The sequence below is a fragment of the Echeneis naucrates genome, chromosome 17 (assembly GCF_900963305.1).
Source record: "Echeneis naucrates chromosome 17, fEcheNa1.1, whole genome shotgun sequence".
Lineage (NCBI taxonomy): Eukaryota > Metazoa > Chordata > Actinopteri > Carangiformes > Echeneidae > Echeneis > Echeneis naucrates.
In genome coordinates, this window is record NC_042527.1 from 14,662,012 (window position 1) to 14,734,100 (window position 72,089).

General features: G+C 38.7%; 2 protein-coding genes across 2 annotated transcripts; one reads left to right on the plus strand and one right to left on the minus strand.

Annotated features, from left to right (window-relative positions):
• The first annotated feature begins 14,260 nt into the window (after nt 1–14,260).
• On the plus strand, nt 14,261–17,205 carry myl13 (myosin, light chain 13). Its single transcript, XM_029524126.1, has 5 exons — nt 14,261–14,455; nt 15,839–15,866; nt 16,299–16,448; nt 16,543–16,716; nt 16,811–17,205. Exons 1-5 carry the CDS (start codon nt 14,348–14,350, stop codon nt 16,915–16,917), a joined length of 567 nt encoding a protein of 188 aa, XP_029379986.1. The 5' UTR covers nt 14,261–14,347; the 3' UTR covers nt 16,918–17,205.
• Nucleotides 17,206–21,632: 4,427 nt separating this feature from the next.
• On the minus strand, nt 21,633–44,560 carry crhr2 (corticotropin releasing hormone receptor 2). The gene is made up of 12 exons (XM_029524542.1): nt 44,278–44,560; nt 44,051–44,170; nt 30,285–30,370; nt 29,624–29,730; nt 28,690–28,807; nt 28,369–28,522; nt 26,304–26,364; nt 26,149–26,221; nt 25,822–25,907; nt 24,247–24,382; nt 23,651–23,692; nt 21,633–22,748 (listed from the first exon to the last, which is right to left on the minus strand). The coding sequence occupies exons 1-12, from the start codon at nt 44,396–44,398 to the stop codon at nt 22,608–22,610; spliced, it is 1,245 nt and encodes a 414-aa protein (XP_029380402.1). The 5' UTR covers nt 44,399–44,560; the 3' UTR covers nt 21,633–22,607.
• Between the last annotated feature and the right edge of the window lie 27,529 nt (nt 44,561–72,089).

The following is a 72,089-nucleotide window of genomic DNA, read 5'->3' on the forward strand; positions in this document are numbered from 1 at the left end:
TCTAAACCGTCAGGGGGGAAAAGGAAAGTGCAATCTGTTACAAAAAGCTATGGTTTGTGTGGCGGTTGTAACGCATTTGTCTCTGGATACAGGGAAGTTTTGATGAAATTGTAGGTCGCAGTCACGATCCTGCGGTTTCAAATTGGTTCATCCAGCCTGCATACACCAAATGAATGCTTCTCCGCTGCAAAGAATAAACATACATCTTCCGTCTATGGCCACTTTTGCACCCCTGTATCAGTCATTTCAGTTTAGCGTTACTCTGAAAAGTATTGCGAGTGAGCTCGCCAAATTTCTGCCATATTGAAGAAACAAGCCACTGTTTCTGTACTAAAGAAACAGGTTCGGGCTAAAGCTGTCAACAAGAGATATTTTCCACATCTTTTCAAACTAGTCGAAACTGCCTAGTGCACGAGAGAACATGACAGACTCACAGTCTTATTTTCTCCAGATCTGACATAATATTTGGCCATGAGGACGGATGCAGATTTGAGGGGGAGCACAGTCATGAGGTAGAAATTAAACGCTGACTGAGGTTCCAGAAAGCCGAGCTTCTGCTTAACAAATGCGATAACTAACTAAGTAAGGCAGCCAGTTACACTGAACAAAGGCGCTATGAAGTAAGGCTTTATCTGTGAGCTGTGTCTGCAGCAATCCTGCTGAGGAGTACAATGCAACGGAGCACAGTCATGTGTCACTTCCCTTCAGTATACTGTAGCATGCGCAGCCCTGACCAGTTCACAGTGCTGTGCTGGAGGATATTTGTATTTATGCCAGGATATTGTCACTTACATCCTGAGCCATGCGAAGCGGCACGAACCCCAAAGTTTGACAGCTCGACATCTCAATTTGAAAATCTGTGTATCCTTTATTTTTAAAACAGAGACACAAACTTTCCACTCTTAGCTGTGGCTTTCAGTGAAATCAACGTCCCATTTGGTCACAGTTTGGGGGGGGGGGGGTTGAGACTTTTTTGTGGAGAGAAAGACTAAGCAAACACCAAACTTAAAGACGGGTAAACACCATCCACAGACAGAGCCTTTTAACGACTGAATGTTGAATCAGCTATAAATACACGGCTATGTTATAATTGTTTTCCTCTGCCATCTAAACCAATGAGCCTAGAGGTCCACTGCGGTGCAGTGATGGACCACATCACTGGGAAAATGCACTGTACCTCAGAGCCTGGGCGAACTGCCTGTTGAATGCAGAACAGCCACAGCCAAAACACACAGAATCAACTTGGTGCGCTGCTCTGCCTGTACAGTGTGCTGTGTGTGTGTGTGTGTGTGTGTGTGTGTGTGTGTGTGCGCGAATGCGCGAGCGTGCTTGTGGGTGTGTGTGTGTGATATATGTGTATGTTTTTGCAGCAGGCCTTCTGGGGCTGTAGCAATATTTGAGAGCGCAATTATGAATCACAATGTTGGGCAAAAAATAAATCCGCACAGCTGTGAACTGTTCAGGTGCTGCTGGAGTTATGAATGAAACGTTTACTCTCAGGAGGTGAAGTTCAGGAGAGCCGCACAAAGCTGGGAAACAATCCTGATAAACACAATGTGCTGCCTATTAGAGGAACTGGGTTACCAGCCGCTGCTTTACACAAACAATGTTATTGTGTTGAAACTGTGAAAAAGACGCCTTTACTGGAACAAAAGTGTAATCACTGATGGCAGCAACTTGTCGGCCGGAGCTCTTTTAACGTCTGTTGTCAAACATGTGTCAACACACGTGTGACTAGTGCAACTTGAGCTCACCTACATTCTGTTTTATGTCCTTTTGCAACATTACCCAACACAACGAGCGGGCCAGTGGGCGGATATTGCACAAACCTGACCAGCAATAATTGCAGACGTGCATTATCAGCTGCTCCACTGCACTGCCCAGTGGCCTGTGAGCACCCAAACACATGACTGCATATTAAAGAAGACAATACACAAATACAAATAAAAATAAAAGGCTTACCAGGCATACACTGCTGAGTACTGAGATGAGAAGAAAGTCCAGATTGTGGAGCAGCAGAGCGGATCCCATCCCTGACCTGAGGCAACTCTACCTCCAAGGGTCCTTTGCAGAGCTCGAACAGACGCTGATGATGCTCAGATGAAATGATTTAATCTACTTAACTCTCTTCAAAGTGGAGAGAGTTGAGTATTTTTTTTTACTCCATCTGTCCTCTCGATGCTTATGGCGGCTTGTAAAATCATAACTCTGTAATCTCCCCACTCTGCCTTCGATTTAATTTCCTATAATCTACCATACACTCAGGCACAGCTCACTCTCTCTGTATTTCTCTGCATCTGTCTTTTTTCCTCTTCTGAAATTACATCCACATGTCAGAACTATTTATGTCGCTCTCGCTCTGCGGTGGGAAGTTCAAATGATTCTTTGTAGGGAAGAAACCAACGCTGTATTTTTAGGTCTTTTAAATTTCCCCTCAGACTACAACTTAAACACTTCAGTATGGAGCTGTTCGCCTTATGGCTTATTCCAGTGCTCTCTTCCAAATGTTAGATCAGCGTTGGGCAAAACAAAAAGCGCCCCAAAATGTGTCGCTCCATCACACCAGTCTGTGCTGAATTTGACTGTTTGGTTTCCTCCTTCTGACTCATGTCACCATCAACGCCTATGTCATCTATAGTTCCCTGCAGCAAATACAAATCTCCCCAAAGAAAGAGGGCGTGAAATAATTACAAAAAAAAAAAACACCCCACCCCCCGAAAAAAAAAAAAAAAAAAAAAAAAACTACGACAAAAACGCGACAAAACTTTTCATATATTTGTGTACTTGCTTTGTGTCAGCTCAGTCAACGCGCCGCTCTCTGCTCTGCTCCTGCTCATTAATAACACAGCATGCAAATCTGTCATTTATCCTGTTTCCTGAAATCCTGCAAATAACAATAACAATAATAATAATAATAATACAATAATTGGCGTGGCAGCAACTAAATGTAGGACCCACCCCCCCTCCCACCCCAACCCAACCCCCCACCACCCACCAAACGGACTGTCGTTTTCCAAATGGTGTTGTTAAAAAAAAAAAAAAAAGGAGTAAGAGGGAGAGAGAAGCTTGGAGCGCCAACTTGGCTTCAACAATCTCTACTTACTATGAGGACAGACTGAGCCAAACGCGCCCTGACGGACAGATCGCAAACACACACACACACACACAAAAAAGGGGAAAGAAAGAAAAAACGCTCCACTCTTTCTGCACAAAGTTGAAGTTTGGCGTGTTTGGGGAAGCGTCTCCAGATGTGGCAGCAGGCGGCAGGTCGTGTTCAGCACTGAGCGGCTGTGTGGATGGAAAAGGGGAGGGGGGTGAGGGAAGGAGGCAGGTAGGCTGCAGCGTCACGGCCTCTCATTGGTGCGCCCTCTCTTACGTTGGAATAAACCACGACTCCGAAAATGACATATTTTCTCACCCCTCAAACAAACTCCACATTGAACGGATCGCCGAGTCTTTGCCAAACTCCCCCCGCAAGCCCCCCCTGCACCTTCTCAAAAGTCACATCTAGTAGGATTAGATTACCGAGACATAATGCAGGACATGTTTTTTTTTTTTTTTTGAGGGGGGGTTATTAATTTTTTATTTTTTGTTAATCTCAGGTACCATCTGCTGTTTTTCTGTATTTCAGCACCAAAGAATCCGCACATTTTCACTGCAGCTTTTAGATTTGCCGTTCAAATTTAACTTTGCATAATTTTACACGCAAAACTGAAAGCATAAAGTGTCTCAAAGTAATAACAGGGAAAGAGTTTGCACCTCAGATGTTGATCTGTTTTACTGCTGTACTGCTGTGGTCATACTTATGAATAACTAATGTTGGATATTAACACTAACAATAATAATAAATGCAAAATCAAATCAATGTCATTCATGGTCTTTTCCTGGAATCTCATTATCTGTAAAAATTAGACCCCCAAAGTGTTAAAATAAAAAAAGACTTAAAACAAAATTACACCAATCGAGGAAATGTTTATTCAATGGGAAAATATACTCTATATTCTTTTGTCATTTTGTTTCCACAGATAAGAACTAATCCTGTCCAAGGATTGTGCACCATGTTTGTATGCTGTAGGATGTGTGCACACTAAAAGTAGTACTTTTCAGATGACAGAACATATATTAGAGCATATATTTTTAACCGTGGGGTTATAAGGTTATAATCCTAATCCTAATCCAACCCACTTTACTGACGCATGTTATCTGTTCAAAAATGTCTTTATAAATTCTGTGAAGCATCAAGTAGATGTTGTGCTTTTGAGATGTAAAAAATTAATCCTATATGATGTAAAACGCTGGTTGTTGCTGATGTTCCCATTGAATGTTTTTCTTTTTTCTTCTTTTATTCACCAGCTGCTCTGAGGTCACCAATCGATCTGATGTCCTCTAAACTAATTCATGCGTGGAAATGTTTTTTGAGCATAAATCTCTTTTCTAAACATAAACAGAACAAAGCTTAAAGGTCATAGTCACACGTGACAGCACTGTCACCAATAACAGCGCAAAAACGGTGCAGCTTGTTCGAGGAATCTTTATGCTTTAAAAGATAAGAGGACAATGCAGGTTCTACATTTCAAAAGACTTAAGCGTGGCAACATAGTAAAATATTCCAGCTATGAAAGAAAAGAACAATTATCCAATTCTGTAATCGCCTCACAGGACTCTGCAGTTATACAACACACACTGAGCTGAAAACAGCTTCAGTGTAAAAGCTGTCACCGCTCGCACAAAACAATGGTCAGCAACATCTCCATTATCCAATGGTGAGAACGTGTCAGCGTCAAAGTCATCTCTGCTGTGTGTTACTGCCGCACAGACACAGACTTGATACAAAAGCGGCCCCTCTGTGCTCTGTATTGTCTCATGTGGTTGATTGTAATGGTCAAAACGTATGACAACATGAAATTTTCATTTGCCATCACTCATTGGACGAGAAAATATGCACATTTGGAATGAAATGAGCACAGCAGGGGATATTTCAGACATTCTGCAGGAGGTTTGCAGTGACATTTGCATATCAAATTGAATTCCCATAACGAGTGAATGAGCTCAATACATTGGTGAATCTCTAAAACTGTTGAGAATTAAAGGGGCCTATTTTTTTTTTTTTTTTTAGTTTAGTTTTTGCTACATAGCTAACCACCCCATAAGAAGTGTTACAAGTTCAGCATCTCACTGTGTTCGTGTGCGGCAGATGGACATGAAGCTTGTTGTCAGACAAATACTCAGCCCCAGCGTGACAACAGCATCAACCTCACCAGCTTCATATTATTAGATGCGTTGCCCAGAATATTCATACATTTCCATTTTTCCACTTCACCTTTTTTTATTCCTCTTTAAACTCCACGTATGAATCTTTCCCAGGATGTGCTAATAATGTAACAATATCCCGCATTTAATCGGTCTGGGCTCAGTTCCCATCATGAATAGGTTATTCCTGCGGTGAGCGATAATGAACAATATGCAGGCTGTCATCTACAAACGGCAGTAAGACATGTGACGATGTATTTGCTCATCCGCCATGCAGAAAATTGCACTCCCACTGTGTCTCAATGGGAAACTGAAAATACTGTAAACTGCAAAAGATTAACAGGCAGAGAGCGTGTTAATGACATATGCTTAATCTCCCCTCTCTACCTCTAAGCCAGTTACCATATCTCCACGCCACTATCCTCCAGGCACTTATCCTGCTCACTGAAGTCTCCATTTTTCACCTTATGAATACACCGATTCTCCTCTTTGACATTTATCTGGGATGATTAATGTTCGCTGTAAATATTCCGAGTGCTTGCAAATGCCATTTATTGCTGACAAAACAGATAAAAGCTTATTAACTTCAGACAAATATTCTCCCTCATTTTAGATGTATAAGTGCTGTTCATTCACTGAGTCACGAGTGGCAGCCAAGTTTAGAAGATGTCGGTCGGATTTTCTTTGCAGGATCTTGGCGGGCTGACAAATTAGCATGAATTTCACCACAACGGGAAGTCAGTTTGCAGATGCTTCTTTTGCTTTTCCCTGAGTTGAATAATGGGAATCAGCTCTCCCCATCCAAGGGACCACTCTCAAGAAAAAGAGAAATTATGCTCCAGGAAGCCGGACACTGTTTCAGATTGTAGATACAGAGCCTGGAAAAGATCTGTCAAATGACAAACACCAAAAAGTCGTCCCCGATCACTGACTGATTTCTCTTTAGATGTTTAAGGTGTCCAGCTTGGACAGTTGAATGGTGTTTTTGATGAGGAATCAAAGTCCAATCCATTATTTATGTTTTTGACAAACAGTCAGTATGACACCACCTCCAAAATATCCACAGGACTCTCAGAAAGGGGACACTGAAACCCAATATCTGTTTGAGAAAATCCCACACAGAAATTCGAAACACATGTATATTCTGGAGAACATGATGGCTTTCATGTGTGACCCTTTTTGTGCCGCACTTATGGCTTCACGTAATATATATTAAATCAGATCTGACAATTTCCTATTTATACATCAGCTTTTCTCTTTGCCATAAGTTTTTCATGTTTCCACTCACATTTTTCCTCTTCGCATCACGTTGTCAGGAGCGTTTGCATATCTAATGTCCACGTGAAAGCTTGAATTCTGACACGTTCATGGGAAACCCACTGCGCCCCCAAGAGAGAGCTTGGGATTGAGATCTGAGCTGCTTTCTTTTGCATTTCATTTTTGATCATTTCCATTTAGCCTACTCATGACTTAAAAATGTTATATATCATCCAAGCAACACTTTCTCTTTGTCGAAGAACAATAGGAGAAATCCTCCAGATGAATCTGCTTCCACTTGGCCTGGGGTCCACTCATTCTGTCTGAGGGAACAGTTGTCTTGATAGTTCATCTCTTCAGGTGTCCTGCTAACAAATATCACAGAAACGGAGGAAAGGAACAAATCTTTGCCCCCGACATCCTGACCTCAGGTCACACAGACAGACTGCTGAGGTGAAGGCCTTCGCGATTACACACCCGATAGCTGCTGTGATCAATTTGAAATTTTGTTAACCTCATAAAATTAGCGTAAAGGCCCTTGGAAAAGATACACAATACGAATTTCACAGAACATTCAGACCATGAGCAAATTGCTTTAATTCACAATTAAATCACCACATAAAAACAAAACACGCAATTTAAAGTAGTTTTGAGGTAACATGACAATAAAGTCAACAAATTCCGAAGAAGTGTTTCACAATAAGATGCAATAGGACAGTGCTGGTGACCATTTCCAGGTTGCGGTGCTGCTGGAGCCAATCCCAGCTCACTCTAGGTCAGGATGGGGTCACCAGCCCATCATAGGGCCAACACACAGACCAACAACCACTCACACTCAGCCCTACAGACAATTTAGAGTCACCAGTTAACCAAAACGTGATGTCTTTGGATGGCGGGAGGAAACCCACACAGAAAGGCCACAGGCCGGGAATCAAACCCACACCCTTCTTGTTGTGGGACAGTAGCAGCACTAACCACTATGGTGCCATGCTGCCGATAGAGAATCTATTAAGTCTCACTTTTGGAGCATTCGATGGCATCACAGAACCTTCACGCTCATGAAACTGAAGATTTTTTTAGTCCTCTTTTCCTGAGCATTTGAAAGACGTCTCATTCATGCTGAACTAAAATGCTGAGATTGAAAAGTTTTTCTTCAAGAGAGAAAAAAAAAAATTGATGTCACCGCAAAGACCATGAGGAAGTATCGTTGGCGTCTTTGAGCTGTAGTCGACACTGAAAATAGAAAGTAATGTTTCAACATCAAGGATGAACTTTCAATAACAGGCACTTTGCACATAGATTTCACATCTATATGGAATCAGAGATGCTAAATATTTACATTGGAAGTCTGGAGCTACTCGTAGTGCTTCACTGCCCTGAACAGATTCCATAACCAAATGTGATGTGGAGAAATCCCATCAGTGAAGGACAGAGAGGTACAGCTGTGTTGAGGAGGTCGTTAAAAACTTTACTGCGGCCTCTTCGCTGTGCAGAGATCACAACCCAGAATGCCCTGATAAAATAAACGAGCCCTTCTTACAGCGTCTTGGCAGTTTCTGCCGTCGCCGCGCACCAAGGGCATGCTGCTGTGTGGAGGTCACCGTGGGCTGGAGAGCGGCAGGCCACTGCTCTGCTGAGTCATACATCAGCACTGAAAGCTCCCCATTAGGATCAGTTCATATGATGCGCCTGAATAACGCTTTTCTGTCAGCTCAGGAAAGTAGAAAGCACTATGGGAGGTCAAGGGGGACAGGGTGGGCCTCAGATAATAACTGGGAGAATGGGGCTTTAATCAAACGTACAAATGTGAGAATACTAAAAATAAAACCACCAGGGATTTATTTGTGACAGTGTTCAGGTCTAGCTGGTCACACCGTGACCAAAGGAGGGCGCTGTGGTTCAGCTGCTGAGCTGACCTTTGCTGTCTGACACTGCAGATGCCGAGAACTAAGAACTCGGGCCCTGAATAAATTATACTTCCTGCAAACTTTGATGCACAAACAGGCAGGTAGACAGATGTTTAATTAGTCGTGAAACAAAGGAACCAAGAATGCTACTAAATTGTAAGTTGGACACTGGCAACACAAATCCTGCTGTAAATCGCCATAAAAAGTGTTTATACTATCTTTGCTAAATAAGACTTCCTGCCAAAGAACAAGGCTACAGAGTCTACGTTGGAGTGAAGCCTGTGCAGACTGAACTGGATCCCACACTGGGCACTGCAGCTGGACGGGGCACAGTTTAATTACATGCTTGCTCACTTCACCGACTGCCCAGTGGATTTGATAATGAACACGTCACGGCTACCAGGAATCCAACCGGTGTATTAACCACCTTATTAGTATTAGCATTGGCATGGACAGGCTGTATCCTGAGTGCTGGTAAATGATCACAGTGGAGCAGTGTCGCCACAGGTCCACAGAGAGCTGATACAGAGCCATGGGCAGGTTTCAGTCCAGTAATGTAGTTACAGAGTCAGGCGTACATTTGATACCGCTGTTTTAAAAACACACTGTAAATAAAAGGGTCGTGCCAAGATGGGAACCTGCAACAACCTCCAAATTGACTGACAGGTTTTTAATACTTTACAGAACAACCGTTTGACAACGTCTATATACAACATATTACTGGTTTTGGATGCTGTTAAAGGCCACTTCTTTTCTTTTAAATACTAAAGCAGAACATTTGTATTAATGAACGTGGATGTGTGTGAGTTAGGTGTGGTTTGTGTCAGTAGTTGGACCGTTCTACGGCATTAAATAGATTTGTTTCTGTATTCAGATGGTAAATACGACACTAAACTGGCATACTGTCTACATTTACAGTCGTGGTCAGAAGTTTACATACACTCATCACAGGAATGAATGTCATTATTTTGGGGCTTTTAATGATTTATTTGAACCGCTCTTTTTCCAGGTTGGAATGATTATACAACGTACATCTTCAATGATTTTTAAAAACAAAAACTGGGCGCACAAGGATTTTCTCGAATCCACACAGGGTCAAAATTATACATGCATTTGTATGTAGGTTGTACAATGTCTTTTAACTTGACAAAGCCAAGCCCAAATAACTTCTCTTTAATGATCTTGAATTGACTTCAGCTGGTAATTTCTCTTTGCCAGCATAAAAAACATTTGTTTGACAGCACTCACTGGATTGAATAATAACCAGAACAATGAGAAAGTCCAAGAAGATCTAAGGAGGAGAGTTTTAGAGTTTCACAAGTCTGGACAGTATTTTGGAGGCCATTTTTTCATTTGTGGACAATGGTTAAAAGCCGAGTCCGTGCCAGGAGGCCAAGCTATTTAGATGAATTCCACCAATTCTGTCAAGAAGAGCGGTCAAATATCCAGCCAGAGTTATGCAACAAGCTTGTTGATGGCTACAAAAAGTGTGTGGTTGAGGTGAAACTTGCTAAGGGACATTTAACCAAATATTAGTGGGGCTGTATGGTCATATTTGAGTCTGCACTTATAATTTTGCCGCTGTGAGTTAGAGAAAATTCAATTTAAAGTAAACAAAAACTTGTGCAACAGAAAAAAAAAAAAAAGGAGCAGACTGATTAACTCTCTTACCACAAACTTTGCCCTGCCTATGTGCCCTACAGATAATATCTAACTAGGCCAGTGAGCAGTGATAGCTAACATGTCTTTGGGGTCATCAGGTGGGAACCTCCTTTCACCGCTGTTTTGTCCCACAACACCTCCAGCAGGCTAAACAGTGATCACTGGCGTCCCCCTAATGCCAGCCATCACCGCTCCTCACACAAACACAACTATCTCAAACAGCATGACTGTCAACTATTCTGACCTCCCATCGACTGCACCAGTGAAAGCGGGGTGGGGATTCAGACTCTGGTTCGGTTAGGGGGCATGAAAGCATAAAGGGTGCAGGAGGTGGAGGACAAGCTACACTAACAGATTCAGCAAACAAACTCACCTGGACAGTCCTACAATCAAACCAATACAGAGCAACTCACCTGGACTAACCGCATGGTGTCAAAGAGGCTCAAACAGGCCACACCCTCCACTTAAATACACTTCCTCTTCCTGGATTTCTTCCTCTGCTTCTCCCTGAAGTCTGTCTATCTTACACGCTCCCCCTGCTGGGCCCCCAGCTACTATTACTTCTTCGAATCCAAATCCACTGACGTCCGACGTTTCTTTGACTATTTTCCTCACACTCTGTCCCCTTCCTCCTAACTCCCTCAGCAAAGCAACACCAAAATAAAATTCAATTATTGTTTTTGAAAATCACTGAAGATTTAAATGGTGTAAACATTCCACTTGGGGAAAAGAGTGGTTCAAAAAAATCACCAAAAGCACAAAATTAATATGACATTCATGCCCGTGACGAGTGTATGTAGACTTCATGTTGGCTGATCTCAGTGGACACAGTGTGACGATGGACCAACTCTTTTGTGTCAAACTGAATCTAATATTACTTTCTTTAAACTTTAGAAGTGTATTATTGATTTAATGGCATCTAAATGCCAAAATGTGTATCCTTCTGCCACGGAAAAGCAAAAATTCCCTCAGCCTGTATTGAATTGTACATACCTGTGAAAATGGGGTTAATCAAACTGAACACATGAGTAATGCAAGCATTGGCACTGACCTCGCATTCCCATTTAAATATGCCATGTCTGTTAATTGGATGATTTCCCATTTTTGTGCTGTAACTGTGGAGGGTTTCAGATCCTGTTTCCTTCCCATCATCCACCTCCACCTGCTGAAAATAGAGCTCTCTGTATCTTCCCTAACAGGGTTTCACACCCAGGCGCTGTCACATCTTATATAGGAGCGTGACACATAAGGCACCATAGTGACACTGTGTGTAGTTGATTAATGATTTAACTTGTGTTTGTGTTTTTCAGCCTCAGTTTCTCTTCGTGAATAAAATGGTAATTGAGTGACCACTCTGAATGGAACAGTTTTTAGGGGGGTAATTCTATAACCCCCCGCTTTTATCCAAACTGTTAACACTGTGCAACAAATGCTACAGCCGCATTGAAGGTCATCTGATGGGTCCAAGCAACAATTGGCATTGTGCACAGATTGGAGTCTTTCCAAAGTACATGCCAGTCAGACAACAGACTAACTCCAAAATAGCAATCTGCACAGGACGTGGATGTTTTAAAAGCTTGAATGAGCTTTGTCATGTCATGAATTGTTGGAGCAGCCTGTCAATGGCAATCACCTGGTAGGATCTGAAAAAGGGGGGGGGGCTGTCGGACGCTGAGCTATGTAAGGCTGAATCCATTTATAATCAGACTGACACACTCTGTTGCCATCCTTGTCACTTTGTAGGTTTACTCCAGCCAGACGCTGACAACTTCAGTCATGTGCTGTTTGAAAATAATGAGGAACAAACTGTAACCATGACTTATAATTTTTCCATGTCACTCTAATCTGGTCCTCATTCGATTCTCTGATTTCCCATCTCCTCCTCTGCAGTCCAGGCCACAGCGTCTGAGAATAGGGGCAGCAGAGCGGCCCTAATTGTTTTCCATAATGTTCCCTAATTGAATTGTGTTTAAAATACAATATCGCCTTGATCCTTTGTGCTCAGCGTTTCCTCAGACACCAGTGAGCAAAATGAACCTGCTGGAAAATCAAAAAGTCTCCCTGTACACATCAACCTCAAACTGTGTAAATCACTTTTGTTTTTTACCAGTTTGGTCCAAAGCCTGTACTGTGTGTGACATCATTCCAAACAGCGTTAATTTAATCCCGGATATATTACACATCAAGAGCTGATTGAGATGAATGAGTTTTAACCGCACACTGTAACTGAATTATCCTCACTAGAGTGGAATCACCATTTGCAGGTCAACCTGACGTCGCAGACCTAAAGATGCTTTTTCTCAGTTCATATAGAAGTTATATCGTCTTGCAAGTCCTTGCTTTTTGGCTCCAAAAGCCGGGCTGTAAAAGTGAAAGGCAAATGGATGAGTAATGTATGCAATTCAAAACTTCAAATGCAACAGATGACGATGAAATGCACCAAAACTATCTTTTGCCACATGAGATGTGTGGGAGCCTGTGCTTTAAATACAACCCAGAGCGGCTGTTGAGTAACTTCTTTCAACAGGACGACAAAGGGATGTAATGAATTCTGGGACTATGGCAACCAGTGATAAGATAAATAATAAAAAACATCTTTTTGTTAATGATAAACAGTTCAAAATGAGATGCTAGCCAACCTGATTGAGCTTCTGAAGAGAAATTGTATTTGTTTTCTTTTCTTTCTTTTTTTTTTTTTAGCTTTCACTAACATATATTTATGGATCGGTCACATTTCATCCCTCAATTGCCAAGAGATGCAAAATCAAAATAGATGGGAGCAGTCCATGCTGACCATAGCCCAACTACTCGACCGGCCACCAACACCAATTATCAAAAATAACAACGAAGAAGAATAAGAATACGGAAAATGCTGAAAAACTGTGAATCTTTAGAGTAAACAAAATTTTACTGAGTCACACAAACCACATTCCTTAGTCTCAGAGGACTGTAGGCTGTCAAATAAATGACTAATCTTCATAATTATGTTTCGTCTCTATGACTCCAGCCATAACTGCTGCCGTGAAATTTAAATGTGTCTCACTGTAAGCAAAAGTGCATTTTTTTTTACCAAATCAAACTCATCAGCTAAAAATTTTTTTGTAGTTTTATGTACTAGCAATTGGTTTAATATTGATGAAAAGAAAAATACTGTAACATTTAAAAGTTCTGTCTTGTTGGTACATCCATGGAACAGCTACATTTCCTGGAAAAATGTAAATACACTGCAACATTTAAATGCAATTCAGGTTCATGTATCGAGCGCAGCCACTCATTGTGTGTGCTTTTTTGTGTCCGGTGATACATACACAATTGAGTTTGCGCGCTGTGGATGCAGTTTATGAAAGGTTACTGGAACAACTCGTGAATAAAATGTCTTATCTTAATGTGAAGTCGAGCGTGACCTTTGGAGTCAGCTCCACTCAAAATTGATTTGCAAATTGACTGAAGGTGTATTATATGATTTTTAATTCACAACAATACAAATGCAGAAAAACACATCAGCCTGGCTACCACTCTGTCTCCACTCAAATGTGAACAGCATGTTGACAAAGTGGCACTTAATGTCATCCCAGATTACTTCCTTGACTGCTGTGTTTGAGGCACCCGGCTTTAAGAAAGGCTGCTTCACATGAAGCGCCAACAAATCCCAGATCGTACTGAAATAACATTCAGCGAATCCTATTTTGAGGTGGATTTAAGTCTAACAGTACCCAAATCTGTCTTATCAGACCGGCGAAATTGGTAATCATAAAGATTTGTTCTTTTGCACAGGGAAAAATGCTTTTTACTCTTTTGAATAATTGTCCAGGATAATTGCTGACGATTGCAGGTCAGCATGGCGCTGTGGTATTGTAATTCAAATCTTCACCCCCTCCTTATCTTGTGATCACGATTTTCTTTAACCCTCCTCTTCGCTGCACAAGGTCAACAGTGGAAGATAAAAGAGGTTTCACTGTGTCTTGGTTGTGGCTCTATGGAAAGAGACAATTTAATAAAAGATTCAAGGTCTGGGATTTCAGCTAAGATAGTTTTCCATCACCCATATTGTGATGATCCACACACTCACACAACAACCTTTGTCTTAAATAGAAACACAAAGGCATATCCTTTTATAGTCCTCCCCCTATTTTGGCAGTGCAGTTGGGCGTGGGGGGGGGGTTGAAGATAGTGGATAAAGGGACCCTCACTTCTAATGGGCCACCTCCAGCTGCAGTGTGCTGGATCCCTCTGTTCTGTCCTCCCCTTCTGTCTCCTGAAAGCTTCTTGCAATGGCTCCTAAGAAGAAGGAAGAGCCAAAACCAGCACCAGCACCAGCCCCCAAACCCCCAGAGCCTGAGCGCCCCAAGACCCCGGAGTTTGACCCTGCAAAAATCACGGTAAAACTATTTATACTGCTGTATTTAGTGTTTTAATCATCTAAATAAGACACACTGAAAAATCTCAATCAAACTTAAAACCTATAGACCTGCTCCTTAAAATCGGTGCAATAGTATCATTTCTATGTTATTTTTAGATCTTTGCAAATAAGGACGACTGGACAATGTTTAAAGAGCATCAGAGACCCCATGTGACATAAACCTGGCAGTGCAAGCAAAACAGGACCGCACATCCATTTGGACAGGCTGCAGTCACCGTGGCAATTTGTTTAATATTCACACTTAAACTGAATATCTGCTACAGTTAAAACAGGCAAAGCAAACATCATCACACTATCAGGGAGGCTTTGACATAAGAAGAAAACTAGAGCATGTCATACTTTACGGAAAGAACTTCTGCTGACTTGGCCCCTTTTCAATGGATAAATGTTTTCCTGGTTGAACGAGCGGCTAGGTTACAATGGACTGTGGTCAAAGCCACAAAATATGATTTTCATTATGCCTTTGAAAAACAGACCACCCGCACCATTTCTCAGAGGGCAGAAAGGGTGGAAAAACCGAGAGGAAGAAAAATATAGATAATTAGATCCATCGCCATCCATCCTTAAGCATGCTTAGATAAGTGTTTAGATAATATTTTTGCAAAGCTTCACAGAGGAGATGGGGTTTGGAGGGATCCGGGCGCCAGACAAAAACCGAGGGCACCATCAGATGGGAGTCCAAAAAATACACAAAGTATTAATAGTCAACATTTGTCATGGGTGTAGAGAACAATGATTTATTTTTAGGCCTAGAGTAACACATTAAACTGGAGTGTAATGCCAACGGTAACATAACATACAGATACTGTAGTTAGTCAAAGATTTCTGTAAAAAAAAATATATAAACAGAACTGACTAATACAAGGCCGACAAAATAGTAGCACATGTTGTAGTTCAATGTGTTTCAGCGACTCTCAAATCAAATTGTGTGCGACTGTGAAATTTGCCAGTCTCATCCATTCTGTTTGATGTTCAGCATTAATCCTCAGGTTGTGGAATGAGCCCGCTGACCTGGCTGATATTTATCTTACCAAACACTCCACATAAGATAAACTCGAATCAGTCTGACAGTAGCTGACACTAAACATACTGTAAGAGGTCGGTGTTTGACCCAAGGTCACATATAAACAATGTGCTATGATCTAAACACATGCTGGCTGGAACTTGAGCTGGTGGAATGTTATAATGAACCTCCAGGCAAGGTCAGGGATCATGTTCAACAATTTATATTTATATATTAATTACTGTCTTCCACCAATCTGACTCACTCACCCTGTGCGCTGAAGAAATTCTCGAACGAGCAGCAACATTTAAATTCTCCGTTTGCTTTGTCTCTTTTCAGCTGGAATTCACCCCAGAACAAATTGAGGGTAAGGCTGACAACACTATTGCAGTGCTGCATGGACTATTTGGGTGCTATTTATAGAGGGAATGAATGGTTTGACCGATGGTGCTCTTCATTAGTGTGTGAGAAATGTTTGACACCAGATGCTTGTGGTTCGGGGATGTGCTATTGTTTTAACGTAAACAAATCCATCGAATTCAATCCTCTGAAAAGAGGGGATGTCAGTTTAGGGAGAGACTCTTAAATCTTGGGATTCAATTCTCTCTCTGGCTTTGTCTTTGGTAAATGGCCTTTTTAATCATCGGAATGCATCTTATACAATATGACTTTGTCACACATCCTCAGGTATCTTCACCTAAAGGCCTTTTAGATTGGATTCAGCTGAATGCAGGTCAAAAGGAAGAACCTGATTTACGTATTGATTGATTGATCAATTTAGTGTGTGTGTGTTTTGCAGATTTCAAAGATGCCTTCCAGCTGTTTGACAGGACTCCAACCAATGAGATGAAAATCACTTACGCCCAGTGTGGCGATCTGATCAGGGCTCTGGGCCAGAATCCCACCCAAGCAGAGATCATGTATGTCCTTGGAAAGCCCAAAGCTGAAGGTGGGTCGTGTTCCCACAAGCACAGTGATCCTGCGTGTGAATGGTGACATTGGTATCAATACATCCATTTTTTCCCCCACACTATTTTCCGCAGACATGCAGTCCAAGATGCTCGACTTCGACCAGTTTCTTCCCATCCACCAACACATTTGCAAGGCTAAAGATCGTGGAACATTTGAGGACTTCGTGGAGGGTCTGAGGGTGTTTGACAAAGAGGGGAATGGGACGGTCATGGGAGCTGAACTCAGGCACGTTCTGGCAACACTCGGTAAGCGAGCAGTTTTGCTACAAACGGTTATTCCTAAAAAAGCTGCTGCCTTGGGAATGAGCTGAGCTGATATTTTACTTCTTGCGGACTGCAGGTGAGAAGATGAGGGAGGACGAGGTGGAGCAGCTCATGCAAAACCAAGAAGATGCTAACGGGTGCATAAACTACGAAGCTTTTGTTAAACATATTATGGCATCTTAAAAAGGCTGCATGTGTACGTCATTGTGGTGCTGCAACATTTCACCTTATGAAATCAATATGAGTTTGTGTCTTCACATCACTGGAAAATCACCACCCTGGCCCTTTGACGACAGAAGATCTGCATGTTCCTGTGAATCCCATCTTGTATATTTCTCATTTCCATCCTCCTCAACGGAATATGTGACCGTCAGTATTTCACCTTGTTTTTCTAAGACCACTTGTGTTGATGCACAATGCCCCTGTTCATACTGTTGATCGTGGTAAATAAATGAACTCATTTTGATTCTCTGGATTCTAATTTTTGTGCTTCACATGTAATGTTTTTCCATGTTTTTTATTTTCTTACACCATAAGTCATTACAATGAAGAAAATAGGGAGGAAATGAAGCGACAAAACCCAACTCAGTTATGACAAAGAGAAATAAAAACATGATGTAATATCCAGTTCCAATCACTGGATCTCATCATCTGTGTTGGATAGTCGTGTTTCATGTCTTTGACCAGTAGAGAGCGCTATCGCTCAGTAAACACCGTCATAAAAAATTCAAAAGAGAACATTCATTGCAGGACAACTGAATAATCTCAGAATTTTGGTTGTGGTGCCTTCAGCACAGATTCAGGGAGCCAATACATTTTTCTCAACGTGTAAATGTGATCAAGCATCTGTTATTCACATTTCACAGCCCATAACAGAGCTCAAATCACACGTTTAAATAAATATTCCCATTTGATCTGTGGTTACGGTCACATCAGTGATCAATCTGCATCTTTCACCACTTCAAATCAAGGTCAAATTAAAATCTGTTTGTTTTTTGTTTCTTCTTTCTTTCTTCTTTTTTCTCAATATGCAAAGTGCATCGTCAGCATTATTTCTGTTGGAATATCTTATGTCTTTTGAATTTGAATTTGAGTTGAAACACAACCTTTTCACACAACTAAAATTGCTGGTTGTATTAAGACCGGTTGAATGTTTCCATATTGTGTTTGCTCATTACTGTGAACTGCCAAGTTGCCAACAGTTGGCTGATTTAGTCACATCAGCTTTATTGCTAAGCTCGCCGGCTAGCTTACCAACAACACCCACAAATATCAGTGAAATGTGGACTGAGATGGCAATTCTGAGGGTAAAAACCAGTGTTCTGATAGGTGCTAAAGATGATTATCCTATTTCACTTTTTCTTATTTTATTTGACATGTGAATGAACTTGCTTCGACGAGCAGCCTGCGGTGAGGCGCATTCTATTCAATCAATCTCTCTAATGCATGTTTTTATACAGAATCAATAGACATTTTGCAGCTCAGTTTGTAATTAGTGACCCAACAGCTTGAGCACGACCTTCTAAATGAATCCATCCATTGCATTTTAAATTTAACATAACCTTCATCTCTGCTGGCCTTCATCAGAGTCAGCTCTCCACTTTCAGACAGTCTGGCTATATATTTAGCCATTATTTGTGCACCATGATTTATGCTGCCCCCCCCCCCCCCCCAGTGCACGGCATATGTTGATTAAGCAATTCAGCAAACCAGCTGTATCATAATGAGAGTGTTTCATTTATGTGGTAATTCCAGGTAAAGTGCTATTAAATCCCATTTAAGTTCCCCAAAGGATGAACCTTTGGGGAAATATAATGCTATGATAAAATATTCTCATTTTACATACCTTGATTTAGCGTGATTAATTTAAAAGGTTCTTTATTTAGCCTTAGCTTTGCAACACATTGGGCCATACTGGATCCTCAGATTTTCAACCAGTGTTCAGTGTTACTGACATAGAATAAGCACGAATGCAACGCACCATGAATCCTTTAAGAGTATCATTTACTGACGTTTTCCATGAGTTAATGATACATTGCTAAGAGGTTGGTGCTTTCATGTAGCCAATGGAAACCATTTTACATGTTGAATGTCGTGATCTACTCCAAGAATGAAAGAATTTTTCCTCAACTGCGTCTCAGATTTCCCCTCGACGTACAATAAGGACTGAATCAGAATCTGAACCTGATGAACGTTATGAAAGCAAATAAGAAAAATAATCAGGATATAATTAGTATACTCAACCTAGAAATTATACTGATGTTGTTACAACTTATAATCTAGGGGGAGATGGGGGAGATGCTATCTGCGTGGAAGGTTTCAAACTCCACATCTGTTTGTTTTCTGCATTTTTCAATTCATTTTATTTCATTACTTTTAGATTTTCTTTTGAAGAACTTTAGATGACATTGCAATAACTTTTTGCAGAATCACATTAACAAACCAAAGGAAACAATAACACTTAGTACCCCTTGTGGAGTTAAATGTTAGGAAACAAATATAAATATAATATAAAAATATAAATGAAAAGTACTGTTGTTGTAATGTTATTAGGACTGTGGCGGTAGCGTCAGGCTGTCAAGATGTCAGTCATTTATTTTTAACTGAGGTAATGCACTTCAGGGCTTAACAGTCCACAATGAAATGCAGATGTGTTGCTGTATACTGGAGAATGTTTCATTTGCTGTCTTCCTTTCACATTGTTGTCAGCCATAAAAGGCATTAACTGTCACTACGTGCCTTTATTAGGCCGCATCACAGTCCCAGCTGATTGTTTGGGGATGTGGAAGTGGAGGATCCCCGAGTCCTGAGGGTTCTGGGCACAGGCAGCACTTTCTGCTCCACTTCACTTCAGCTCTGCCTCAGCTATAGGGCCCCGTTCCCACATTCCTATTACATAACAGGCACTCTCTAAGGGCATCTGCTCTTGTATCACTAAAAACTGTATTTACAAAACAATTTCACCCGCACAGCGCCTGAGAGGATGCAGCGGTCTGCTCCGTCATGAGAATAATTACTTCATTGAGTCATTTTAAGACCGCTGTGTATATTTTAAACTGTGGGACAGATTAACAGCAAATGAATCGGCTAACCAGATCTTATTAGTGCAATCTGTGGCTAATGTTCATGCTGTCAAATAGCTCAGTGTAAGTGAATGGACATCGCACGTGCGTCACATACTGACACACACACACTCACACACTGATCACCGTTGTTTACAGGCTTCCCCCGAGGGTGTGAGACCTTTAACGTGGAAAAACCGAAGAGCAAAAATGAGAGTAGAATTTTAATTTCAGGTTTTCCTTTCACATGTGAATGTACAAATGTATATCAGAAACACAATGATACATCATTTACAGAGACATTAGCTTCCTTTTCACCAAAAAAAAAAAAAAAATTGTTCGTAAGGCAACATAGGTGGCTCAGCAAAGAACTTTCCATAAAATCCATAGGTCCAAATGTACAGTTATAAGTTAGCAAATCTGACATCACACTGTATTGAATACATTTACTCATGTATAATAAATGGTGTAGAAAATCATGGCAACAAGTTTTTGTTTACAAAGTGCTGTGGTAACAATAGAAATATGCAGACAATAAAAATTCTCCATGTTGGTAAACATGGTTTGTCTCTTTGGTGAACTTGAATAAATTATTTTATATATTTATTCTACCTGTCCACATATGTACAAATGATACAAAAATCTTCTATGCTGTTGGAACAAGAAATGAAGATTCAGTACATTAAAAATCACTTTGGATGACTATCTGAAAAAACACATATCAGTCCCCTTTAGCAGCACATCTTCGAAAAGTGTCACCACTGATGTAAGAAAAGTTTGTAAAATTCAAATTTAAAAGGTAGATTGTTTTTTAAAGGTGATATTTCATGTCCTATAGAAGACCCTCAGGTATATTTGAATAAAGATCACCCAGAAACTATTACTTATTCAAATTCAAAGACCAAATAAATGTAGCTCTATTTTATTTTAGTTTTGTATCAAATAAATTATGAAGATAAACAATAAATTAACAATAATAAGTACATACAAACTTAAATAAAAGAATAAAATTTTATTTTCATCTGGCATTACATGAGAAAATCATTTCTCCATCGCATCCAGTTAGCTTAGGTGAGCATGAAGACTGCAAAAACTGGACAATATTTCCAAGAATGTCTAAAAAAAATCCTTTGAACACTCTTAATGACACCCTCGGACAGACAAAAAGTAGAATGTGCTCTCAGTGTTACTGCACGAGCAGCTTGAACAGATGTAGGAGTTGGCCTTACAGTGAGACGGTTTGCTGATCCGTCCAGGCCGAGTGGTTACTGATACGATCGGTCCTCACTTAATCGGGCTCTCCCGTCTTTCCCCAGCAGCTTACATGTGATACAGATTACAAGATAGCCCCAAGGACTTTATCAGGCCCAAAGAATTTAATCTGATTTCACTGTGCGTGCAACCCATGTACGGAGTCCAACACACATATATGTATTATATAAATTACTCTAAGTCGCTTTCACAACTTCATGTGATCTTCAAGCACAAAAAACCCATGAAAAATGATTTATGTTGACCCCCTCCTTTTTTGAGAAAGACAAAAATAAAAAGGGGAAATAAACAATGGTGGGAACGGCTAGCTGGAACACAACGTTTAGAGAGGAAGTTAGGAAGTTTAGCTTCTGAACAAGTATTTCAACAATGTTTAAAATAGTACAGTACGAGAATAAAATTTCAATATGATATAAAACAACGCAGACTTCAAAGAGAAGAATCCTTCAATGAGACATTATAATGGCTTCATTAAAATGGCTTGTATGAGTAAAACACGCAGCACAGAAATGTACATATGTTCAGACTGTGTTCTGAAACGAATGAATTTATAAATTACTCTGAATCCCTTTTCACTACCGAGAGCTGTGACTTAGTCTTCTTTTTTTTTCCTTTGTTTTAAACTCTCATGCCTTTTGCTTGTTGCAGTTTCTTTTTATATTTAATTCAGGTGAATATTCCAAGCACTAATTAACTCAAAAAGCTTTTTTGCATTTTGAAGTTCATCGTGCTTAATTTAAATGGCTGTTTTGGCACCATTGTTCATCAGTTTAGTCAATTAAACTGCAAACATTCCTTTAAAGTCATAATGGGGCCATGCGCCTTTGAGGAAATGAAAAATCATTCTTCAAAGACTGCAGATTTTTTCACAAACCAACGCTGAGCAAAGAGAATTGTTTCGGACTTGCTGTGATGGACTGGTTTGGTGGTGATGTCTTTTATTTTTTTCTTTTCTTGTCTTTTAATAAAATAGTCTATAGAAACCGCAAATTGTCACACCTCATGTAGGGGCATAAATCCAATAATCATGTGTGTCCATTTTACGGGTTAGGGATGCCTAACCCTAACCCTAACCCCATAACCCTAACCCTAGACAGCGCCATGGATTTTAAATGAACCCCTTAACCCTAACCCTAAAACAGCGCCATGGATTTTGACCTAAACTCCTAACCCCAACCTTAATATGCAGTTTTGATGTTTTATCATCATCATCACTATTCCACCTCTGCATCAGGACAGTAAGGACAGTGCTTCGGATTTTAAACTAAACCCTTAACCCTAACCCTAAGCCAGTGCTATGGGTTTTGACCTAAACGCCTAACCCTAACCCTAATGTGCAGTTGTGATGTAATTTTAGGTGCTATTTATTTGTCTATCCAGAAAATATAAATGGATTGGATATTCAGTCATGATGGACATGTGACCTCGTCAGAGGAATCTGTTCTCTCAGTGAATCACTTCATCATCTGTACTGGTATAAGAAGAGCGAGTCTCTTCAGTCTGATGCTGTGGTAGAGCTCACAGGAAGTGTTACCCTGGTCACACTGCTGTGGTCTGTTTGATGCTGTGGAAGCTGATTCTGGTTGGAGATGTGGGGATGGACATGGCTCGCGCCACTCGTACTCTGAGTGCATGGTTGTCTTGCCAACGATGCCACCGCTTCCTTACTGCAGAACGTACCTTAAATGTTTGGGATTAAAAGTGTAATTGGGGTTATCATCACTATTTCGTCAATGCAGAGAAGAGGATATACTCTAACTTCCAACTTTATTCTTGAATTTTTTTTTGCGAAGGTGGAGGTTTCCGTTTTGGGAAACAGTTAATTCAACTGTCATGGTTATCCGATGAATATGAAACCAACATACTATAAATATATTACGATAAATTGTGAACTTCAAAGGTACTGATCTTCTTCTTCTTCTTTTTTTTTTTAAATAAATGTGAGCTATTCCATAGTGTTTGTTATAAAAGCAAATTAAGAAGAAATTTAGAGCCAGCTGACACAGCTAACCTGGTTTTATCACAAACAGGTTGTGGTTCTGTTTTGTTTTCATTTTAGTCAATTAAAAAGCAAATATTTCTCAAGTTAGCTTCCTCTCTATCCACAGATTTCAATTATTGGCGGTTGGTGGGAGAAAACTGCAAGATGGTCTTTTGTTTCTCACTATTGATGTCATATGTGCACTTCTTATGAGGCCATTAACAACTTTCAAGGGCTGGATACTCAGCAACATGTTAACTTATTCAGCAATTTGTTTTTGGTTTCATTATATTAGGAAAAGATCTCAGTTACACTTTGGGACTTTAACCCAATTATAACAAAATAACTGATGGTGCAGAAACGTTTTATGGTGATTTCTCTGTCTCTATAGCTCTGCTCTGAAAACTGCCTAATAAACTATCTTACCCCTGTTTGAACTTTAAAAAAATAGTAATAATGCAGTAAGAAAAAAAAACCAGAACTAAACTAATCAGGTTTGGAATCTAATTGAAGGCATAGATCAAGAAACCCATTTCACAAATGAATAAAATTCCTACATGTAGATAAATATATATAATTTCTGCAAAACTAATTGACTCACCTCTCCATTGAGAAAGCAGTAAAACACTGACACAAAGAACCCCTGCAGAATTAGACACATCACAGTTAGACATAGAAAATGCAGCAATATTCTGTAAATGACACCTGAATTAGCCATGAGAGAATTCACATGCTCATGTCATGAAATGAAAAAAGGGTACGAAATCATGCATTGAATTTAGGGAGCAAATCTCATCAAAGGAAATATAAATAAAGATACAGCTTGAAAGCCTTTTTATCTCTGTCCTCCTTCTCAAAAAAAAAAAAAAGAAAAAAGAAAACACAGCGGATAGAAAGATAAGATAAAGACAGACAGAAGAGCAGAAATCATGCCCATGTGGTCTTGTTAAACCTGGCAGTTGAGAACACTAGATGAGGCTGGAGGGCCACATTGTGTGTAAGTATAAGCAGGATGCTACTTCTAATTATTTTCCCATAAGTAGGTTCATAAGCTGAAATGACAGCCTGAAAGAAGAAATAAAAAAATAACCATAGATCGAAATTGATATGTAATCAGGAGGATTTCATATTCATCAGGATTATTTACTTCTCAGGCAGTATGTGTGGGCCATAGCTTATCATTGCCATTATGCTCACCTGAAAAGACTGTAAAAAGGAGTTAAAATAGATGAACACAATTTGTGAGATGTCATCCTCTCCTGGATTTACAAAGAAGAGCATATACGTGATACCCAGCAGAGGTAGCAAGACCAGTGTCGCTTTCACAGCTTTTCTGTGAAGACAAAGGACACCATTTATATAAAAAGAAGGAAAATGTGTAAAAATGTGCAATACTTCATCACACTTAAGCATATTATAATGTCTGTTTTGTAAGATGGCTTCCTCTCTCTATCGAGACACTACATAAAGGGTTTATAGGATGCACAGTTACTGATGGCTTTATTAAAAGTTAATTAATTTACTAATGCTTTGCAATTCAGTTGTAAGCTATTATTAAGAAAACTTTAAATTGTCAAAAATGAGAGAAAATCTAATTTCTCCTGCTTAAATTCACTCAATTGTTTATTCTGAACGTACAAACCGAATAAAACAATCTTTTTGTCTTTCTTTGAGATCAACAATTTCGGCCTGATACACTGTTGTCCAGTCTGCACATCACACCAGGATGTCTGTCAAGCAACAATCATAAACCTAGCTCGAACCTGAAAAGCCTGACATAAAGCTCTCTGAACTAAAACACTGTAATCCTTGAGGGAGACATATACACAAGGAGAGAAACTTCCAATCTCAGTGGTCAGATGGAGACTGTGACAACAAAAAATTCACAGCGCACAACAAACACACATCAAGCCCTGTCAGATACATTTTATACGCATCTGAAGACAAAGCCTTGTGGGACTAAATAAAATGGAAGTACTGCATGCAAGTACTGTGACTTTCTTCTTCTTTCAGACCAATTTGTTTGTCAAGACCTGCTTTTGCCAGTTAAAGAGAGTACTCATTAACTTTACTTCTTTGAAGTATCAGTTTGAAAACAAAGCGTTTGGTGTTAGGGCACCAATGTGATTTATTGGTTTTCATTCATTGTCAGTAACTGTAGTTAGCTTCAACTCTTAAACTGAAAGCGCAGAATAAAGCACAGTAATTATAATGGATCTCCACTTTTTCGGTGCCTGTAAATAATTTGGTTTTATTTCCATTAACATAAGCCATGAAATATCCTCTTAGCGAGAAAATATTCAGGGATGAGGTTCAAGGATTTGAATGAATGTGTGTTCAAATCAGTCTGCTGGCTACTTTTCTGTGCACTCAGCAGCCACTTTATTAGGTACTCCCTGCTAGTACCAAGGTGGGCAAGCCTTTTGCCTCAGAACTGCTGGGTTAATCGTGCCATAGATTCAACAAGCTGCTAAAAACGTTCTTCAGAGACTTTGGTCCATATTGACCTGATAGTATCACGCACATGCCCGACTGCACGCATGTGCCCAATCTTCTCCTTTATTTTTTTATCGGATCATTTATGATGGCTGTGCATGAAAATCCAAATAGTTCAGCAGCTTCTGAAATGTGTACCTGCCTAAATACACTGAGCTGCTGCCAAGCAACTGGCTAATTAGATATTTGTGTGAATAAGAGCTTTAACAGATGTAATCTAATAAAGTGGTTAGGATCTGCTGTCCTCTAAAGCAAGCAGAGAGAACGTCAGCTCACCTGTACTGAATTGTTTCAGATGTGGTTGAAGCTCTTAGTTTGGTCATAAGAATCCGTACAATATTGAAGAGGAACACAAAGTTTATCTTCAAAAAACAGACAAACCAAAAAATTTGAATTAGAGCTGGTCGATAGATGACAATATCTTTCATTACATAAAGTCATTTCCTTCCCGTGGCAGATTTTTTTTTTTTTTTTATCATTACGCATCTTCAAGCAGACATCAGCAATGAATGTTGAGTTAGGAGACTGTTATATATGAATTAATGGTTCTTAGAAAAAAGCATTTCAAAATAATCAGCACTAGCTGTTTGTGTTGTTGCTTACCAGAAGGACGAGAATAACTGGTCCCTGGTAAATGTAGTCCATATATTTTCCTGGTTCTTTGCCAAACCAGCATCTGTTCACAAAGGAAAGGGAGAGAATCAGTAACATTTAATTCAAGAAAATATTATACTATGACAATTGATCTGGGTACTTACTGTTCATTCTCATAATACAACTTTCCAATGGCCCAGGCTATGATTATAGGGAATGGAATACCTGTAAAATATGAATTAGATAAGCTGTTACTAAGAATAATAAAACATTTCATGCTTGCTTTTTTCAATGCTACTGAACCCTTTTCCCCCACATTTCATCTGGGTACGTTTGGGAACATTTCACCTGTTGCCAGCTCCCTAAACAGGTGCTGAGTCTTAATGAAGGTAACCTGATTTTAAATGGATTCATTCTTGCTCTTAACTTGAGTTCTGACAGTAAGGGGTAAGTAATATTGTATTAAATAACGAGGTAGCTCACAGTGAGACACATTTAGTGACAGTACAGTAACTACTTCTAGATGAAAATCACACAGTATATGAGTGCTGCTTGGTCAAACAGAACAAAACTGTGAGACAAAGTAAACACCCGGGAGAAAAAAAGAGGGAAGATATTTCCACGTTCCACTTTCGAACGGGCTAAAGAGCCAGAGACACTAACAGCATTAAACCCTACGGTGGTTTCAGTCATATGACAGATGAGGAGGCACAGCTGCTGCCATCACACAGGAGAAGAGGAGACATAATGGCCCTACATGCATCTGTGGATTGACTGCTGGTCTCCTCTCATGAAAAAAAAAAAAAAAAAGCTTTTTACATAATTGGATGATTGGCTTTATAGACTGAGATTAAAACAGTGGAGTATATAGGGCTCATAAAGAGACAGTGTGTCCATGGGGGCAACTGTCTCAAATGTAGGTCAGCCACTGGGCAATTTTATGAGGTTTCATCAGGGAGATTAAGTGTATTTTTGTTTTTTTTTGGGTGAGAGTGTATTAGAGCACATGAGGCTATTTTGAGAATTATTCATGTTAATAAATACAGATTTTTGCAAAGGAAGGTAGGACCCAAAACCTAACAGATGTTATGATGCTCATCATAACATATAAAATGAAATAATCGAAATAATAAATAATTCAAACACAGGTCAGTGTTGATCTGAAACAGTAACACATTTGCAGGGTTAATATTTAAATTTTACATCTTTAGCACCAGATTGTAAATTCTCTTCATGGTCAATTTGAGCTTTCCAATCATTTCTTCCAATTGTCATTGCCAATAACATCCAATCTCCTATTCCTGCTACCTCTTACTTATTTATTTTTAGTCTTTGATGTTCATAAAAGTCTGAGTCATTGCAGCCTGGCCTACATACAGTACAGCCACGTGTTTTATTCCTACATGAAAACACAATGTCTCTTCCACAAAAAGACAGCATTGAAATGTCATACTATCTCAGGGAAACAATGAAACGTGTGTCCATGTGTATTTTTCTTCCCAGCACTGGTTTTGTCTCTGTCCAGCTTACAGTAGGCTTCCTCTAATAGTTGAAGTCAAGGTGAGCATAAGTAATTCATGTGGTCATGAAAGGGAATCTGCTGCATGTTCAAAACTCTTTCTATCACTGGAAGTGAAGCACAAAAAATTCCATTCGCCACACTTCACTGCTGCTCTGTTCTCATCTGAAATCAGAGCTTAATCTCGAGCTTGAAGCACTTAAGGGTCTACCCCCACTTTATCTCCCGACCAGCCTTCACTTAACTGCTTTCATTCAAGCAAACGTTCCCTCTGAACTGCAGAAAAATGTCACATTAAACTGTTGTCTTGCTATTTCTCTACATAGTTCACAGTGAAAGAAGCTGTGCCAAATTCTCACAAAATTTGGCACAGCTCAGAATTTTGCTAAAAATATTCTAAATATGTTTTTTACAACAATGGTATCAAAATAAAGGTTGTGATAAAATGATCAAAAGCCTCAGAGCATCCTGTTTTTCTTGATAAAGAATAATTCATTTATTTTATGAACGAACATCATGCCATTCATGCCAATCTTTGCAGTTAGAATCAAAATCTATAAAATAAAATAAAATAAGGCTTAAGCTGGAAAACTGACTATACATTTCCATCCGTAAAAAGGAGTATACAGTAGTATTTTCAGCGTTCTGTATACTGTACAGAACTGTTGACTGTAGCGTGGCTAATGTACTGTCAGAATTTACATACTCACACCATCCGATGAAAAGGAAGACCCACTTTCTGAGTTTATCAGTTGAATAGGTCATTACGATGGCTGTGTGAAGGTAACATCCTTCCACAAACATCCAAAAAAAGTTTGTCACCACAAAGTAGTTGTATATTGTTGTGATTAATCGGCACCAAGGCTGAAAAAGAGGAAGAAAAGACAAGGCACTGACTTATTACACACATTTTTCTTGGTATTAAGTACAGTAATTCACATTTTAGACTACCTGACTTATTAAGACTCGCTTTCTGTCCTCTGACTTGAAGTAACAACAAGTAAAACTCCATAATGTAACAATGTTTTTACCTCATTGCTCTCATGAATATTGTGGTCGATTAGTTGAAGCAAAAACCACATGACATTCCTCAGTATGAAGGTGGTGATTAAGTTCCAGTGGATGATATTTCGAAGACATCGTATGCTTCTGAACAAGTGGAAAAGGAAGAGATGTTTGATCATTATTCTTTAGCAGGCAGGTAGAGCCTCATGCAAACATTCAAATAAAAGTCATTTGGTCTAATTCACGCTGAATGTGGATCACTATGTGTTTATGTGTTCACATTTGATTCTATGACTTTTAGAAAAAGGGATGTCTTGCAAATGCAAGTTTTAAGGAGCCTCACTATTAAATATTGTAGATATGGAGCATTGCTTGGACCTAAAGAGTTATTTAGACGTTAGATAATTTAACTCGTCTGGCTTTTAATAGAGAGTTTGGGTTCAGATGATGGTCAAAATATTTTTATCAGACAATTTTATATTCTCTCAAAAAAAAAATGTCAAAGCTGAAACACAAAGTAATGTTGCATGAAATTAAAAAAAAGGAAGAAAAGATTTAATTGCTGGAACACATTATTTATTAATTTTGTCATTAAATGACATAACTGACTATTTGCATTCAGTGGCCAAACCACAGTGCACAGCAGAGCTGAGGTTGATTGGTGTTTTGCAGTGTTTTGACATCATAGACATGGCTGAGTGTTTCTGTGTGTGTGTGTGTGTGTTATGTGTGTGTTAAAGGAGTGTTTGAGAAAAGGTAAGGCTGACTCAATGAAAATATGTTATGAAGTACACATTATGCCATTCTTAGCCTGAGAGCCAGCGAGCTGGCATGTAGTCATTTGACATAAGCGAATTAATGATAAGCACTTCAAGACTATTACATGAATTTCCATGATTGTCTTCCATGAGGTATCAGGCATGCAGGACACATTTAGATAAGCACTATTTCTGTACTTGCCTTAAGCACAAGAAGAGAATGAAGGCCACGACTAGCGCTCCCACAGAGATACAGTGGCCTAGGTAGTTGATGATCAGTGCTATTTTATAATGCATTGGATATTTTCTCTGGAATGACAACATGTGGTTTACTTTTTTTTAGGACGGACATAAGTAAGGTTAGGAACAGATGAATACATGAAACAAAAAAAAAAACAACCCCAAACAGATTATATCTGTGTTACTGTCTAGGCTACGGTGTGCTGGGAGAAAGAAAACGTTAATAAACTACAGATGTCGTGGCTCAAAATTATCTGAGAAAATAGAGCAAGACCCAGAAATATACATAATCAGGAGACATAATATGAGGAAATCAGGCCAAAACTCATCACATGCAACATTTTATTCCTTAGACACTAAGCAGTCAGGCTTTGCTCAAAGGAAGATCTACACTTATGCATTTGCTAAGCAATCTGGAAATATCTCTTTTAAAACAAAATACATCCTAATGAGCTTCAAGCAATCAAAACACTGCTGTTACTTTCCAATATATCTGATTGCTTTTTTTCCTGTGTGCCATTAGAGTAATGATGTGGTTGCCAGGAGCATTTGCCTGAGATGATTAACAAATAGTGCACAAAATGAAGAGCATAGCAGGATTGGTCCTGAGCTGCTGCACTAACCTTCTCCTCCAAAATGGGCTCACAATTGGAGTAATTACTCTTCACCGCCCACGTACCATTCTCCATGCATTCCCTGTAAGCACTCCCTGCAAGATCAAAAATAAAGAGCAGAGCTGAGAAAACTGTGATTGTTGCACATATTGTTAGCATTGCAACACACCTGTTGGAATTTACTGAAAGATAGTCTTTGCCAGTTCAAATCTCCCATTTGTAATAAGCACCTGACACTGCACACGCTGGGTCAGGGCCGGCTATGTGTTGCAGCAAACATGTTTTCCAAGTAGGTAATGTTGAAACATCCTTGTGATTTCCTTAGAGTACAGTTCAGAGTTGAGAACCATTATCTGTCTGAGTCTTTGAAGGAATACCAATTTGGTGGCACAGTTTTATTTATGAGGGGTAAATACAAAGCATCTTCTCCTGAGAGTTAATTTGCATACCTTTTGAAACACATTTGCAGCAACTTTGTGAAAATTGTGAAATTTTTCCTACTGCACATTCATTGGGCTGTTTATCTGTTTAACAGCAACAAATACATAAAGAGTTGGGTGGAAATGGAGCAGAAATGTATCTGTAAAGTATTAAAATCCATTATTTAATCACTTAGACTGCATTTTTTTCACTGCTTCAAGATATCAATTATGTGTGGGGATTTGTCTGTGTATAAAAACTCTTCAATAATGACAAAGTCAACACAGGATTTACAGTTTTTGTTGTTGTTGTCCGACCCCCCAAATTATATTTTTCTAGGTCAAAGACTCCTTCAGGTATCCATCAACTCCAGATGACTAAATGTCAGATTACTGTATCCAGATGTTTGTATCCACTGTATAATCAGTCCAACTCATCATTTCTGCTTCACTTCTGTAATTTTATGCATTTATTTATTTTTTATAAAAAGGTAGTCGGATTGTTTGGCCTTGGCTGAGATATTCACTCAACTTTTATTCTACAAATATCTCCTTGGGGATTAGACTGTCATGTTCATATTTGCTCATCCTGACACAAAGATTCTTAAAAACAGAAGCGAAGAAGCCGTCCACCTAAGAAATCCCTGCAGCCACACAGCAAAGGCAGAAGCCAAATAAGGCCCTGTGTGTTATGTGTAATATCACAGTTTAGATCGTGGAAATCTGCTTGTGGCAGCAAGAAAGAAATAAAAAAAGGCTCACTCATTGTTCTTTCCATTTCAGTCATGGTAATGCATGGTGTATTTTGACAAGGCAATGGTTTGTGAAATGTTTTAGAGGGAAAATCCCAATTCGGAGCCATTTGAGTCTGAGCACTGTGGCACAGAACAAAGAGGCAAATCAGACTCAGCCAAACCACTGAAGCTTTTGAATAAAGGGAATGTTTGTCCCCTGAGATGCAGTAAAACGGTTTATCTCAGTTCATCCTAACACACATTGTGCTTGTTTGTGTCACTTGCAAACCCCCCCCACAACAACAAAAAAAAAAAATTTTCATTGATCAGTGGCTGTGTTATTGTGCAGCCAAGGCAACTACGATAGTACAGATGATGTGTCGCGCATGGTTTGTCCGCACGGCCGCTGATTGTGTTTGTGCCGTTAGTGAGGGCATGACGCAATGAAGGTGTTGTTGATCATTTCCAGAGCTCTTTCGTTTGTCATATTGGCTTCCACTTTTTAATGACGGCATCCTTGAAAAAAGATATTATTCAAAAGGTCATTCCCTTTATTCTTGTATAGATATACAGAATGTGTTGATTTTAATTTGCTTTATTTTGCTATTAATTCAGCAGTTCCAAGGGCGATATAGGCTGTTGGCTCTATTGTAATCAAACACTTCTACAGGTTTTTGGTATATAAACGCACATTATCTTTAATTATAAATTTGTAATTATCAAATTCACATAATCTGGCTGTGGTTAAACTCATTACAGTATGTCTGGAATACTTAATAACACACAATCTATACTAGTTGTTGTAAATCCATCCCCTTTCAGGCACTGCCACTCCCACTGCAGTAACTCCAGCATCCATCATAGTCTGCTGAGCCTAATTAACCTGAGCCACAATATTTCTATTGATTATTAGATTATTGGATTTAGAAAAATGAAATGAAATGAAAATAAGGATAAATAGTTGAAAGCTCTAATGACAGCATCTTTGGCAATTTAAGTCAAAAACATTTAGGTATTCTCTGCTCTGTTTAAGTCTGCCTCGAAAGCTGAAGTAACAACCCAGCAACTCAAAGGTATGTGCTGTTTTCTGCTCGTGACGAAAACATGATCCTGAAATGTTATTATCTCCAGACGAAGTCAAAAGAACTGCTAAGAACAAGCTGCACCTTGTTGTCGTCTAGGCTAATACAATAATACTGTAGCAGCTCAAGTTGCTTTCCAGATAAGGTTCTCAGTGTCTCAAGGTAAATATCACATGTGAAAGAAGGAGCAATGTTGCAGAGATGGAGAAAGGGAAAGAGGTTGTGAGGTTTAACGCTGAGCTATTCCAGTGATGCAGGACTAATTCAAGGCACTGGTGCACGGTGAGCATATTTCTGTCTAACCATCTGTCCATTATGCACAATGAAGATATTTCTTTTTTCTGGTTGTGTTATTGTCGTGCAATTAAAATCAAAACCACTCAGTGACTCAGTGTAACTTCTGATTTGGGAAATTGGACGAGGTGTTGACAATGCTGTGAGCAACTTTCACTTCAGTGGTGTGAAGACGCATGAGGAGATGAAAGGACTGCTGGCATACTCACTGCTTACTCTGCCCACCTCCTCTACCAGCAACCCACGGCAACTTTCTGTCGTGCTTTCCTTGAATGCGCTAATATGTACATGCAGAAACACCACACAATTGTTCAAGGATTGGAAGACTGAAAGCTTGTTTGCTAAGATAAAAAGGGAAAGTAACTTTTAATAACTCATCCTAAGCATGGATTGGTTGTTTATGCTTAAGTGGTGCTTCAATTAGGGATGGAAATTAAAATTCAGTCATTAATTGAGAATAAATTCTCAGTGTGTGTGCACTGCTCAGGTTGACCTGTTTTTTTTTTTTTTTTTTTCCAGCTGAATGTTGGTGTGCTACCAACCGTGGGATCTGGTACGATGCCACTAGAATATTACAGTACACCATTTTTCACTTAATGGTTGTGTAAGCTTTTCTGTCTTTCAGTGGTGTTTGATTGCTCTGTGTTTGAGCTTGTCATCTGTCTCTTTTAGTTCTGTGTTACTTTTGTACTACAAGGTCGTCTTTCTGATGCATGGACTCAAGCAAACAGAGTAATGGCATGACTGCTATGCCTTTTCATACAGGCTGCTGCAGTTTATCGTAAAAGACTAACTTTTTTTCAGATCCTCAGTGAAATAGTCAATGAAATGGCAGTCTTTAGCTGTAAAGATGAACAGCTCTAATATGTCAGTGTTGGAAGGTCAGGGTAAGTCACGTGAGGCGCGCACCTGATGGCAGCGTTACCTTCAAGCCGTATGAAATTGAATTTCTTGTTCTGGTGACGGAGTAAAAGTAGGCCATACCATGAAGCACAGAGACCTTACAGATGGTTACAGTTTGATATTTTACTGAGACAGCAGGAGAAAAGCTGCAGTGTTATATTCGTGAGAGGGCAAAGTGAGGATTTAAAAGCAAGAGACAGGTGATTGCAAATAAAACATCACAATACCAAGAGCAAGATGAGGGAGTAATGATGTAAGACTGTGTAACACTTAGAATATGTTACTGCTAAAATAAGGTAAAATTCAAAACAGTACAAAGGAATTATTGATTAAAAATGAAATTAACATCTGGTAATAATCATAGAGATATATACACATCATGGATAAAATATTAATCCATGTTGTTAAACTGGGTGTTACTTCCCTATTGCTCCTTCCTAACTTTGGGGACACGTCATGTTTGTCTCAAGTGGCTTCCCCGAAAACAATCTGGAAGTGCGGAAAGATGTCAGCCAGCCAGTTTCTCATCACTGCTTGAAGCTGGTGGCTCAAGGTGGCATCAGCTGGTGCAATAATAACATGCCAGAATGTCTAACTGGACTGTCAGTGTATGATTTGCATCCTGGCAAACGTGGGTGTCAGGTTTTGACAAGGAAGAAGAATGTGTGAAATTAAAAGGACAAGTGAAAAATCTCTCAAGTGGCTTCATGTTGCTGAATGAGGTAACACAATGGCAACACACTTGCTACTCATGGCAAATTGAACATTTCATTTGGGGGCATCTGAATGTGTAATGCATTTAGAAACTAGAGAAATACAATTGGGCTTTTATTTTGAAGTAATGCATTTTTAAGCATTTTTTGACAGCAGTGCAGCTTGAAAATGTTGCAGGGAGTAAAGGAAAAAGACAGAGCAGCCACAGTGAGCTGTCAGATGAAGAGCTAAAAGTGACAGACTAAACCTCCAACTTCTTTCACAGACCAGTGCGTGTACGGCATAAAGCAAAATCACAATTGTTCACAGCACAATTGAAAAAGCGGCAAATTACTGGATCACTTCTGTCTTCCACTTTAAGTTGCATCTTCCATGGCATCTCAGAGCTAAGCTTGTAATGGCATCCATCCAGACTCACTCACTATTTTGGGTAATGTTTCACAGCATTATTGATAATGAATTTTTTTAGAAGACTTATTAAGTCTTCATTGCTTTGAATGGAGGACCATTGCGTGAGCTTGGGTTTGTATAGGTAAGTCATCAAAGTATCTTTCACAATCATGTGCGTTTTTGTAGCAGTTACCTGTCATGACTGTTCCTATAATTATTTTTAACTGGTATCTCATCCTTGTCCCTAAGTCTGTTTTGTCTTATTTTTTTTTCAGTCTGTGTGCCAGTGACTGTTCCTGCCCTTTTATTCTTAAATGCAATAGTGTCCTTTTCAAAGGGCAAATACAAAGGTTTTGTTTTTTTCTTTTTGCCTCACATGAATCCCATTTTATTATCTACCTGGAAAATGATACAATGCTTAAAATGCATACCAGAAGGCACATGTGACAGATTTATGTGATATGACATCAAATGTAAAGTGATTGTAAGAAGGTGCTCCCTCTGTGCAGTATAACAAAACTGTGTTCTCTGTGTGGTGAGAAATGATCGGACTTGCCTCCAGTTTCCCGAGATCGTATATTTATGACCCAGACGACCTGTGAATCACATCACACAACCCTGTCAACACAGCACCATATTAAAATGCAACACTTCTCAAGCCCTGTGTTTACCCGAGTAATCCAGATTTGACCAAACACAACGTGGCAGCTAAACCACTTTAAAAGAAAGAAAAATCTGTCCTGACCATGTCACAGTCACTCAGTTACACATTTTGTCAGAGGTGCTGATCCTCTCCAGAGTAAAACAAATTCCTGGCTATGTGGTGCTATCAGCACATACTCAAAGAAATGGATGAATTACCTTAAATATCTCCCCCGGAGATTTATTGTGAAACCCCAGAATACCCGGTTCCACTCATCCTACATACATCAAAGAATGTGAACTCATCCCACCAGGTAACAGCTTTCTACTACTTTTCCTGTAATACTGTTCTGAGGCTCAGTGCTGTTATGAAATGGAATATGGAATATGACACATCAGTAATTAGCAATTAGTAATGTTAATGTATTAGTAAATAAAAACATCAATGCATAACCCGACCTGTCGTTAGAAAAAATTATTTTTGTCTCCAATTATACTAAGCAACTGGTAAATAAACTAAACATGACAAATATGATTTCAATCCAGTATACAGTTGACAAACTGTGCTGATTTTTTATTTTATTTTTTTCATTTGTTCTCTGTAAAATCTTGATGCACTCACGGCTTCTAAAATGGGAACAGCCCAAGGGCAGGAATAACTCCAGAGACAGACATTCAAGCTTTTTCTGTGTCATGCACATTCATAGCCTGTGCAGAAATGTTACTGACACATTTTTGGTGACATAATTAGACACTGACTTTGACTGTAGATACTTTGTGTAATAAAGAGAGGCAGCCAGAGATGTGGCTGTAGAAATGCTGCAGCAGGTTTGAAGAAATATTGCTAAGCACCAGGCTGTTGAAGCAAAGTCGTGGACCAAATAATTATATGCGCTCAAGTCGAACTTCATTGAGTCACTCACTCACTCATTCATTCATCTTCTACCACTTAGCTGTTTACGGTTTGCCGGGGGAGGGGCGGTGAAAATGAACGAGAAAAACACAAAGTAGATTTCATCAAACACAAAGTGAAGGTATGAGAACCCATGATGTTAATTCCAGACTATACAAAAACATGAGTTAAAAACTTCCATGTTTGCATGCCTTTTTCATGCTGCACAAGAAAAAGCTGTTGGTTCGGGTATTTTGTTTGTATTTCAATTACAGCAGATGTTTAACCTTCATATCAAGTTTCAAAGTCTGTCTGAAATAGGCAGGAAGTTGGGTCGTGAATAAACTGGCCATGAAAGCAAAGGCTGATAATAGCTACTTCAAGGAGAGGCCGACTAAAGAAAGATGTTGAAACCTCTCTATTGTGCTGTCATCATTCTACTACATACTAGTGGCTTGAAAGTCATCATCTTCTTCGAACAAGTCATCTTTTAAGTCATAGGGTGGCGATGCTTTCGCTTTGCATTTCCTCGTTTCCACTTGGACTGGTTAAATGCATCACTGAGCTTTCGCCTCACCAAGCTACTGTCATGTCTGTGGGCTTAGTCTTGTCAGTAGTTCATTGTTCACTTGATTTAACGCTATAGTTAGTGCAGAGTCTCAGGCTCTTTGCCCCCTCCAGGCACATGGAATGTGTAATTACCTGCTATTAACATTTTTACTTATCAATTTTTTATAATGTATTCCACAAAGGGGGTTCCTCGCACCTTCAAGAGATCAGTGAAACAACTGGAAAAACAAGCTCTTTGTTGGCCCTGTGGTTTCACACATCAGAGTGAAGAGACGGCTGTTTCTGAAAGACATAGAACAAACCACCGTCTTTGTGGCTGGGTGACCTGTTGAGGGAGCTTGTTCACATTCAGGTCAGATTCAAAAACACCTTCAAGTGAGACAACAGGCGATAACTTGAGGTTACTGATCATCTGTGCTGGAACTCTGAGGATATTTTACCTCATACTCATATACTCACATAGAATATATAACTGTAGGTCACAGATTCAGATGCTTGGCAGTGCATTTGCTGCATCCACTACAAACCTGTGGCCCTCGAGGGAAACCAACAAGTTAAACATGGAGCATGTTTAACTTACGTGTCTCTTACGTGACTAGAAAATGCATAATTAAATCATATTAAAGCAGACTATGCAAGTGAGATGTGTGTATATGATGGCCTCAGACCTACAGCCAATTTAGAGTCACCAGTTAACCCAAACATGATGTCTTTGGACGGTGGGAGGAAACTCACGTCGGCACGAGGAGAACATGCAAACTCCACACAGAAGGCCCCAGGCTGGGAACCAAACCTGCAACCTTCTTATTGTGGGGCAACAGCGCTAACCACTTTGTCAAGATGCTGCCCTGGGCTGGGGAAACTTTAGAAAATAGCCAAGCAAATACAACAGTGTGCTTCTGCAGAGCAACAATTCAATTATATATTAAGCTTCAACATAATATGAAATTTAGTGGGAGGGGCTATTAAAAAACTCAAGAGTGGTTGAAACATTAGTTACCTGCATAAAAAATATGACAATGTGTCAAAGCCCATGTTTTAAATTAATCAAAAAGGAATAATTTCTGATAACAAAAAGGCATTCGTTGAGAAAAGTAAATGTGAATGTTGCTGATTGAAACCGTAGAAACCAGTGTTATGTACTGAGCATGCATGGCTTTTTTAACAAGCAAGCCAGTTCGTCTTCTGTGTTTTGAGGTAAGAAATCTTGTGGGAATGGGGATGGAAGAAATGGAGGGGACCCCCTGTACCAAGTCACCTCTACAACCTGATTATTTTTAGGAGACTGAGCTGGTAATTCAGTCTTCAAAATACGATGAGAGAATCGAGAAAACAGAATTAATAATTAAAATGCTGTAGCACTCAGAGCTTTTTTTAAACGATCGTAGCCATCTGGATGTGTGTATTAAGTGTTAAGAATGTGTGTCCACTGTGTGTGTTGCACTGTAATATGTGTAGATGCTGAGCCAGAGGTAAGTGCAGCCAGCAGGGAGGCCGGTGCTGACTTGACCTCCATGGTGGACAATGCGTGTGAAATGTTTGCCACACACACTGACCTAAATTTGATGACAAAGTAACATTTTAGCCTGCCTCTCCACTGGGCATTGGATCAAAGGTTTCAAAGGTTTGAGGTGCTTTACAAGAGGACAACCACCGGATTCAGTAAACAAAAGGAAATGCGGAGTTCTTGGAAGGAGAAACTGCACATAAGTCAAAATCTTGAGGAGGAATGTCTATCACTGTTTATCACTGAGGAATCACTGTTTACATAAAAGTATGAAAACACCCTCCTTTTAAAAAGGTAGAAATATTACTATACTCCCCCACAGGGGGACTCTGTGGGGATGTGACAACTCACTGACAGGAAGACGAGAAGCAGTATTACCCTCATTTAGACTCTCATTAAATTTAAGTGGTGAGTCATTAGAGTATCCATAAAGGCCTTTGACATACAGAAGGATTACGTTTACATTTCCTTAACTTTTTTAAATCAGTTATACAATCCGTCATTAACATCTCCAAATCTTCGTAACAATCTGCACCACCAAACTGTCCTTCAATGTCACGAATGGTTTTTGAACAATTTTACAGAAAGATGTATTTATCCTTGACGTCAAGCATTTATGTTACCCTCAGTAAAATGCAGATAGCATCATAAAAAGCATCACAGTAAACTGTATCTGTTAATTCACTGCCATTTTTCGGTCGCTTGTTTGCCTCTAAAAGATGAGGTGCTGATGCACGGACTCGTCTCTGACTTGAAATAAAGCACTAAGCGGTATCTCCAGCATGTGATGGTGTGGCAGCTCCACTCTCCTCTGTGTGCCCCATACGCATCACAGCGCCAATATACTTTGGACTTTATTGATTTTCTTATCAGGATTAATAAAGTTCCATTGTTAAAACAGCAATGTAGACTTCGAGTTTGCGGAGGCCAGACAGGTGCATTATGTGCCAACAAGACATGTCCCCTGTGTCAATGGAAAGGGTTCACACAGGAAAGACATGAGTTCACCAAAAGAAGGGGGTATAAGTCACTGAATAATTACAGCTACAACAACAATCTGGGACTCCAAACAGGGGGGAAGCATGCAGGTCATCAAGATATGGCTCGAATTTGTAAAAACTGACACTTCGGTGTTGATATCATTCATCTATCCTGCTGTGAACATCTTGTCCTGCCTGAGGCTGAGAGAAAGCACATCACATGGGGGAGGAGGGTGACAAAGCAACAACAATGAAGAACAGAGACAATGAACTGCATTTAACAACTTTGCCCTGACTGTGTTGATGTGCAATTCATGTAAACCAGAGACCTGTATAAATGCAGGAAAAAAAGGACACCAGAAGATTTAAAAATGCATAAACCTCCAAAGCCACTCTCCATAGACATTAATATTTATATATGCTTGAAGAAATGTAGTGGAATTTATAGAGTGTTACCTGAGCAAGGCTGCTCTGTCTGTGAAACCTCTGATTTTTGCACCAGAAATGAAACCTTTTGCTGACATTAAACTTCAGTTGCCTTAAAAACAGAACACCTGAGCAGCTAGACACAATACTGCATTTAAATCTTCCAGTGTCCAACTGCTAGAAGGGAAAAGCTCACAGACTTGTTCTGCAAATAAAACTGTGACCAATCCGATCAGTCTTTTGTAATATGCAGCCTATGCATTAAGTGTGCATCTCTGAGATGCACCAAGGATTTAAATAGAAGAGACTCTATCGTTAGCACCACGTGGAAGACTCTACATGTGGCCAAAATATTAAAATGTTAGAAAGATTTTAGTTTGGAAAATAGTCTTTTGTATCTTTACATCAACTAATTTTCCAAATCGACTTTATGTCAGACTCTTTGTGTAACCTGTTCATGTGACGTTTGGGTCTGCTTCTATTCTCAGTCTGATGCATTTAGTGATTTTAATGTGACACAGCAGTATCAAGATAATCACCTCTATTGTCTCAGGATCCACATCACTTTAATTTGAAAACATGCAGTTCTCGTGATTTAAAAATCATTTGGGCAATTAAGGGTTTTCTAAAGGCATGCCTAAACTACTCTTGCACCAATAGATTTAACTGTGCATTTAATACACTGGATGCTCATTACATTTGTCATGGACAATTAGTCGTTGGGGAGCTCCAGTGGAAACAGATATCCACTAAAAGGTAAGCAAGACTTCATGGTGCAATACGGTGACAAAACCATTCAACAGGAAATCTGTAGTCATCATTACAATCTAAGTAATTCACTACATCTGCCAGGAAGAAAACCAACCACAGAGGAACAGGTGCTGGGAAACAAAAATAAATTGTCCAAACCACTGGAGACGCTCAGAAATGAGGCAACTTTTAGAGAAAAGATGAAAATAACTCTTAAGTATATTCATATTCTTGCTGGAAGTTAAATGAGAAGATCAATACCTCTTCACTGTCTGTCAATCAACTGTAAGACTACTGAGAGGAGTCAGTTTTCTTAACTTGGCAGAGCATTTGGAAAATAGCCAAAACAACCGAGCCACCAATTTCCAGAAATCTTGGCACAATGAAAGACAGAATAGGGCAAAGGTTGGAGAAATGGGCGTCTGACCTTTGTAGGGGAAAAGCTTTCATCAACACCACTTTGGTGCCCTTGTAAGATAATTACCCCCCTGGCTGCTTCAGTCGGGCTGCGCAGAGGCCAACAGCCCATGCAGTGATTGTACTAGACAGCATGCAGGTGTGAATGTGTGTGGTTAAGCTTGTGAAAGTGATCAGGACGTTCCTGTAACAGAGAGGTTTGCCTTTCAGTGAAACTACCCAGAAAAAATTAAGGTGGAATGAAGGATGAGGGTAGCTGAGTAATTTACTGCTTTCTGCCAACAAATAATCCTTTTACCTGCTTTCAACACTGCCTGTAAAGTTCATTTTGAAATAATTATAAAAACCATAATATAACAGGATATCTGTGAGATTTAAAGGTGCTAGATGGAAAATTTTGTTTCCTGTCTGCACAATTGCAGTGGTGTTTGGATTAAGGAGCTGAACATTTCCTGGCAGTGGCGTCATATTTAATGAGCAGAATCAAGGGAGGCCTACTGACCTTCGCATCCAATTCCTGCCAAAACAAACTAGATTGGCGTATTTTTTAAAATGTCAAACTGGTTCTTTAATATTGTAGAGTCCATTTGAATGACTACTATAATAGTTACTGTTGTCTTTTCACCCTATAGAAGGTCAGTAGCGTTCAGGAGAGAACTGGGGTGTTTACAAATATAATTGCTTATTACTCGAAAAATGCCAAGCACGATTTAATATCCTAAATAAATTAATATTCCCTTCCTGCTTGTACAACGACAAAGATTTTATGTTGAAAATGTGCATCTTCACATTGCAAACATAAACATTTAAACTCCTCCTGTGAAGACTCCATGCTCATATATGCTTCTCTTACATGGACTGTAACGCTTCTCATGATGAAACGTGCAACGCATGGCCCATACAGCAAATTCATATATCTTCATTATATTAAAAGTCATGTTGTGTAATAATCACTGACACTGATGGCTAAAGAAATCCTTCAGCAATGGTAAAAAAAAAAAAAAAAAAAAAAAAAAAAAACAGCCGTTGAAACAGCCATCGTAATTACTTACTGCAAGCACTAGAGGGATTTGTGACTTGAATGTGCACATGTTTTGTATATTTTGCTGAAAACACAGATGTCATCAGCAACATCAAGCAAGACTGGTAGATGCTGCTTAACTATAAAATGTAACAAGTCTTAATAAGCTGCTTCACTTTTTATAAAAAGAAAACTCTTCCTGATCCAATAAATATAGGATGTTTACACTGAGATGTAATCAGCATTTACGTAGCTGTGCTTACTTCACAAATAAGTGACAAACAAGCAGTGATCTGTACAGTTCGGTTTGTTGATCAGCACTTTGAATAATGTTGTTAATGGCAACAGAATAAGAGCTGCCGAATGTGCTGCTGGAAAGACGGACGCTTGTATTTACATTCATTAAAGGAATTACACAACAATGTCACAACTGTCATCTGTTAAATGCATTCAATAGGTTTGAGAGAACAGAAGTAAATGGCACATTTATATGAAAGCCTGCTGTGCCCACAAAATGCCATTACACTCTCATGAATGTAAAAAGGCTTCACATGACTGCACAGCCATCTTTGTAAGCCTGTCACAAAGGTTGAGTGGTGCAGTCCTGGACCCAGTGGCCCATCACAAAGTTTCAACCTTGAAGCATGTGCTGCAGTGAATTGCTTTCCCAATCTGACATTAGTTGACAAGATCGGTTTTACACAATTATTGATCAATGTAATCTCAAAACAATCTCCAGCTGGTCACAAATATTACATTGATCCACAAGGATGTCAACAAATGAAGATGGCTTTGTGCGTCAAGAGAAGGTTTTGACCCATGTTGTTGTGGAAAATAACTGATTTTCACACCAAGTGGATCAAACCAGCTGCCATGTCCCACCATTGATACTAAAACCAGCAGAGCAATGAGTGAATCAATGCAGTAAAAGGTGACTAGACAGACTGTTGTTTGTGTGTGTGGTAGGGGGTTAGTGGGCAATGACACTGCACCTGAGTCTGTTAAAGAGATAACTGCATTGGGCTCTTTCTCACCCTGAAACTCACAAAACTGAATTACAGGAATTATTTAGTAGTATTGTGTTGGGAAAATAATGCTCCATCAGTCACTCAGATTAATACTGAAGCATATAATACAATAGTGTCAGTGTGATGTACTTTTCTGCGCTCTTAGTGAAGCTGCTGCCTAATACAGTTTGGCTTCCATTTGCTCAGTCTCCCAAAACGGCAGATTAAAACATAAAAAGTGTTATTATTATCACTCGGAATTACAGATGGTGCCAATGTCTTTTGGCTCCTGGCTCTTTTATCAATGGGTGTCCCAGCTCTTTGATGACAGGTGTGGGAAGGTAAAATTTGATTCAGCAAAACATCATCAAAAAGAGGAGACCTCATGAGCTAAACTCTGCACCTGATTACAACACAGATAACTCCTACCTGCCTGCCTGGATGTTGCAGCATCAGATGATGACTGCATTTTATTCCGATTTTTTAGGAATGTTTTCAGTGAAGAAATGTGTTTGTTAAGCATGTCTTTGAAGTGAATTGTCTTTAATTATCTGTGGGAACAATATCAATTCATGACCAACTAACAGACTGAGCCAATAACTGCTAACACATCGCAAGCAGCAGATGTTTCAGTGCTTATAGGTGGACTTTTTTGTTGTTGTTGGTATCGTGGCATGAACAACACACAGACTCATCCTGATGCAGTTGCTCCAGTCACACTGGGTGTGTAGTGGTGATGACTGAGATTCACTATCATCAGAGCTTACACCCTTTAAAAAAGGCCAAAATTCAAGAGCTGGTTAAGTAAATAAATCTGTTTACTGCATTTCTTTGCCTCCTGTGCTTATACAAGGAACAATCTGGAATTAGTGAAAGTGAAAATCTCATTTTCCTCTAATATCACAACATCAGTCTATATCATGCACTCTACCTTTTCAGAATAAAGAAATCTGCCTTTTAAATAAACAGATGACACTTTTTTAAAATGCATTTTGAGGAACTTTGCAATGACAGCCAAATGTCTTACTGGTTGTGTTGTACTTCACCCCATTAATGTACTCAGGGCAGGGTCTCTCTACAATCCTCCCGGTGCTGCTCCGTGGCCAGCAGGTTCCAATCTCATCCGTGGTGGCATTACAATATAAACCTTAGAAATAAATAAAGTATGATACAGAAATGAGGGCACTTCAATTATAGTTTTCCCCTTACCAAAAACTCCTCTCAATATTGAGTAGGAAATGAAAGAAATCTCACCGTCAGTGCTCAGCAGTGACAATGAAGCGTTTTCCAAAAAAGTGTCCTGGAAAGCATCCATCAAACTGCAGTTTAGGTCCCCGAGCTCTCCGAGGATGATCTGGTAAATGGTAGCGTCCATGGTGCGGGATATTTCCAGGAGCGGATGGACGCGCCGAGCCCGGCGGGTGTCGGTGGGGCTGGTGGACCGGAGGATCGGTGAACGGCGACCGGCTGAGTGAGCTCCGGCGCTCCTGGTGCTGGAGCGCGTCTCCGGCCAATCACCGCCGATCCGTCATCCGCGCGTCCGTCCACGTGCTTCAAGCTGCAACGACCCACTGGAACCGACACACAGCACAGACCAGATCACGGGCTCTAACGACCTGACATTTCACACCTGCCCCCCCCCCCCCCCCCCCCCCCCCCACACACACACACTCCTCCTGCCCCCCTCCCTCCACCTGCCATGTTTATTTATGAAGAGATATAGCGACAGCTGTGGTGACGGGGAACAGCTCCTGTACCTGTCCGTGGATGGAGCCTGGGATGGGAAGCGATCAGAGAAAACAAAGAATAAACATAAATAAATAAAATTCAAGATACAAAAAAAAAATAATAAATAAATAATAATGTTCGTCTGCTGGAATAAGATAAAACAGGAGGTCGGGAAGTGATGTTAGCCATTATTTGATTAAAATCAAATCAGCGGTACTCAAAGGGCAGACACTTGGTGTTGAAGTACGTTTTTGTGCTTGGGAGCGTTCAATGCATGATGGAAAACGTATAAAGTTGTAAGTTATCAAGGTCATTGGATAACAGTTGAATTACGAGCAGTTGGATTTTATGATTCTGATTCAAAGTATAATTATTCATAACTGTAGCATATTTGATTTTCTTATAGAAGACTGCTTCCCGTCCTGTTACAAACTATTTATGAATAAATAGTTGATGTCAAATGCTGATGATGACATTTGAATATTAGTCTGCTGTATACAGTAGATGCCGTATATGGTTTTACTGTAAACTGCAAAGCAATCAGAGAGAAGAGGATTCCAGCATTTTACTGTCAATATACGGTAAAGTTGTATAACTTGCTACAATGTTGGGCTAAATTTTGAAATCAACAAAAATAGCAAGTTTTCAAATATTCATTTTTCTGTCGTTTGGTTTTACATTTCAACAGTGGAGCACATTTGCCAACCGTGTAGTCTTTGGCACCACAAACAAATAGATTCACTGACCTGGAAGGCCTTTTATCCAGTTATAGTGAGCTGGGCTGATAAGAAAACTTCCATTGACTGAGGCATGTCACCGTTTGTATTGTGCATCAATGTGTCAAAATTTTGGCAAATGTCATGCTCAAACCACCTGGGGCAGGTACACTCAGTGTTCTCGGAGTCACAACCTAGTGAGATGAAGGCTCTTTAGTTTCAATTCTCTCAGTCTTCCTGCACAGCTAAGATCTGGTCTATTAATTATGACTTAAAATATATCAATGTCATAATGTTCGATCTTTACGTATTCCTCAGGGCTAAAGGCTAAATCCCTTTAATTTGCCTTGTGTCTGTAGGGATGAAACACAAACCTGCTATTTTCATTGTTTTGGCCCCAAAACATTGGAACCAAACAATGTTGTTGTTTTGCAGGTGAGTGAAGCCCCCTTCGATGACTGATGGGATTTAGAAACAAGTTCTGGCTTAGACCTGTCAGCAATACTGGAAAACAAATAAAATGATTTAGTGTGACTGTCCTAACTTAGCATGATACCACACATTGTTGCTTTTTAGTGGAGCGAAGCACAGTTTTGTACCTCGCTGACTATAGACTTGCAAAGAATGACAGTTCTCAAAATACATGGCATTCACCTTGATCATAATTGGCCCATTCGTCATGTGTAAATGTAAAACAACACTTAACATTATCCAAAATACTGCAAATTGCAGTTAGGTTGAGTGACTCTCTGCTACAACAATCAACTGAAAACTAAAAGCCTTCACAATAGTGGAATACAACACATTAGTCAGTGGGTTAAATGGATAAACACTTGTCTATCTAAACTTGAACTTAAGTTTAGTCCGTGAATGTATCTGTAAAAAAGAAAAAAGAAAAAAAAAACAAAACATGATGTACGATAGGTTTCAGTACTACAATTAAAACTATTATTTCATTGTAATAGTGTAATTATAATTTAAGATTACAAATATGAAATAAAATACGAAGTGAAAAATTATGTCTCTAAAGTTTTAAAACTCTCTCCAGTGAAGTATCTTGACCAGAAATGAGCCTCATATGTTGGCTGTTTACCTCTTAAATCTGAGGAATGACCTTTCTGCCAGTGCGTGGCTCTTTCCCCTCATCTCACTCTAAAGCTTCTATATTCGACAATCCATCTCATTTTACCACCTCGTTGCTCTGACATCACGTACACACACACACACACACACACACATATCTGTAACACACAGTAGGCTTACACAAGTCCAGCATTTGCATGTTGAATTGAATGTGCTGTGAACAATGCTATAATTGCCCCAGCTATTAATAGAACACCAAAAAGTTAATGAATTCCTCCACAGCAGCCAGTCTGAGCTGCACTGCTTTCAATGATGAGAAAAGCAACGGCGTATCGTCCTCATCATTATTTCATTTTGATTTATGCTCAAAAAATCCAATTCCAATGCAAGCTTTTTTTATACAGGCGTTTTGTTGTATGTTGCTGCTAAATGTATCTGAGATTATGAATCGTATATGTAAAATTGAGCAGAATGCATCCAATCTCATTCACAGATGTTCTTTATTTCATAAATTGGAAAAAATAGTTTAGTAAAGATTTATAATGTTGCTGTCCAAATGCCCGTTCGAATATACCTTGACAAATTATGGTGAACATAAAAGCTGATATTTAAATTTTATATTTCTTCCATTTAAATTGTATAAGTGTTTTATACAATATTTAAATGCTGCCAAATTCACAAATAAAGTTGATCGCATTTACATGTTTTTCTGTTCATGTTGTTAGACATGCTCTAAATTGAACTGGTTTTTTTTCCAAGCTGCAACTCTGCAGCTGGCAGGAAAAAAACATCATACAGTTGTTTCTATCTGTAGGACAATCACTCAGGAAAAAACGTTGAAGGTCATTCAGGTTAGCTGCCATGTGGGTAAGAGTGTTTGTCATCAGACTGACGGTGTCAGAACCAAATGTGGAAACTCCAATACTTGGCTGGCCAAACTGAGATATACTCACTTTGTGGCATTTGACTGTAACTTCATCATCATCATCGTCATCTTTACATTTAGAGGGCTGGCATGGCGCTTGTGCTTCAGCTAAAAAGTACATAAGCCTTCGTTTTATCAAGACCCAAGATTCTCAATAAATCAATTAAATTATTTTAGGTTTTCTAGGATATGTCAGCCCCTTGTGACAGACTGGAGACATAGCCTCACATATCAGCTGTGCTTGGCCTCTTTTTGATGCTAAAAGCTGCGCATATCCAATGAAAGTGTTATGAATTCTTACTGAAGTTAAAAGCCAAGCAAAAAATAAATCAGAAAATGACATTTAAAATGCATTATTTAAATTGGATCAAGGTGATAAATCGATAAATACCAACACTACTCATTAAATATTCAAACCTGAGACACTGTGCGGATGAACTGAATCATGTAGTCATTAGTCTAAACTTGTTGCAAATTTATCACATAAACTTGTTTTAGGCTCATCACGACAATCATCTGGGTTTATTATGGCAGGACCAAAGGGAATTAGAAATCACATATGATGAGCATCTCATTGAAGCACAATAAAATAATGCATACTCCATCATGTTGCTGTGGATTTCAGCCCAACTGTTTTAGGGGAAAGGGAATAATACAATATGTTCTACCTATATGATATATGTTACATAAAGAATGTTATCATGCTTTCAGTGAACTATTCATTATTTGAACAAGTGTGTCCAATACAAACTTAGATAAAGGGACATTTTATTAGTTTCATGGCTCCAAAGCTTGAATGCATGAGCTCCACATTTAGAAGATTAATTCTGAAAACACTATGAGCCAAATCCCACATAATTCAACTTGACCATGGATTGCGTGTTGATTTATAAAAGCGTTCATTTTACGTGGGATTTCTCAGTTGGTTCTGAGCAGCAGGGTGCTTAATGACTCAGGGTGTTATTTGGTCATGTAAGTATAGGTTTCAAATAAGAAGCCAGTTTGATCTGGCAGGAGAATGGTTTTATCAGATGCACTGTGGGCTGTAGTGCAGAAATGTGATTTTTGATTTTAACTGCTTTTTGCTTGAGTTTTTGAAGCCTCTCACATGGTTGCAAAGAAAACCAATCATTCAACGTTCTAATAAATGTCATTTTAGTTGCCACAGGCATAATGAAAGCCCTTTGAAGGAAATCCTTTTTCCATTTAGTCTAGTTGACCTAATAAAAAAAATATATAACTTTTGCAAATGGGGTGTATCGCTGGAAAAAAAAAAAAAAAAAAAAGATTCTTCCCATCAGTTTGCTCACAAAAGCAGAGCCAAACTTAAATCTGCAGGCTGAGTCAAAAAATCAAGGAGGGGTGGCTCAGTCCAAGGGCAAAATGGGGGGGCTTTACAAAAACGAGAGACAAGGAGGAGGCGGTGATTAAAGCACCTTATAGAGTCAGAACAATTAACAATGAATGAGACACATCAAAACAACACCACTGCCGAAGGTCCAAGTTACATACAGCATCGTGTAAAATATAACATGCAGCTATACATTATATCAGCAGCAAACAGGACAGGATTTGCTTAAGCTTTAACATCATTCCCTAAACTACAGAAGTGCAAAATGATCACTTGAGTCCGCCTAAGAAGCTTTGCATCACTGCTGGCTTTAGTTTGAGCTACTTACTGCGCTCAGTGAAATGACAGCTGCCGAATAAATATTCCCATGCACAGTGGTACAGGCCTCAAGGTGACTTAATCACAGCCTAAAGCCCTCTGACAGTGCAGCTCAGCGGTTGCACACTGAGCCTTGTCCAGGTGGCATAGTGCTAAATCCCACTCATTGTAGCCATTTGACTTCCAGTTCACTTGGCTGAGGATGTGAGTAGTCAGCGTACAGCCAGCTTTTTCTCCGGCTACCGCCAGCCAATCACTCTGCTGAGTCATTCTGCCACAAAACACTAGAATGACACATTGATCTCACGCCCCATGGAGGGAAAACCTCGGACCACTGTGTCTTGACTGGACTGAGCAGTAGTGGTTGAAGCCTGCATAGGTCAAAAAGCCCTTTTAGTTAAAATAACGGAAATGACCTTGCTCTGGGTCAAGCTAGGCAACTGTACTGCAATTAATATGCTAAAATAAATGAGCTGTTTACAGTGGTTTCAGTGTATCACACTGCATACTTCCATGACAAATGCAGTGTGTTCACAAGCTGAGAACAGTCCATGCTTTATGAAGGGTAATGGAAATGCCACATTGTTTGCCAAAAGCACATCATTATCGCAGGCAGAGCTCAACCTCAGATGCTGCACATCCTGCTGCTGCAGTGAAGATAAACTTACAGGTGCCTATTATTAAATACGGGCTTTGTGACTCAGATTTCCTGGCAGGGTGGTACGCTACATTTTGAATAGCATCTTTGAATGCTGATGAATTATGTCAGTATGTACTTTTAAAACTGAAAATATGTCATCATCTTGAGCTGTATGTGAAAGAACTAGTCAAAGGGATTTCCTGAAAGTGTTGAACTTGTGTGATCAAATACGTTATAGCATTACCAACTGCTTGTACTTATATAAACACGTTATATAAATGATAAAGTTTATATAAATGCATATATAATGACATAAAAAGTACAGATATAAGGCATTCAACTGAAGTTATGACTCTTCATCCCAGTTCCTTTGTTTGTGTGCATGCATACTGTTACAAGTCTCTGTGTATTTGGATTTGGATGAGTTTTGTTCTTTTGCCACTGACAACATTTTAAGTGTTTTTTCTGCAATGCTGAGCCCAACTGCATGATCTGAAATGACTCTCAGATGCAGTGTTATTATCACACCTTTTGGAACACTGAATTATTTTTGAGTTATTGGGGTGAAGATGAGAGAAGACTTCACAACTGCAGTCTTTGTTTTGTTAAAGGCTCTATCTCAAAGTATTTTCCTTATTTTCAGCACACCTTACAAGAAGGTGCAACCTGAATAAATAATTTTTGTTTCCACCGTTTTTTGTTCTTTGTGGTATAAATTTCATTGTTGCCACCAAACCCTTTGGTGTAGACAGCACAGATTGCTTTTTGCAATCTGTCTCTAGTCTCAGGTTACAGAAGTAGCATGCAGCTGCATATTCCACAGACTCATGCATTTACATCTTATGTATGTATACTTTTATCCAAAGCAACTTTGACGCGAGGAACAACATTAAAACCATCAAGCTTCATCAAGCGTCTTTGAGGGATTCTCAAAACGGAAACTTGTTCCACCACCAGGGAGCCCCAGATGAAAACAGTCTGGGCTGACATCGCCTTGTTCTTTAGAGGAACACACTGGTCAAGAAGAAGCCTGAGGTTGTGTGATTGAGTTCAGCTAGATGGCTGTAGACCCAGTGATCATTCAGAGGACAAGCATTAGGAAGCTGAATTCGATTCAGGTTGCCATGGGTGGAGTGGCATGTACCTTTTTGTGATAGAAGAGCAGAATGTTCTGTAATGGTTCTTCTGTGTCTAAAGGAATCCCACCAGAGTGGAGCCACATTAGTCAAAGCAAAATAGCTACAGTATAGCAAGTTGGACGAAATGTCTTTAGAGAAGGATATCTGGTCATAAAACATGACACCCTGGATTCTCTTATCCTTATTTGGTGAAAAATGGGGAGGCAATTTTCATGGAAATACAGAGTACTCGTAATAATAAACGCAGTCTGTCAGACATAAAAACACCTGCCAATCAACGTACAGACAGAATCACAGTATGGAAATTATACCAGTCCTGCTGGGTCTTTGGCAACTATACCTCTCAGTGATGTTTCCACATTTCGAGGAAAGTTGCATCAAGGTTCCTGATTTGCTCATTGAAAGAAGCCATTTAACAGCTGTCGCCCAAACACAAAGTACAACTTCAACAGCTCATTAGAAATGGTTTTCTTTGCTCTGTCAGCTCCAGCCTGGATCCAACAGCATGCACAAAACTTCCACAATTACAGAGTTCTTTATTTGAGGCAAAGCAAGGCAATTCTACTATATTTAGTATATTTACTTATATATTTATATATTTATTTATAATAAAGAATTATTCTCTTTGTCACATAATATTTACTTTAGGCTAGTTGTCTTTGGGTTTGTTTGAACTAATAAAAGAGATAGATAATACTTGTGTCAGTCATGTATTTTATTTTTTATGAGATATTTTGTCATCACATAAAACATATAAATTGTATCTGCAGATTAAGAATTTGTTATAGTCTTCAACGTATATGTAACTCAATATATTTCAGAATGTCAAGTCTTAACATGTGCAAGGTTCTATGTGAATGAACATAAATCAGTTCATCAAATGTCATTATTGTGTTTTTGTTAAACTTGTGCTTCGAAGATAATACCTACTTCTTTTTTTTCTTAAAGGAGGCTACATATCTTATTTCTGGATAACCTGTCTGACTTTATTTCTTCTCCCTAGTCCTCCCTTTCTTCCAAAACACTACTTAACTGAACATGCTTAGTTCAGAGTTAATTTATGTGACCTTTCTAAAAGAGATCAGTTCGCCTTAATCTGACTTTATATAAACAAGTTTTGCCACTGCTTCATGGATGCTTTCTATACCCTCAAAAAAGCATGCAAGTGTATGCAACACTGAAGCAAAACGAACATCTCATACTCCTCTATCCTGAGGGAGAACCAAAGTTAATTTTGTGCATGAAATTATTGTTCAAATGCAGCATAAAAAGCATAGCTAGCAGTATGAATAAACTTTGCTTCATTTATAGAGTGCTTCTCAAAGCTTTGTAATTTCATATCAAACTGCAATTTGTTCCTGTTTAAAGAGACTTCTCGTGAACATTTGTTAAAGTGTTGTGGGGGTGTAGCAGAGAAGGTGGGAAATGTAAAGGTATGAAATTCAAAAAGAAAAAAAAGAAACAACTTCCAGGCTGTAGACGAAGCTCAATAAGAAACTCTGAACTGCTTGTGTGAGCTGCAATGTCAAAAACTGCATTTAGTCACTGGGAAGAAGAAATATGTTGAGTGCAGACACTTTATTTCCCAGGGGGCGATTCCTTGCATGACCTTCATTATAATATTGCACGGTAGAATGCCATGGCCACGATGCCTTTGTGAAATCCCCTGACAAAGAGCAATGCCTTACGGGATGGCACACTCCCTGCTTTATATTAACACTGTGTGAAATGCTTTTGGTTCCCTGGTCTTCTTTACATGATCCTGCTCACATAATATTATTTGAAATTGTTTGCAGGTGTTGTATTAGATGTCCACTTGGGACTTTGCCATTCCAAAACAGCTTTATAGTGAAGGTTTAGTTTACTTTTAATGATGCCATGGAGATGCCATGATGCCAGTAGATTAAGCTTTATCACAATGTTCTAAGAGCGCTCATTCAAATCTGCAGAGACTTGAGACAGCTGCTGTGCTGCTGTGTGACATGTGCTTTTCTTAGGTGTGAGTGAGCAAAGGCATTGCAATTATGGCAGAATATCAGTTGTGAACAGACAGCAGAATAACTCAACAGCACCAAGGGGACTGAGGTAAATCGTTCCAGCAGTATCTTGAGAAAGCAAATGCCATAAGCTGAGCTTTTTTTGTCTTGTTTTGTTAGAAAACAAAGCAGTGTATGTTTTGCCCTTGTCAGGAGTCTTTGGTAATCTATTTCTTGCTTTTCCTCTAAAACAGTATTCTTCTCTTGAGGCATGTTGGCACAGTTGACTACACATACATCATCAGTGAAGAGTGAATGACAAACATAAGCCACCAGAAGGAATAGAAAACTCCTGGCATGCACACTAGCTCTAAAGGGTTTGGATGTTTGTTAAGTCTAAATAATGCCCTACATGGGAATCAGTGACAAAAATGCTAATGGGCTGCAGCTGTAAAACCTGCATTCATGGATTTGAGGTGTTAAATAGGCAGTTCTAGGGGAAATGTTTTGTCTTCTCTAATTCATGTTGTTTTCGTGACTAAATGCTTGATTATAGTCACAAGGTATTTAATAACTTTTTCTGTCATTCAGTGCTTGTCAGGTGGTTCATCAGAGCCTTTTCTCCAACAGCTCGGTGGAGAATCGGCCAATGAGATTACCTGCAAGACTTACAACCACAATTTTCATATCTGTATGATAGAAATTAAGAACATTTTGGAGTTCCCTGGGGAAAAATGGGCCCTTTTCAGCCAAACATATTGGTAAATTCTACAATAACAAGCTTCAATAAAAAAACTACTGAGCAATGCATGTGAGGCATTTTGAAGACGTGTGCACTGGTGGATTGGTTGTCAATAAAGTTTCTCTGCATGAATTCCCCCAAAGACCTTCATCAGGTACTGGCTGAATTAAACTGACATTTGCCATCAGAATCACAATAGAGTTGATCATAAAGCCACAAACTGTAATATGACAGGCATTCTCTGTTCCCTTTGACCAGATGTCATCATTCAGAAGATTTCTACATGCGCTTGTCTTGAAATGGAAAACATGTAGGTACTGAGGAAGTCTAAAAAGGATTTCTGTGTTTGAGACAGCATATGGAAGAAATAGAAAAAAAAAAAAAAATAGCAGCAACTCCTGATCAGAGCTCAAGATGCCATATTGCCTAAACTATTTTCTTTTATCAGCAGAACTGTGAAAATATGTGCCTGCAAAAAAATCTTCCATGCTAATTGCCGTTGTCTGTATTCAAGTTGTTAGACCCTTGAATAACTTTCTAAATGTTCACTTTACAGATCATTCTCTAGATTAACGAGCATTAAAATAAGTAAGAAGATTCAATTTTAATTCGATATTCAAATATAAATGCTGAAGCTATAATTCAGTGTAACGCATCAATGTAGAATCGTGTGATATGTTTGATAATTTAGTCATCATAACTCATACCAATCTGTGAAATCTCATCTCACATATCACCACAATAATCTTTAGATTGTTGGTTTTGACAGAAACCTGTCAGAAAATGTGGCACAAGTTGCCGAAGATGATTTTATGGCTTTAAGTTGAATTTAAATTGGAGTGTCACTCAGTGCAGCATACAGATGTCATTTCAGCTAAGTCCATAATCCCTTAAAGACTTTTGATACCTTTGGTTTGTGTTATTTATTTCCATCTTCAATTCAGAGAGGCATGCATGCCGGGTACACTGTGGATTCGGCACAAAGTTCAAATTGGAAAAATACGAATATGATTTCGACCCAGGATGACAGTGACATTTACAGAGCTCTAGCTTTAGCTGTGTCACCATTTAGGTCTTACCAGCTGAATTCTAACATGCCATGAAATAAAGCCCAAATATAATTTAGATCCCAGAATGCAGTGCATTGGTCTGCTCTCAGACTCCAGCTTCCCGGGAGATGCAATGCTCATGTTGAATAGAGAATCCATGTGAACAGAATGCAGTAAAGGACATAGAGTACTAAACTGCTTCCCTCAGGGTGTATAACATGCTCAGCAAAGACATTTTGCAATCATGGAATCATTCATCTCAACTGTTATCTACAACATCGTTTGCAACTTTATTTGTTCTATTACCAGGACTGTAGCACAGCAGATAAAGAGTGTTTGCTGAGGAGACAAAGAAATAAGAAGGAAACTTCTCATAGCTTTTAAAATCTTGGTTAATTACTAATGGTGGGAATCTTAGACTACCTCACGATTAAATTTGATTCCGATTTTTTGGGGCTACGATTCAAAACTATTTGATTCATAATGATTTCTGCTTCAATCTATAGGTGTGAAAATGATCCTCATGATCTACTCCAGTCTGCTTTGCAAGACAGAATGACCAATTAAGTGTCTTTTCCACATTTATTAAGTTTTAAAAATGAATCTGTGCTTAGATGGAATTGTTGCAAATATTGCATAAAAGCAATATCACATATTGCTTAAGTAACAAAAATACAGTGTCTCTTTACTAAAAAAAAAATAAAAATAATGCAGTTAAACATGGATTCCTAATCCTTATTTTGCAATACTTGCACACTTTGAAGCTCATGTCAAGCTCGGTCTTCTAAATAGGACCCTATAAAATCCGCAATCAGAGAATCGCAGACGGAATCACAGAAGTAGACATTAAAAATTGAATTCATTATAAACACAGAATGACATGGAAACAGAAATTTCATATTGGTTTTTCTTTCCGGAATAAAATTTTAAATAAAAAATCTGTTGGGAAAATGCTCTGAGGGGGTCACTAATCATGCTCGCCCCCCCACCTATGAATGAATAATTGAATGAATGAACAAATAAATAAATAAATAAATAGATGTGGTGACTTGAAGGGTGTGGTTCGATTCCCAATGGAATTAACATGTCTAGGTTAATTGGTGATTTAATGTAAATGTTTGTGGTGACCCAAGCAGCACGGTGGCGTAGTGGTTAACACTGTTGTTGTTTTTGTTTTTTTAGGGTAGTTAGTCTTTTATTTCCCCCACCATTACCACCATTTTCATGCTTTAATGTCAAAATGTATTGTTTAAAAAAAGAACGAGTTTGAGCAGGTTTGCTAAAATAATGTTTGTAGGGCTTTGTTTCAAGAAATTAGGAAGAATATTTGTTGAGTCAAATAGGGCTGAAATATTACTTACCCTCTCTTTGATTACTTTTTTTTAAGTAAACTAAATCAAGCAGCCCCTTCCCCACTGTTATTACTTTCAGAAAGTCCCTTAAATAGACTGGAAAATTTCATAAAAAAGACAATGCAGTGAATAGCAATAATTTGCAAGGCTGGTAACTGTTATCTGAATGAACCAGCATGTGATGTAGTCGGTTTCATCCAACTTGGTTCTCACTTACTCTGAATACCTATATCTAGAGAGCTGTATAAATAGCTTGGATTAAAAGAAAACTGTTTTGTTTTGGTTTTTTTTATAAATATTTAGTATTCTTTATAATGATCTGTGCATTTGTAAAATGTTTAGTGACAACCAATGTTGTAAAATGTGACCAAATAAATCTATTTAAACATATAAACATCTCGATTGAGAAAAATCCAAACCAAATCATTCCCTGAATAATAAGCTATTGAAAACAATCATGTGTGACTATGGGAGGATTGGTAAACAAGAGATGTGGCAAATCCATTGCTGAAGGGAGGATGATGGCAGTGTCCAAATAGTATGTCTACATAAAATAACGCTATTTACATACCTCTTTTGTTATTTTTATGCTTTGATTCAGGCATCTGTAATGTCCGGCAGAGCCATGTGAAGGCACCCCCAGCTTTTCTTCAGTCTGCTAACATCCATTGTCTCTGTAGTGAAAAACCAAAATTACACAGCATGAGCTGACAGAGCAGACAAGATTTACAATACAAAAAGGTTCACCTCCTAATACATACTGCATTGCAGCAGACTTTCACAGATAGCAACACAACATTTCAGCGGCAGATGTCCTGTCTCCTGAGTTGTCTGTGTTTCCTGTTTCCACTCCCTGAGTAGATCAAATAGACCGGACACACTCCCTCAGCAAACACCAATTTCTTAAATGCTGAATCCCTACACATCTGAAAGAGTTGTGGGGTGTCCCGTTTCATTTGGGGTGAATAAAAAGGGGTGACGGGTCTATAAGCAGCTTTTCGTGGAGTGACGTTTCAGATGCTGACTACTTCTACTCGCTAGGTAAATGGAAGTTCCCAGAATGCTTTGCGAACTGTAAAGGTAACCGTAGCAACCAATAATAAAGTAACGACAGTAATATGTAAGCTGTATCTTCGCAAAAAAGTACGTTACTTTGAAAATTATTGTAATATCATCGGTCTTTTCTTTTCCTGCAAACGTGTCGGGTTTGTTATATTGTGAGACGGTGACAACACTCCAGCTACTATAGCAACGCGGCCTAGTAATATTCGCTATCTACAGGTAGCTAGCTAGCTAGCGGAAGCGGAAGTCCTGTATAATTGCTCTAAAGCCCCACCGATGATCTGATGAACGAAAGAAAAAAAAAAAAAAGGAGTATCATCTCTCCAGACGTCGTCACTGTGGAGAACTTTCCGGCACAGGTGAGTGCAGGGCTTTAAGTACTACGGCACCGTGCCGGATGGCATTAAAAAACAAACCTGTTGATCTGGGATCAGATTCGAGCAGTCAGCTGAGTCCGCCTATCAACAGAATGAGAGTAACATCACTAACCAATCAGCAGGGGTGGGCAGTAACGAAGTTTACTTGAGTGCTGTTGTTAAGTGCAGTTTTTGAGTATCCGTACTTTACTTGAGTATTATGTTGGGGGGATACTTTTACTTTCACTTCAAAAATAAATAAAAACATATTAACAAAGCACTACAACAGGACATTGAAATAATTAATTAAATAGTGAAATAATTTAATGAACTGGTATATTTTTTTTCCTCCATCATTAAGTCACCTCAGTGGGTGATTCTTTCTGTTTTTTCCTGGTCCGATCTGGTGTGAGCCCAGTCCATTACTCGTAACCAATTAACCTACACGTATTCTGCTGCCCACACCGGAAAGCAAACCCCTTCTCTCTGGTCTCCTATCCGCTTTTCCTTTCTGTCACCCAGTCACTTTTCGACAATTGACCACCTGCCCTTCCTGGGAATCAAACCCACCACCTTCTTATTGTGGGTTAGCAGCGCTAACCACTGAACCACCATGCTACTGAAGTTTAACTGGCAGAAAAAAAATCGGTAGATCAGCATCCTCCATCTGTATTTTTCATTTACATCCAGAACTGGGAAACAGAAATATTCTATTTTTTTTATTAAAATATGATATACATTGTGTTGAAGTTTTGATAACCTAGGTTAGCCTTTGATAACCCTTTAGCTAAGCTCTTCCTCTGAATGATGTAGGAGTGTCTCAGCATTTGTGCAGCCTGTCAAATTCATGGCATTTATTGCCAACCCACATCTGCATTTGCAAATTGTGTCCTATGATATTTGTGGCTACTGAATAACTGAACTGCAATAAATATTATAAGACGCAGAAAGAATTTGAAAACAAGTTTAAAATGAAATGCATTATGCCGCTTCATCCATCGTTTCTCTTCCTATTAATATCACTTTATGACAATGGTTGGCTGTGTCTTTTATGTCTGTGCCTGTTGGGCGAAACATCAGGGGAAATCTCACTCAGCATGACTGACACAACCCAGGATGCTCCTCGCCTTCCTTCTACTCAGACTCCCCCCCAGAAACTGCAATGTTCCCACTGATTCATGTGCAATACAGGGGAGACACCTTTGGCCATCTGCCCTGATTTGTAATTGGAACAATTTAGCAGCTACAGTTTGCACCTATGAGTAGCCACAGCATCCAGTGGGTAATTACAATTTGATATTTTGGACAGCAGCCCTTAATCCTTTTCCAAGTGAGCTCAGGAGATTTAAGTTACATGGAAAGAAAATGCTCTTGTGCTGTTTTTCCTCCTTCTTTTTATCAGAACAGCTTTATATGTCTGTAAATGGGCCTTAACATGAAAGTGTTATTGTCCCATCACCCTGATAACAAATTTTTACAATAAATGCATCTCAGCTATTCTGCAGATATGGACTGTGAAAAATATGCATTGACTTTCATTTTGGGTGTCGGTTATCTTTATCCTTTTATTTCCTGTTCTCTCCCTTCTCCTAGATAAAACCAAAAACCTAACCTCTCATGCGTTTTTATAAGGCAAATACAGCATAAAGCCTAATGATAGGCTTTATAATATATGCAGTTCAGTTTACAATAGCACTTTGTTATGGAATATGAAGACGCATATCTATAAGTCATTGTCCCAGTTGAATGGAAAAGTAGGTTATCTCCCAGACCTTCACCTATGACCTGTAACATTTTAATCAGTATTTGCAGTAAATCCTCCATTAACCTGGACTTGTACACTCTTCATTTTTTTCAAAATTTTTCTTAATCTGCAATCTGACTATATTAATATTTTTTATGTTAACATTAAAAATTGGCATGCCATGATGTACAAATGTAAGCCTAAGAAGTGCGTATAGTAGTTTTATTATTATGATTGTAATGTTTCATTTGGGCACCACATGTGGGCTTTCAGATGAGGTTTCATATGGATATGTATCTGTGATGATATGATTGAGTCACAAATAGATTAGTGTAAAATACCACATACATACATATATATATATATATATACATATGGGTGGTTTTAAGCCTGTTGCAATATTTCCCACACCATAGTATCTTTTGTTTTTTACAATCCAGAAATGGTAGAAGCAGAACCCGTAAAGATAATAACAGTCATGAGAACTGACTCAAAGAAAGATGAATACTTGACTGACAAAGAGATAGAGTCCTCTAGCATGGAGACATGCCAGAGACCTGCACGTAAAGAGCATGATATTTGCTAAACAAGAGCTATTTATTCCAAAATAATCAGGTAGAGAAACCATGACTGTAAGGGCATAATTGTACTTGGATGCAATGAGTAATCTGTTGATCGTCGGCTATTAATTATCTTTACACCATACAACACTCTTTTTGACATATCTAATGTCTCTATTACTGCATATATATCTCATTGTAGTTAATCTCACAGGGGTTACCTACTGCAGTACCACAATCCATAATTAAATATCTTTTCACTCACCTCAATCCTGTCTACAAGTATTAGATTCTACAGCACTCCTGGCAGTTTCATAAATGAGGCCAGGCTCTCAATGCTTTCCATCTCCCCTTGCAACCCTTCAATTTGTCTTTGACATCCATGATATCCATCTCCTTTCCCTGGACATCAATTTTGTGTCACTCATAGCTGTCCATCTTCCAGCTTTCTTCCCCTCTCTGGTGGATGTAACAGAGAGTCCTGGTCCATTAACACTCAGCTGTCACCCCTGTAATCTATCCCAGCACCTGTTTCAGATGCCACCCCCTTGAATGAAGCGTGAAGACATTCAAACAAGTCTGTGCTCGAATGTCACTCTGCCAGATTAACAGTAGTCTCCTTAAATCTATGTTTAAGATTTAAGGATTTGGCAAAATAGTATGGCAGCAGATTTTTTTGGTGGTGCTAATCTAAGAATGATTTCTGTGACTCAATTCTGAGAGAAAATAGAAATCATTACTGGGATGTGAACAAAGTGGCAAAAAAGAGAGGTGCTCAGTTACACAGCTTCACTTCAAACATATTTTTGAAAAACATACAAAAACTGAATTGAATAAAGAAAATTGTATTAATTAATAGATTTTTTGTGAAGGTTTTCTAATTAATTTTTCGTCCTCTATGCTTTTCTATCTGACTATGCCATGTTTTTACTTGAGCTAATCTGCTTCTATCTGAAGACCCAATTTATGTTATTCATGCCCTTCCACTGCCTCTTTCTCTTCTTTGCAAAAGGCTCTTTTAACGTTACAGTTTTGCCAGACCTCATCCTCTAATATCCACTATTAATCCTTTGCATGTAGCTATAACACCAGATGCCTCAGAAGTGCAAACACATAAATCCTGCCCTAGCAAATCAAACATGCCTGCCCACAACCCCATAGTAATGATTGGAAATTCTATCTCTGGCTTTCTGTTTCCTATTATGGAGGCTTCTTCTTATCTACTATGTATTGTCCGTGAGTTTTGTTTTCAATACTTTGTTTCCAATATTGTTTGCCCTGTTTTCAGAGGCAGAGGAATACAGTTCCTAATAATAAGTGGTATGTACAATGACTGCAGACTGTAGCACAGTTCTAAATTTGGTTTTTACATGTTCGAATCCCAAATTAACACTTCGAAAGGAACCAATGCATTTTTAATGTTACCTTTGGGGATGCTGAACTGATGGAGCTTTAAAGAGCAAAACAAATATACAATCGGACTTAGGGAATGACGAGTATTGTACAAAATATCATTTGGGATATATGATGTAAATAAATGAATGGAACATAAAGAAGGGGAGGGCAGCAGGCCGCCATAGTTTTTAGTGCTGTTGCCCCACAATAAGAAGGTCGCAGGTTCGGTTCCTAGGCCTGGGGACTTTTTCCTCTGGGTAATCTGGCTTCCTCCCCTGTCTCAAGACATGTATGCTTGTGTTAATTGGTGACTCTAAATTGTTCGTAGGTCTGAGTGTGAGTGGCTGTTCATCTCTGCCTGTTTCTGTGTGCTGGCCTTGTGATGGACTGGCGACCTGACCAGGGTATACCCTGGTCTCACCCAGATCTGAGTGTGAGTGGTTGTTTGTCGGTTAAGCAGTTGAAGTTGAATAAAGAAGAGGAAATATTCCACCAACCGTCTGAGAAATCAATGCACAAGTTATTATATACAAGGGGAAAATGACGTAAAAAGAATAACAGATAAAATAAACAATAATTTTAATATGAATCAAAAATGTACATTAGTTAGTCCTGTTATGTACCTGCTGTGGTGTAACTGATTAATGTAGTGAGAACTTAAGATAGCACATTGACAAAGGTCCTGGCAGATAAACAGATGAAATGGAAAACTTAACTTTGAAAGTACTAAGTGCAGCAGAGGTTAAATGGTGTGGAACATATGCATTTAGGTAATGACAGGGAAAGCATCTCTCGTTGGTGATCAGCTTCATCTGGTAACAAGATTCAGTTTGATGTGAACAGCCTCTCATGTTGTTAATTGAAAATGCAATCTCTCTTATGGGGTTACACAAGCAGATGTCATATATGTTACCCAGAAGATCTGGATCTAATAATGCATTAGCCATGAGTAAGGTTTGGGGAGACTGCATTTCTTCTCTTAGACGTGATGTATTGATCAATGTTAAACTAATCACATAACAGCAGTAATCTCATTCGCAAACAATTGTAAACAAAGATATTCTCACCTTTAATTTAGCTTTGCCAAAATAACTAACAACAATAAAAAAGGTGCAACCGCTGAACTCACAGCTACTCCTGAGAACCAAAACTGAATTTTCATACTGATTAGCTATGACAGTAATGGCTGAACAATTTCCAAGTTACAGAATCAAATCGAGAAATCCTGTTAAAAAAGCTATAAGGCAAATGTTAATTTTACAGCTATTTACTGGATTTAGAGCTCAATTTATTTCACTATTAAATTATTTCAAACAAATCAAATACCCTTAACAGCCCTTTTCTGTTTAAGTAAAGATTATAATATAGATATCTCTGTCTTTGCTTTTCAGTGGTTTCCTGATTGGAGACAAGTGGTATAAAGTCTGAGGAAACAGGCAGGAGGAAACACAAATGGACTACCACACAGGAGTGTTGTGGGCACAAACAGTTGTGATAATTACAATGAAAATAGTGAATGTGTTCCTCAATAATTTGAGAATCACAGCATAAGAAAGTCAAGACAACTTAAATGTCTGCTATTTTTTAAAGATCTAATTAAATAATCCTCTGACTGTCATCATTTCTCTGAGCTGCTTCTGTTCTGAACTTGTTGGGTACATTGGTTTACCATCCACCTTTAATCTCATGTTACCTACTCTAATTGTTGTCAGTAATCGGGTTGCACTGTGGATATGATTGAGCTGTTCAAAGCACACTCAGAATCCAATTTATTGGTCCATCTTATTCATTGATGATTAAATGTGTTTTGCCCCATCAAAACATTTCAAAGCCTCCTGCGATGTTGCAGGTGAATAGAGTGCTTTGTGAGCAAGTTCCATTGTAGCAATAGTCATGCTGCTTGATTTTCATAGACTATTTACACGTATCATTCAGCTTGGCAAACAGGCCTTTTGTTAGCAGAACCAGTATTGATATACAATGGCTGAAATGGTTACAAGTTACTGTGACGTTTTAATGATTAACTCCATCATTTCCATGAGGGAGCCCCTGCACACATCCATGATATCAGCTCTGTCGATCTTCCATGCTAAAGAAAATGACAATGTGTGAAGTTTTTCTATGATAATTTTAAAATATTACCTTGTCATACGTGGGATAAAAATTTGTATTCATTTGATGTACTCATGATCATTGCCCTTGAAATCTCCAGACCATGTTTTGTATGCAGAGTTGTACCTTACCTCCACAATTTAATTTAGAGTGCATACTAATATATGCTAAAACTATAATTCCAGGATACAACAGTCACAAGTGACATACTAATCAGTTTTTGTGCCTTGAGGAGACAACATGTCAATCAGAGTCCTTTTCACAATTGGATTTTGGGGAAGTGAGTCATGGAATAAACACACAGGAGATGGTGGTGTAGAAGTAATTTTGTTCACTTGTTTTGAACCATTGCATAACCCGTGTTCATGTCCTGCACATGATTTAAAAAAAAAAAAAAAAGCCACTGACTGCTTCTGAAATGTGTTTTGAACCTGCCGGCACCTTCTGGAAATCTGATCTATTGTGCTGGATGTAGGGCGCAGTCACATCTTCATTTTTCTGAAGTACAGAATGTGCACCACAAATGCAATCTAACTTTATATTTAACTTTAACTCTGAGTAGTTTAAAACCCCAAACTCAGAAGTAGCTCGAGTGTAGTAGTGTAGTGTACTGTAGTGTAGTAGTAATGTAACCCGAAGTGCTGCCATGTTAGAGACAGAGAGTGGTGAAAGGGTTTATTTACACTTCTAACACTTGGCAATGTATAAGGTCTGCACAGAGCATTTTCTGACATTTTGATCAAATCCTTTTTTCTACAGTTTACTTTGATTTGCATTGATTTCTCCTGCTATCCAATTACAGAAAAAAACTAAAACACTTAAAAGCTGAAACAAACCTCTCTAAATTGACTTGTTTTGAAGTGTCCTAATATAAATTCTCCACCCTGTCCCTTTTCAGATGTTAGGCTAGCACAATGGATCCAAAGAGGGGCAACACTACAGAGGTTATCACCGTTATCTGTTGTGGAAATATTCTTTTGTTGTCACAATGTTTATGATCCTATTTTCAAGCCTTGTGTGTTGAAGTCACATGAAGGCCAACATGTATCTCAGCAGCAGCAGTTTTGACACAAAAACAAAGGGCGTAGTGGTGCTTGAAGTGAATTATTTGTGGACGAGGAATAAGTAGCAGTGTGTCAGATACTAACAATATCATCTAATAAATTTCTTGACAGTAGAAATGGTTTAAAAATCACAAGGTTTAGAACCATCTAAGCTTATGTGTATCTTTATGATATCAGCATTTGTGTCTTCTCCACTGATGTATATTATACACCATTCAACCTTAACACTGATCAAACACATCAATTAGTCCATAGTCCCATCCTATTTACAGAATATTGCTCTCATTATTTCCTTTATCCCCACTTAATATTGCTCTGATTACCATTTTAAACATCTCAATTTGAATGAACTCACTGCCTCTAACACTTTTTTTGATTGGTTATTCAGTCCAAATGAGTATATTTGCTTAAAGTGGCATATCCTCAGTTTTCTGTTCTAGGGAAAGGTTTCTTCCCTCTTGTTAAAAGTGTAATATATATACGTGTAATATATCAAGAAATATCAAGAAATTAATAAATGTAATGACTACAATGAATAAAAAAAATAAATAAATAAATTTGACATTTGAAATTTCACACCAAACTTCCTTAAATAACTTATTTTGAACTGATGTAATCTCAGAGTGTCTTTTCTTTTGTGTGACCTCTGGGAAATTTTGTTGAGGTGTGATTTGAGGATTAGGGATTACAAACCCTTCAGGGTGGTTACAATTTACCATTTTTTTGTCATCACAGTTGACACCAAATTAATGCAAAGCATGAATGCTCCCATCCTTCATTTAATTAGGAGCTGCTATTCAGAATTTCTGCATCATGATGAGAATGAAGCTGAATATCCTGTGAGGTGGGATGATTAGGAGGAGGAGCTACTTGTTGCTGGGCACAGCTTGTTCCTGCTTTTACCTGATAGAGATCTATTAGAGATCTATCGATTATTCTTAACACTTGATGAAGAATTTGCTTTTCGGAAATTCTGAATTTCTGAAACAACACCTGAATAGAAAGATGTTTAGAGGCTCCTGTGAAACATTAATGAGTAGTAAATGTCCCTGATTTTTGTGTATTTTCAAAATCTGGGTTCTACAGTGTTGTTTTTGCTCTATTTTGTGTTGCTTGTCATGATTGCAATGGATGCATTTATTTTAAATCAGGACCTACTGAACCTCTGATTCTGGATTTAAGGTCATCTGCTTTCAGCTGTAATTCTGCTTTGTTTGATGGTGCTGATGATATTGATGTTCAACAGTTTATGCAGCCTGCAGTTCATCCACTCTTTTCAAGTATCCATATTTTTCATATATTCAGATGGCACACGCCTGTGGAACACTCTAAAAACAGGGCTGTGCTTGACTGAGGCAGAAATCACAAGCAAAGGTGAGAAATGACAGGGGAACCAGTGCAGGGTACAGTAAGCTGATTAGCTCTGCTTCACCATGTGCTTTCCATCCAAAATTCTCAAAGGTCTCAAGTCATAATTCATATTCACCACACGTCACTCTTCCTTAAAATGGTTTCTTGTTTAAGTTATCTCCTGTTAATTAGTTTAACCAATTTGCAATGCAAGGATGCTTTTTTTCAGCCTTCATCAAAAAAGAAAATTTAAATTTAAAAAGATTTGTAAGACAAATAAATATAGTACAAAATGTACAGATGCAAAAAGCAAATATCAAATTATTTATCTTACACATACATATACATATTATACATACATACATAATATAATAAACATTGGTAATGTCGATTTAGTGTCAATGAAAGTTACCATGCTAATCTTAGCATTTAACTTACATTTAACTTACCTCTTGCCTATGCACAGAGACATTATCTTTTATATTTTTCAATAATTTTGGCTGTTTAATGCTAACACCATTACATTTGCATTAGAATAACCACATATTCCCCAGTTTGGGGACAATTTAAACCCCAGCTCCTGCAATATGAATAATACACTGTAGACCAAAACATATTTACAGGACTTGATGAAAGACATTTCCCATTCAAAACCTATTAAAACTAACTGTATTATTATTTATTTTTTACTCTTTTTCACAAAATTTATTTACATTATTAAATTTTTATGGGCCCCCAGAGGCCATCAAAATATATATGTGCAATTAAAATTATAGTGTATAGTGTTGTAGTAGTGTTACCAGTGTCATGTAAATGAGAATTCCAGTGTGTGTGTGTGTGTATCTTGTCATCTTTATTTATATATATATATATATATATCTTAATTATCTAGTCCAACTAATTATTGTTCAATACTATTAAAATGCATTCCAACCTACATGCCACAAAATGATCAGAACACACAAGACCAGAAAATCAACAACGGTTAACCAAAAGTGTCAATACAAAGTGCACATCTTAACATCCATGAAGGATTTCTTGCAGGTTTGTTGTATTAGATGACATTTCATTTCAGGTGTTTGTGATGTTGCTGATATGGGTGAAATTATCCCATATGTGAAACTCTGACTCAGGCTGTGTGATCATAAAATTCTTCTCTCAAAGTCCCTTTAGCCTTGAAATAACCTGATGTACAGGATCTGAATATTCAATTTAGTGTCAGCCTCAAAACTTATTTCAGTTGTGTTATTGGTCATCCTGTTTTCTGTTAAGATGGCTGCCCACATAGTTACAATACAAAATCGTGTTCAGCTTTATATGAAAGAGCTCTTCATATGGTGCTCAAGTGATTTCCAGGGAAAGTATTTTCAGATATTGTTGTGAAAAAAAAAAAAAGTTCTTATTTTATCACGTAATCTGATTCAGCTGTCAAGTACGTGGAAATTGGTGAATGTAACCTATAATAATGTTTTCATGATAGTTTTGCATAACCTTGTGTATATATACATGACATTTTATGGTGTGCGTGTGTGTGTGTTGTGCATATGTGTGTATTTTTCTTGAGGTGGATGCACATTCATTGCATGTTTTGCTTGCTGTAGCTAAATTCAGTCAACAATCAGTAGTATTTTATACAAAGTCTCTTTCATTCATTTCATCCAGAATCATTATGAAATCCACAGCTCAGTGTGATGTTCATCACAATTCAACTCAGCCTCTGATTTTTGTTAACTTTGGGCCTTTTACATGCATTTTTCATTCTCATTGACTCAATTTCCTTGATATCTAGTCCTGGCTGTTAAGTCTAAGATCTGCTGAGCGTAGCTTTGCAGAAATAAGTCTTTGTGTTGTATATACAATGGGCCCTATCTTTGTAGGTGTTCAGCAAAATAACATTGGTTGACCTTTTTCTAGTACTTTGGAAGCTCAATTACCAAACTAAGCACATGACATGAAATGTCAACAATTGGAGATTTACATAACAATAATACAATCCAGTCTTTCCTGTCACACTGTAAACTAACATTGAGTAATTTTTATGTGTGTGGTATTTCAATGAATAATGTCAGCCACTTGTGTTTTCTGATGCTGTTTTCCTAAAATTGTGAAGTGAAAAACCTCTTATACATCTGTTTTCAGCCTCTAGAGCCGTGTTTCCTCACTGTGAAGAGCTCTTTTAAGCTTTTCTAATACAGTACGTTATAAACCATGTCCAAAGAAAAACGACAATCATAAAGCCCTGTACAATGACTTCATATGTCACTTCAACAAGTGACACAGCTTTGGTCGGAACTAACAAATGACTCTTCAGAGCTGTAACAATTATTTCTATATTTAGATATTTCTATATTCATTATGTTATATTTGAGTAGCCCAGGCGTGATCCCTCCAAACGCACTTCCACGCATATTAACTAAATTGTAACTTGGAGTTTCATCTTAATTTAATCTGCAACCTTGGCCTGAGCTAAAAAATGAACACAACTAATTAAAATTAGTCTAAATCCCAAACTGAAACATATTGATCACTCTTGGATTAACTGAGTTCAACATAAAATTATGGTTCCCAGAGGATGAACGTTGGTAAACCCCTGAATAGATTGAATATATTTACAGCACAAACACTCGACATTTAGTTATAATTAGCTATTTATCCTGCATGCTAACGTTGTGTACAAAATTGGTAAGCATACCTAACATATTGGTAAATATACCTGTGAAATGTCAGAATGTTAGTGTTGGGTGAACATATTTCTGTGTACAGCATAATAGAGCAACCATTGGGACTTAAAATCATGATATAATTGTTAATATGTATGTAAAAGTGTGACCCAACAGACAGTGGAGCAGATATCTGATTTGTATCTATTTTGTGGTTAGAATAAATTGCAGGTTCCCAACGAGAGAGGAATAGAACTAAATGTGAATGATTCCCTGCAGTTTAATCAAGAAAAGTGCTGAGGTTTTTTTTGTTTTGTTTTGTTTTGTTTTTGTAACCACTCTGCTTATTTATTTATTTATTTATTTATTTATTATATATATAACAGGGAAAGACAGGGAAGGCAGGAAAGGCAGAGGGGGTGTTGCATCATTTGAACCCCACCTCAAGAAAATTGTTGTTAATGTTTTTCCTCCTAATTCCCCAAACACTGTGAGACTTCAGAGTTTAAGAGAAAATGTGACTTGTATTTGCTTGGGCATACATGGTGAGGGGGTGTGTATGTCTAATAGCAGCAGTATGTGTACATTTGTTCTTCGCAATTCTTCACATTCAACAAATTTGATGAGCGTATGATGTAAATCGGGGTGAAAAGTGTTGACATGAGGACATAAGCCAACAGGGGGCTTGATGATGAAGCCAAGCGTTAAAAACAAACCAGAGCTGGACTGAAACAAACTGCAGGCTCAGTGTGGGATTGAATTTTTAAGATGTAGAAAGGAGGCTGAAATAACATGTACTGCAGATTATCCTGTCATCTCAATAGAAATGTTTCTTGAGTTTTGCATTCAGTGTGTTACAGTGTTAGAGACCAGGTCAGTAATCCACCCTCTCTGTCACAGCACACACACTCATTTTCATAATATTAGTATTATGTGCTGTGTGGTTGTCAGCACGGACAGGGTTGCTAAGCTCCCCCAGCATGTGGCGGTGGCACCTCTGTTCTTAGCCAGCCTGATGCTGAATAAACATTTTCATTAGAAATATCTTTGCACCACATTAAAATCTGAACTATCACAGTTTTTCAGATGTTTTGCGTCATTTCAATTTCAAAAGCCAAACTTAACAGCAGACGCATAAGCAAGAAAAACGTCATTTGCATGTAGGTGGACGAATCTCACACGATATGATGTGACACTGATATCCAGAATAAGCCATCTCCACCCTGTACGCCCCCAACTCCCCCATCTGAGCCCGAAATAAAACCTTTCAATTGAAGTTCAAATTAATTCTTGACAGGAGTTGGATTAGCAGATGTACCTGTGAGTTTTATAAATGATGGCAACAGGCGACAGCAAAGCAGCAGGCAGATATTATTCACAGAGACATGCAGCTGTGAACAAATAACACCAATCAAAACCATTAAACATACAATAATAAAGAAAACATTTGCAGGGTAGGACCTGCATTTTGAATGATCTCAGGGCTAGTGAAAAGTAAAGGTTGAGCTATTGTTGCCCTCTACTGGACAATGGTCCCACCCATTTCAAGTCTACAGTCCAATAGTCTGATTTCAGTGTCAAGTTATTTCTTTTCCTAGTCTTTTCATTGCTTTTTAAAATGTCCTGTCATATCTAAGAAGCAGTCTCCTATTTTATTTGAGAATACATCAGTTGATGTATTGCTCTTATACAATTTTCTTGCAGTAGTGATGTGGACAGGAGGGCTCACCAAAGCTTTTCAGCTTTTAGCTTAGCAAAACAGAAAGCTTTACAGTAGTCTCACCATCAACCGGGAGACAGACATTAAGTCTCAATCATTGATCTGATTGCTTTAGTTGTCTGTTTCGTGTTCCTCTGCTTCCAGCTTTGAGGCGAGACTTTTGGCTCATTACAACTCCCAGTGTCTCGCAAAGCCCAATCACTCAGAATCTATCCAGACAGACTGAAGTCAGATTAAATCAATTTCACAGTGAGCACATACAAAACAATACTGCTGGAATGCTTCCGCTCAGTTTGTGGCAGTAAAATAAACTTAAATTGAGAGCTGGGAAGAGAAACATGATGAAATAATCAGTTTTACTCTGATAATTTGCTTATTAATTTTATTATTTTGGAACAGTGTAGTATAAATAAGTTATATTTAAACTGTTTAACCTTAATCTACTGTAGCCTGAATGTGACTGGGGTGATTAGGTCTACATACCAGAAAATGGTGTGATGGGTATATTTTTTATGTGCTTAAGATTAGGCTTTGAGTGGTGGAGAGATTGTCTTGTCACACGCATATTTTTCATAAGTAAATCATGACTGGCTTCTGTTAATTATTCCAAAGGACAAGCATTTCCAAATAAACACTGAGATGGCATTTTATTGCATCCAAGATGCTCATGGTTTTACATTCTCCTCAAAAGGGCCATAAATGTGGTTGATTCTTCGCAACAACAGCTCACTGCTGAACTGTTTTTGGCAACAATTCAGCCACATCCTGCAGCAGGACAAGCAGCCACTGTCAGTCTGTAGAGGCCTGACATCAAATGTAGCTAACAGCTTAAAGAGAATCTATGTAATGTTTCCTGAGGTGTAGCCACAGCAGCTAAAACTGACTATTATCCATCCATCCATCCATCTTCTACCACTTTTCCGTTTCCAGTTGACGATTATAAAATTGGTAATTGCAGAAATGACTGAAAAGACTAATAAATCCAATGAGCTCAAAAGTGGTTAAAATGAACCAAATATTGCAGTATGTGTGTACACAGCTGAGCAAGGCTGCGACTGAGTGCTAATGAGTTAATGAATATTGTGAGAGGAATTTTTCTTTTTTTGTTTCAAAATTTCCTTCTGCCTGCTCAAACAGCCAAAACATTGTATTTTTTCAGCAGAGGGCAATAGTGAGGTAAAGAAATAAGAGCTACAGCAGTTGACCCAAAGTTGAAGTTGCTGATCCCAGATCTCATATTGTAGGAACATCATGTGTATTTTTCATTTCACAATGAATCAGGAATTCAGATGCAACTCAAAGAGTCCCGTGATAACTGGGTTGTCTACAAAGAAAAGAAAAGAAAAAAAGAAAAAAAACTCCTGTTGGGAAACATCAATGGACCCTAACCCTGTTTTGATGTGAGAAGCAATCACAGTATCGGGCAGAGGAGGTTCAAGTTCTCTGCTATTTAAAGTTTTCACACCACAATAAACAATGAGATCTATTCAGGGGAAATTGTTTGGGGCACTATGTTGATTTGAGGGAGTCTGTCTGACCTGTGTCACGTGGACTGAGGGCTGCATGTGATTTTAGCAGTATTGTATCCACACAGTCTCCCACCTCGGTTGCACGCCAGACCCCACCTAGTCGCTAAAAATGCCTCCATGAACTCCAATGGTTACACCATCTGGTGGGGGGTGGGGCAAATTACTCCTGCTTTTTCCCCAGTGCAACATTTCAGAAGGTCAAGGAACTGTATGTTTCCGGCAGGATGGAAAATAAATAAGTAAATGGCTGATCAGAAGGGTATTTTTATGCATCATTCCCAACTTATTTCATATTGCTTTTTTTCTAACCAATTCAGGGACAGATATGTGGGCCGAGGAAGATGAAAGTCAAGAGAGGATACATAGTGCACAGCAACTCCCACAGGATCCCGCAGTGCAAGGCCTCTCCTATCTCTTGCATTAGCAGAGGATGGTGTGTACTAAAAGCCTCGCAGAGTATCAACAATAATGAAACAACACAGCTTAGTCAGTATT

Excerpts from the sequence above, each read along its gene's own strand:
- myl13 (XM_029524126.1), top strand. The coding sequence starts at position 14,348 with ATGGCTCCTAAGAAGAAGGAAGAGCCAAAACCAGCACCAGCACCAGCC. Across the intron at positions 16,449-16,542 it reads TGGAAAGCCCAAAGCTGAAG|ACATGCAGTCCAAGATGCTC; the intron begins GTGGGTCGTGTT and ends TATTTTCCGCAG. Across the intron at positions 16,717-16,810 it reads GCACGTTCTGGCAACACTCG|GTGAGAAGATGAGGGAGGAC; the intron begins GTAAGCGAGCAG and ends TGCGGACTGCAG.
- crhr2 (XM_029524542.1), bottom strand. The coding sequence starts at position 44,398 with ATGGACGCTACCATTTACCAGATCATCCTCGGAGAGCTCGGGGACCTA. Across the intron at positions 30,371-44,050 it reads GGTGAAGTACAACACAACCA|GGAGTGCTTACAGGGAATGC; the intron begins GTAAGACATTTG and ends TTGATCTTGCAG. Across the intron at positions 23,693-24,246 it reads CCTTTTTACAGTCTTTTCAG|GGGTTCTTTGTGTCAGTGTT; the intron begins GTGAGCATAATG and ends CTAATTCTGCAG.